Genomic DNA, 67,764 nt, shown 5'->3' on the forward strand with positions numbered 1-67,764 from the left:
TTATTAATAATATTAAATAAGACTAGTCCAATTTTCAACTATCAATTACACATGAACACGTGAATAATTGATGTACTGCAAACATCAAGTTTTCTTTATTTGATTATACAACAAGTGCCTCGTTAACAAAAGCCAGTTCAAAATAACAAAAGGGTCTCCTTTTTCGGGAATCCTTTTGCATTTAACCCCGATATTACATAGAAATTGTAACTCTGGAGAGGTTCAAACATGTCATAAAGAAAACAAGTAAATTTTGAATATATGGATTGCAGGATGCAAAATTACACTCCACATAAATATTATAAAAAATCAATCACAAATCGTAGTTCTCATGGACGAAATACGAATACAAATAACTCCGCTAAATACTTTTTTTTCATGAGGCTAAAATAAAAAGGGGGAAATGTACATGGTAAATGAACGGGCTGAATTAAAAAGCAACATCAGAAGGAGGACGCCGAGTCAAAGCAAAATCCTAGATCATAATAGTCCTAAAGCTACACGTGATGATGATACAGATTTCCCATCCCATTAACATTGCCAGTTGTGGCATCATCAATTCTCACTATTTTCTAACTACTCTAAACGTGTGACAAAGTGTGGAAGTAGTCAAAGTCACCGCTTTTCAAAACCAAGGAACCTCCAGGCTTTTGCCAAAGCAAGCTCCATCTTAATTTTTTCTAAGGTCTATTATAGAGTGACATATTCAACCGTTAATTTTGATTATGATGTATCATATAACTCTCCCTGATTCATCGGTAATGCCCGTTCTACCTGGGAAGGAAAGGATTGAGCAAAATGATTGATATATTATACATTGTGAGTCCTTGTATTGATAACCTAAAGCTTTTGAAAACGTGATTGATTAATACTTATTGAGGAGGTAAGTCTACTTCCTCTAGTCTCTTGAATGTTTGAGATAAACCATATATACTTTGCACTCTATAAGATGATATGAATTACATTTTGACCCCACAATTTCAAACTTTAAGACTTTTGTAATCTATAATTTGCTTCATGTGGTACACTTTGCGACCTCTCCTAATTAGAGTTCCTCAACTAGTTTACAAATTAATTTACTAGTTAAGTTTTGATACGACAAATCTTGTATCTAAATCAAAACCATTTCTCGTTTGCAGTAACCTTGACGGACGCCCGGCCGCTACCATATGGCTGAAGTCTTATCTGACGCATGTGGACAGAGACAATCTAACATGCCTACGTAGGGACTAGTTGTACCAGAATGCTCAAACAGCCCCCGGTAAAAAGAATCATTGCAAGAATTTTCCAATATTTTTATTGAATTTAGTTAATGAAGTACTCATAAGGCCCTTGTTGAGCAATGGAATTGCTTTATTCCAATGATAGGTTTTGCATAGAAAGTAGAAAAAAGGGGGAAGACACATAAATTTTTATTTTTAGACGACATGATACTGCATCATTAAATTGCTTTATCCTGGTTATAAATTTTGCATAAAATGAAAGATTAGTGTCGTGGATCCGTACCACTCCTCGCTCCCTCTTCTCCCCTTCCTCGTTCACACCCTTGAAAACATGAGGCGGCGCCTCTCTGTCATCATTGTTTCGGGCTCGTTCGATTAAGATTCAGAAGAAATATATTGTACTTTTATTATTTAATGGCTAAAATTTGTAAATACTGTTTAAATTTTTGGAAAATCGAATTTTTATAATTAGCATAATTTTATATATCAGGTGATTGACAGTAAGATTCCATACATATTAAGCAAACCACGTGTCTCTTTGTTTTCCTTTTTGTTTTTCGCATTTTCAGGCGACACTTCTGTCCTATGTTTACTGCTCGATTAACATTATATATTCTATGTCCTAGAATCAAAGTAATGAAACAAGGGTCTTGCCCCTCCTTGAAGGTGACACGAAATTTCATGTTTCGCTTAGGGTTTTTTCTCCTTTTCACGACAGCTGTGCTTTTACCCCTTTCAATTTCTGGAAGAAAGGGGATTGACAAGGTGGGTATGTGAAATTACGAAATATGAACATTGACCCTGTTATGTTGAGCTCGATTTGACCCTTGGTTTACGCTTCCCGCGAGTGTGCACGACTATGTTGAGCTGGTTTAGACTACTAGAAGCATAGGCTTTAGCCCCAAAAATACAAATGAAAGACGATAGTAACAACTACTAGAAGCAATAGATTGGTCCAAGGTCTTGGCGGTTGCTTGCTATTGCCGTCTAGGCCTAGTTGAGATGTGCCGACCTAGACGTGCCCACATAGAACGCAAAATATTGATTTTCTAAAGTAATTAGTCGAAACTTTTAGGTTTTCACAATTTCATGACCCTAAGTATATTAGTATATGATTTTCGAGGCTCTAACAAAGGCCGAGGACTCCACGTTATGAACCGGCTTTGGGGCTATTTTGACTTTGAGGATTTACTTCATGGGAAATCACTATTTTGAGAATTTGGATTCTCACTTTAAATAAGTGCGATGTGAGAGTTTCCATTAAGAGCAGTTGTAATACTGTTTATTTGCAGCATTATATCATGGAATGATTTCTGTTAGGCACAAATAAGCAAAAGTGAGGGGAAGGAAAGAATTGCCTTTTTCAAGAAAACACAAACTAATTCCGTAAAATGAACTCCGATAAATGTTCTGCTTCTGCGTGCAAAATGAACTAGTGATAAAACAATGGAAATTAAAGAATTTTAGGGAAAGAGAAATTGCAAACGAGCTTTAAATAGTTCCAGCTTGAACGTCCTTACTCCTCTCTTTCAATTCTAGCAGTCCAAGTAGGCCAAATTCTACTAATCATGCCAAGTGTACATATACCGTCTTGTTACAAGTGTAAAACCTGCTGTTACGCAGAATCTAACTTCCTCTCACAAGAACCCCACTATAGACTAAGTAACTATTGGACTCTCCAATAGTCGTTCTCACACCTTGTATACACGGCAAGATAGATCTCCTCGCCAAACTATAAACCACTCTTGTGAGTGTTTACAAAGAGTCCCTAGCGTACTTTATCTTTCACCTAGATACTTTCACTCGGTACAACCACTTTTTTCGTGTGTGGGTTTCTCGCTCTTACTAACTCTTAAGGACAACACTCAAATGGGTATTAGAAGCTCGTGAAAAAGGCGGGCTCAATAATGCTCAAATTCTCTTTTGTTTCCCTTTTCAACTACATGGCCGAGTTTTCTCCAATTTATAGAGCTCTAAATTCGTACATTGCACTTGCATCATGTTCTCGTTGTGTCCATCTAATTCTTTATAAAGAATCTCGGCAAAACTCCTTGAAAAACAAGTAGAGAACCTTCTTCCAGTATGGGCTATCAATCAGATCTTCTATTAATGACATATTTGATCACGCCATTCCACCATCTAATGAGCGAATTAGTCCGTGATTTCAGGCATAAATAATCTTAGAATTTGGTACTTTATTGCTATGAGATGTGTCTTCAATTGAGGCACTCCAACGGTGATCAAATCTACATTTACTTGCTAGGTCCTATTTTTTTTCTTCCAACAACATCATGTCATTGTGGTGTGTAAGGAGCGGAAAATAAACCATATTCAACGTCATACTCATCACAAAACGATTCGAAGTCATGATTGTCTAACTCACCTCCATGATCGCTTCTAATGCAAGAAATGCTAAGCCCATTATCATTCGGATCTTTCTTAGCAACTTTAGCAAATGCATGCAAAGCATCATTCTTATGAGCTAGAAAAAGAATTCAGGTAAATCAAGAGTATTCGTCAATAGTAACAGGTCCATACCTTTTTCCTCTTTTTCCTCCAAGACTTAGTGTCCTTGTGGGACCATATGAGTCTATGTACAATAACTGTGAGGGATGATTGGTAGAGACAAAATCCTTAACTTTAAAAGGGTTCTTGACTTACGAAAGAACATGCATCACAAAGATGCTTTTTCCTCAAATATGATCTTTGCTAGGCCATAGACTAAATGCTTTTCTGAAAGAATTGATTCAAACATGCCTGACCTAATTTTAATGCCAAAGACAAATTTCCATAGCTACGGAAAGAAAACAATCTTCAAAGAATCAAAATCCTATGAAGATAAACATTTTTCAACAAGTTTCTCAAAACTAGTTGGTAATTTCATTAGAAGAAAGTTGGTAAGTCAAACGAGAATTGATAACCCAAAACTAGTTAGTAAATGAATTGGAAAAAAATTGGTAAGTCACTCAAATAAAGATTGATAAATTCATATAAGAATTGGTGACTTTAAGGCATTGGTGAAATAAAAATTCGTAAAAGATAAGAAAGTTGATAACATGTAAATTGTTGAAAAGAACTGATAAAAAAGTTGGTAAATTACCAACAAGTTATTGGGAAATCACGTGACTTGTTATTTTTTTCACCAACGGTGTTTGGACAATGACCAACTCTTTTCGAAATGCGTACATTGCATTTCTAAGATAAACCCAAGGTAAAATCACAACAAGCTAACCATATGTCAAATTCTCTTGGATTGTACCCGAGTTGTAATAGAAAAACACCAACTTTTACATAACTTCCGTTTTATATTTGATTCTCTGCAAACATTTCATACGTTTATAAAATGTCCCGATGCCATGAATGAAGATTGATGCATGCTTCTTCGATTCTGACGTCGACAAGCATTATCTGCAGATGAGCTGGCTCCGTACCTGTAAGTTCCGTACCAATCATAGTGATGGAAGGTGGAACCTGACACTTTCCATTTTATATCTCTCAGTTCAATTGAAATCGCAATCTGAACAAGTAGGGACGAGAGAGAGAGAGAGAGAGAGAGAGAGAGAGAGAGATGGGTTCATTTTGAAATTGGAGGATAAATAGGCAGAAGAAATTCGGGTTGAAAGAATGGGCAACATGAGCATGTGCCCGAGATGGATGAGTAGGTGAGATCCATAGCATGAACATTCAAATCCGCGATGCAGAAACTTCGTAGAAGCTCAGGCAAGGTGTCATCGACAGACCATATCCTCTAGGATACGAGTGTCTTCTAGATTGAAACTCCTTCAGGTATGATGATGAGGCGATGACGTCGGCGATGTTCCGAAGGAGGCGGTGGTCCGTTGTTGACGATGGAGGCAGAGGACGGTGGTGGCACATCTACGGTAGGCTGACCGGTTGAGAGAGAGGAGATGTGAGTTTGGCAAAGTGATTCTGTTTGGTTTTGACTGGGCGTGATGCAGCTCGAATAGAGGAGGACATGTGTTGCGATCTTGTGTATGGGATAGCAGATGGGTACATGTTCATATTCGGGAACGGCCAATTTGCATCCACTTAAACGGGGTCTCGGAATTTCACCGACAGTCAAAAACTAGCCAAGGAGCGCATGAAGTTACACTTGAACAACACTATTACTCTGGTTACTTACAAATGCATTCTAGAAGAAATTGAATTCACGCACATTGCCTGCCTAGAAAGTTTATTACATGAGTCGGGACAAGACTAAAGATGTACATCATTGATGCATGATAATATTACACCAACCTAATGTTCATGGGACGATGATATGTCACTGGTATAGGGATGATAAGATTGCATTCGAATTCATGATGTTAAAAACTGAAAATTATGACTAATACTACTCCTAATGTGCTTAAAGATAAAGGATAAATAAAGGATGCATTGTGTTGTTGAAGAAGGGTCCTTTCTACGTTAGAAGTCCTTGAGTATTTATAGACCAGCCTTGACAACCGTTCCTTGAAAGTCGTTTTCTTTCCACTTCCTTACGTTTCGTGCTTTAACTATTTCCTTACTTGTCGATGTTGCTTACGCTCCTTGAGCATCACGTAGTAGCTAGTTTTCTAAACCAAGTGGTGAACCAATATCAAAAACTTCGAAAATTAGTATCATACTAACACCTTTTGGTGCACGACTTACGACCTTTCTCATATTTTTACCATGTGGGCCGTACTTTTTATATCTTCTATAACTTGTGAATGGGCCATTCCCACCAGGGGTAATTTTGGGTGTCAACACGAGTGCATCTTTCGAATATCGGACAAGACTAAAGATGTACATCATTGATGCATGATAATATTACACCAACCTAATGTTCATGGGACGATGATATGTCACTGGTATAGGGATGATAAGATTGCATTCGAATTCATGATGTTAAAAACTGAAATGTTATATGCAAAATGGGTAAGGTGTCATTTTTATTCCGATACTTGCTATGTCGACTAAACGAGCCACGACCCGAACTAGGATCTAAACCAAGTGGTGAACCAATATCAAAACGAAAATTAGTATCATACTAACACTTTTGGTCGTGACGGATGGTATTGGAGCTCATTAGATGGTTGAAGCAACGCGATGGTTTCTGTGAATGGCAGAATACAAATAGTATGGGTAAGTCTCGATTTCGAATCTCTCGTCAGTCACTTCCATAGCCCGGGTGGCTGGCTGGTGGTATCCTTTTAGCTTTTTAAAAGCCCAACGGTATCCGAACTGGAAAGCCATTGGATTGCATTTAAGAGATGGGGTTGGAACAATCCTCTTAGCTTAGCTTAGCTTAGAAGACCTTTCCATCTTTGACTCTTTCTAATCTCATGCCTGGATTGAAGCTTAATCCTTTGAAGATAAAGAGAAATTGCCATTTGCAACTGGAGTTTCCGCTGATGTTTAGCACCAAATGGCACGAATCAGTGGATTTAAATCGGGGTCTCTTCCTATCACCTATTTTGATTTGCCTCTTCTTAGTAGCTTACTCTCTGAGGACTGCAACCCACTGATTGATCTGATATGAAGTGGGATTAGAAACCGGGCTGCCGAAAGAGGTTGCATTTGCCAATAAGCTCCAACATACTATCCCTTTGTTGCACAACATTTGGAGATTAAGAAGCTGGAAAGCTGCCGTGGCTCTTATCTCTGGTGTGGTGTTGATGGTGGCGCTGACAAGGTTATGTTTTAAGAAGAGGATAACTCGTGAGGATTGCCCGCGCAACCAATCGCCCAGTTTGGATGCAGTAGATCCCGTGTTTGAAACGGTGTTTCTGGCTCAAAGTCATCTTAAAGTCGCACCGCCACCACCTCCAACCCCACGGATAGGGCGTTGCCTAACTAGTCGGAATGGGACGGTTTATCTGCATCCTTAACAATTAATTCTCCAACTAATTCTTACTTGTGCATCGAGGAAAATACTTGACTACTAACTTTCAACTCAACCAATTTTTTGTCTTAAGCAATGTCATTATCAATTTATCGCAAGGTAAATCAACGCTCTCATTCTCTCCTGGAAGATCCACATAGATTACAGACAACCGCTGAAGTAAATAGAAATCATCTTTCGAATGAACAAAAAGCTAGGAAAACACCACATTCTTGCAGATGCAATTTCAGAAACAGAAAGAAACTATGCCAAACTCAGTCAAGATATGTCCCTCTTCAACATCTTAGATACTCATATACAATTTATTCGTAGTCAGTAACCTCACAGGTGGAAACAAGGTCCACACCGGAGCTCAGAACCAGAACAGGTATTTACGTCTACTACGTTATAAGACAAGAAAAATCTCACAACTTGAACTATGCTTTAACATGAATTGGCGAATGCCAGCAACAAGTGTAGGAGAGCTTTTTAGAGAACAACAACAAGAAGCAGCAGCCCTATCTAATTATCTAGATTTGTTTCATAGATACTGCAATTACAAAGCAGCATTATTTTGCCACTCAATCAGTTGTTAGCTAAATCATGCTACTCTGTGATTCTTCAACAAAGGAACTCAAAGAACTAATTATGGATTCATATACCTTTATCCCCCTCAAGAAGACTTTATCCTCCAAAAACTGCAAAAAAAATGTCATGGTAAATAGCAGTACTGCCAATTGACCAACACGGTCTACACAAACGGTTTGGCAAAAATCTCGCACCTCATTATGATCATGAAGCAGTATTGGAGTATTGATCATCGGAGAGAACCCGAGAGCAGGAATCCCCAGCTGTCGAATGAATCTTGCATCGGTAGTTGAAGATAAGATTTCAGGCTTTGCAAGCTTTCCTCCAGCTGCCGCAACAGCATGATTAAAAGCAGACCACCAAAGGTTGGAATCATCTGTTCTAGTCATTAATGGGTGCCCCTTGTAGTCTCGAATAGGTCCTTTCTCAATAATCTGACATATAAGAGGATAAACATCTTCAATCAGCCATGCAATTAGTTTCATCCTCATGAGTATGAAATTTATGGATGACCCAAAAACTGTGTTTTATCACCATGAGTGTGTGTTTAAGCCCATATGACAAGTATTGTGCAATAGTTGATGAGAGTATAACACTACCTGTTACATGAAGGGGAAGGAGAATCAATTGTCCAAAAAGTTAATCCATTCTAAAACCCCCATAGAACCGAAGCAGAGTAAAACAGGAAACATGCTACAAAACTTGACAGTGCCAAGCAGGATTAAATTACCAGAACAATCATCGTGACTTTCAGTTCTAATACCAGCAAAGAGAATCCCTATTTAAAAGCAGGATAATCAGATTCTAAAAGCAATATTGTGTCCCTTTCCTTCGCGAATTCTGAAGTAGTAGTTACACAGCTTGCAAAGAGCAAGGATAAGCCAAAATGACAGCACATTGAGACATTATCGTTCATCCATTAATTGGCAACATAACCCTACTAGGTGAGAACTATAGGTTATACAGGTAGATAACTATAAATTATACAAGTAAGAAACTATAGGATCCAAAGCAGGAAATTCGGAAAAACATAACCTCACTTCTTAAGCCACTTGTGTATCGATACCTATATGTACACCAATTTTTCAGCAGTTGCCCATCGATAATGATTGATAACAAGTGATGCAGAAGATCTGCCGAAATTAGCTTGTTTCTCGGTTCACATCATAAGCATGTGCATGCCTCAACTTACGCAGAAAGCATGAAACATTGCATGATGAAAAATTTTGCACATCCATACACAATGTCATAATCTTGTGGCCTATTATCATCGATGTCTATTAATGAGCCTTTTTCTAGGATAAAAAGTTGAAAGCCGAAAATGGCAAAGGATGTTTTTCTCCTTGAGGAGTCTCATTGGTGTACTTCATTATCCTTTTACTGAAATTTGATTTCGGCTCCATATTTGATGGTATAACCGTGTCTACCTCAAGGCTCAACTGCAATTACTAATCAACCGGCTACAATAACTACTTGATTGCAAGTTTACAACCGTCAATCAACACCTTTCGTAACTATTCTTGCCAGGGTTTGACTGCAACTGCTCCCGCTATTTTTTATCCTTGCAGTTAATTTGATTTCAGCCAAATTTCGTGAGTCCATGTCAATGCTTCTTGACTCAACTGACATTGACTTGACCGACATTGACTCGGCTATCAGTCAGTGAATAAAAAGTGTTCCTGCCCTGTCGACTTAATTCTATTGGCTTCTTACAGTCAATGCTAGTGTTTAACCGTCGACTGTATTCACAGTCAGTATCAGATCAACATATGTTGGTCAACATACCATTTCTCCTTCCTTATTGACACCCAGATGTTCTATTAATCAATTAATACTCATAATCGGCTTTGACTTTTAGTCAATGAATCTGCTTTATCACTATGGCCCAACTTCAGAGATACCTCTTTGTCTCCATGGTTTTAGCACTTTCTCATTAACATTGACCTAAGTTAATATCATATTCAAAGCCATAATCAATATGCGGTAAATGGCATCTCTTATTAACTTAAGCTCTTTGAGATCATAGTTGACTATTTTAGGATGTTAACAGAAACATTTAAGGATCTAGCTTGTCTGCTTTTATATACATTGGGAATGAAAATATTTGTGTAGAAAACTGAATCCTGAGCAAAATAGGGGCAAGAAAGCTATTTTCACATACAGAGAAATAACTTTTAAAAGTTAAATAACTAAAGAATCTTGTCAATCTAGCAGACATACCGTGAAAAGCATTGAATAGTCTACCAGATTCAATTGAATATTTGAATAAGCACATTAGACTTCACCATGCTGCAGTAGGTAGCTTAGGCATAGTAGCAGGTGTGAAGACTATACCAATACGCAAGGCTTCCATCAAGCAGAAGCGGTATAATTGACAGATTGAGGAGAACATATATGATACTGCTGTCAGAGAAATATATGGCATCTTGGGCAATTGTTCAAGCGCCTAGTCTTTACTCTCATCTGCTTCCAGTTCTGACAATGGACAAACATCCTTGCAGGTGAAAATATAGATGAGTGTTTACCTGGTATGTCATATTCCTGATAGCCGGGGCCCATTCTTCAGCAATTCTTTTCTTCATAAGATCAGGGTCTGCAGTCGGAGGCAGACGGATGTCAAAGCCTGCCTCAGCCTCCGAAGGCTGCACATTCATGACAAAGCCCTGCATCCACGATCAGCTAGTCCATATCAGAGCATGTGCATAAGAAAACGGAACAATTAATTAAGATGAAGTCTGCCAATATTAACAAAAGAATGCACATGAAGCTCACAGTTGGCGAAGGAACTCCAGCTTTCATGTAGACGGGATTAACCGAAATGACTTCGGAGTTCGCCGCGATTCCGGCCTTGACCTTATCAAATTGGCTCTCCCTGAACTTGCTTATGGCTTCCACGCTCTTCATCAAATTCTCCATAGCACCATTGTCATACATCATCGATCCATGTCCGGGGGCTCCCTTAGCCTTAATCACCAGCCCCCAAGGTGACCGGTCAGCGTAGAAAACCCGAAACTCATCGGTAACAGATGCCTGCCCCTCATCCAATACGAACCCCACATTCAGTTCCTTAAACTCTTTGGATCCCAGGAACTTAGCCGCCCCATCGAGTCCGCCGATCTCCTCATCCGGCACATATGAGACGTGAATTGTACGAAGCGGTACAAAATTCTTCTCCTTAAGGTTCCTAATGGCCTCAATATACTGAATGGCGATGCACTTGTCATCTTGCGCCCCCCGAGCGAAGATCTTTCCATTGGAATCTCTGAAGGCAGAAAAGGGAGGATGAATCCACTTGGATGGCTCGGTGGGGACAGAGTCCATGTGGGAGTTGAAAAGGACGGAAGGAAGAGAAGGGTCCGAGCCTAACCAAGTCAAAAGCAAAACGGGCTTGTTTGGGACGAACTCTAGGATACGAGTTTGGAGGGAAATGGCCTGAGCCTGGTCCTTAAGAAACGAGACAGCTCCAGCATAGTCAGGGTTAGGGTGGGCTGTGTTGATCCTGAGGTAGTGCTGGAACCGCGAAATCGGCGCATCGATGTCTTCTTCTCGAGGCTCAGTCAGGGTCGAGAAAAGAAGAGGGAATGCAAAGAGTGCCAATAAGAAGACTGAGTTCAGATGGTTAACGGCCATTGGGACCAACAATATGTGGATTCACTGGAGAATTCAGTCGCAACAAGATTTTTCAAATCCTAAAAAATTCACCGAAGCCTACGTCCAGAGAGAACTGAAAATATTCGCACCTATTGGGGACAGGGATTTCACCTGCTATGAACCAGAAACATTGCTTGATTCAGACAGCCGAAACCCGCACAAGTTGGAGCTTTTAGCATGTAATGAGAAACAAGTAGCTGCCACACTGTTGAGTAATTCAAGCACACTAACACAACAAGCACATGCAGTGACAGACTACAAGCGTTGACCGTTTCCAATCGCAGCCAACAGAGAAACTAAAGAAAACCCATCAAGCACCATGGCCGTGAAGTGCCCGGGCTACCCGTATGAAGACACGCTTGAACTAGTCTTCGTGCAGGCAGCGATGGGAAGAACCGATTACATCAAAATCCAGTCTTGACGAATCAAGAAGGGGGGGCAAGATGAACACCAAGACGCAGGCAAAGAGAGAGAGAGAGAGAGAGAGAGGGAGGGACACCTGCTGCCGGTGAATATGGGCACCGTCGGAGAATCAAGCGACGACGTCGGAACGGCCGGTTCGGACGGAGGAAAACCTTCGGTCTCGGAGGCGAGTTCGGTGGAGCTCAGCGAACGAGCGCTTCTTTCAAATGTACACCACCGAAATCGGGTGCGCCGCACCGCACGCGCCAGTAAACGCCGCCGGCCAGTTAAGGAACGACACGTGCGAACGACAGTAGGCGCGTGAGGGCGACGTCCTGTCTCGTTTTATTACCAAACAACGCTAACCAAAAACCGAACCTTGACGGAAGCGAGAGCAGAGGAAGACGCAACCGGGAACAGTTGCCAGAGCTCCGTAGATCTGCTTCGCCTGCTCCAGAATCAACCCCTGATTCCTCTTCTTCTTCTTCTTCTTCTTCAGTGGCCGCGTCTCTCTCCAGCAATGGCGGAGAGGCGCGCCGGAGCGGCGGTTCTGTTAGCAGCTTTCTTGCTGTTGAGCTGCTGCAGCGTGCGTCTCGTGCCGGTGGCGGAAGCTGTGTGGCTGACGATCCCGAGCTCCGGGACCAAGTGCGTCTCCGAGGAGATCCAGAGCAACGTCGTCGTGTTGGCCGATTACTACATCGTCGACGACGAGCACGCTCACCTCCACACCCCCACTATTTCTTCTCGGGTTGCTCTCTCTCCCTCTCTCTCTGTCTCACACACAAACGCGCACGCATCGCATTCAGATAGAAAGGGAAGGTTTTTGAGTGACTTAGAACTCGAATTATGCAGAGTGGCTGTTTTGTTTGATAGCTAGCTTCAAATCGAAGCATATGCTTGCTGTCTTGTTTCTTTTGCACTGAGTCTTGATGTGAATCTATGCCTATGCCTGAGCCAACGCAATATTGTGTTGGACACACCGATTGGAAATGGATCTTACTATATAATTAGACAAATCTATTCTTCTCCGAAGTTCGCCGACTGGATTGTCTTCGACATTTTCCTTTTTTGTCTTCTTTGATTGTCTCGCTCTGGTGCTTAGTTCACTATATTGTTTGATAGCGGATGATTCATCTAATTTTTTTTCTTTCCACGTCTGCTGGGATGAATCTTTCTCCTTGAGTAGGTCTAGGAGGGATCACTTATGTTCTGTTGTACTGGGGCATTTGACTTGAACACATCAGTTCTTATTGTTGGTGCTTCCAACTTTTCCTTAGTGACCGCTTACCCGAATCAATACTCTCAGGGTTTAAACTGGCCTTCTCTTAATTTCAAACATAACACCCCACAAACCCACCCCGCCCCCGCCCCCCAACACCATTTAATTGTGAACATGCCAATAAGTATGGGGGGTTTGGTAGTTAGATCTTGTGCCATTTTAATGTGGCCTTTTCATGGGATATTTGTGGAGACTATCAGAGAAAACCAAAATATAAAATTCTTCTATGGGGCATGTCATAGCTTCAAGGTATGGTACAAGGGATGGAATTTGATCTGGGAGGGATCCTAATAGAGTGGAAGTTCAGAGATGGATCTACTAGGCTTGGGATCCTTTCATGAGAGAGATATTCTTTTGATCCATGGTTGGAGGCATTTCTTTCTTAGGCAGGACAGATAGTGCTCATCAGTCAAACTCTAGAAGTTCAATTTTGGAGCTATCTATAATTGCAACTGAAAAGTAGGCGACGGACACGTACTGTTTCTCCTTGGCTGAGCCTGAGGGAGGGGTAGATAATTTAGGTTGTTGAGTTTGTTTTAATCTTTAATGATTGGGAATTGCAGTAGGCAGGAGGCTGAACACATCAAACAATAGAAAACTAGCCGTGCTTGTGCATATCTGACTACAGTTTTCCCGTTAGAAAATCGATGTAGTGTTTCCTTTTGGGTGCCAAATAAATTACTCAAAGTAGCATTTCTTGAGTAAGAATTTTTTATTTTGGGCCTTAAGATTTGTAAGGACTTGGGTTGTGCTGCTGAGCAAAACGATTTCCCCAGATGTAAGAGTTATATACTAGAGAATTATTCTCACATTTCCTGTGTGTACTGGATACAACTGTAATTTATGGTGTTACAGATTTCAATTGAGTTTCAATGAGGCATTGTTTCTGTAGCGTTAGAATGTTACACATACCCTGCTAAAGTTGTTGCAGAAGTATACTGCAGAATCAGAAATACTTGATTCAGAAAACCATGATAAAATAGGTGACTGTCCTCTCCCTCATCATATATAGGCAGGCAAGCAAGCTCAGCTACGCTGCTTTATATACTCATCGTATCCTTTTTCAGTGCCAACGGTCACATTCTACCTCGAGACCAAGGATATTCAAGCTTTGCAACAACTTTTGGTTCCTATAGCACTTGATAGATATGACAATATAATTTGTTTTTTGAAAAACTAGTTTGTGGTTTGATATAAGCACGTTGATGTATTTTACATGCTAGAAATGGTAAGACCATTTGTTTCTTAAAGAGTTCTGTGCCAACATCACTAAAACAGACCTTCTCAATATCGTGTTTTGAATAACCAACTTGTTTAACCAAGCCTGCTGATTTCCAGTTCTTGAATAAGCAAAGCAGGCGTAAAAGCGCCTATTTAAGTCTGTTAAGAATAGGAAACATTGTCATAGTAAATGTGTATACTAACACTATAATCTGTTGCACTCTTGGGTTTCCTATTCTGTAACATGTCAATATAGTATAAATACACGTGTGGTCTACATGATACACACGGTTTTTCTCTCCAATTGGATCTCTAATTCTCACAAAGTCCATATATTTGCACTTTCTCCAATAGACATGGTTTTTCTGGAGCTAATGTAAACCAATTCCTCTCTTTCCCCATCTTCCAGGTGACATCTCCTTATGGAAACAATCTTCACCACAATGAAAATGTGACCCATGGTCAGTTTGCATTTACAACCTCTGAGGCCGGGAACTACTTGGCATGTTTCTGGATTGGTGGAAAACATCAAGAAGATGTTGGATTGACAATTGGCCTTGACTGGAAAATTGGAATCGCAGCTAAGGATTGGGAGTCAGTTGCTAAAAAGGAAAAGCTCCAGGTCAAATAAGTGAAATATTATACTTATCTCTGTCTTTCGGAGATTGGTTTAATCCTTTATTTTCTTTCATGACATGTTCACCCTATAACCTGTAGGGCATGGAACTGGAGTTGATGAAACTTGAAGGGGCTGTGCAAGCCATACATGACAATCTGAAATATTTGAAAAACAGGTAATTTGCTTTCTCTACCGGATATTTATGAGATAAATGAGTGATTTCTCTCTTGCTTGGTTGCATTTCTGTTGTACTAGCCTCGGGTCCTTAAAGCTCAACATTATAAAGAACATGGTTATAGGATCAGAAGAGGGTAGAGCATCTATAACGAGAATATGATCATACCTTAACTATCGAGTTTCTCCTTTCTTTGTTGTGTGAAAATAATCAAATTTTGACTTATTTTAATATTTCTTTGTATTGGCTACATGTCTAGGGAAGAAGAAATGAGGGAAGTAAGTGAAAAAACCAACGCCAGAGTTGCATGGTCCAGTTTAATGTCCCTTGGCGTCTGTATTGTGGTTTCAGTTTTGCAGTTGTGGCACTTGAGGCGATATTTCGAGAGGAAGAAGCTTATCTAGATCCTGAGTTTCGTCTTGTATGGCTCACAAATGTTCTAAAGTGAACACGAACTGAAGGGTTCCTGTGCCTTTTGCATAGAGTTTTACGTTGAATGTTAGGAAGAATATTAGGATTCTTCTTCTCAACAAATCTGGTTTTGGGTAGGATGGGCTACAATAGATATCATATCCCGTGCTAGTTTTAGAATGCACAGCAAATTACGTGGATAGAATGATAAAATTATCAACACTCACCGCAGAAAGCATCAGTGCATCAGAATCTGTAAAATTGTTTATCACACAGGACAAAGCTATATTTTCTTCCTGATTTTGCAATTGTAAGCTCAACATATTCCCAATCAGCTCCCTCATTCCCAGATAGGAATTGTTGGTTGTGGAATATGAATGTTCTGCTTTCTTTCTTTCATATGCTAAACGTTTTATTAAATGTAAATCCTTCTACAGACTCTCACTTCGCGATCTGTTGTACAAACATTCTAACTAAGAACAGTGCACAACTGCATAAAAGTGTGGAGTGTCCATTAGCTGCAACAATTCACTTCAGGGCTGTCCTTTTCTTCCGGGTTTTCTATGTCTTCCAGAAGTGGTTTCTGGTCGAAAAAATTGATATATTCTAATCCTGCGGATAACGTCGCATTTACGGAACCTACTGAGATTGCTATTATGCTGTACTGTTCCTAATCGGTTTTCATTCAAAGGTTCGCATCTTGCAACTATGTCTAGTTACAGTGAGCTAAATGGACAAAAGCGAAATATTACTGAATATAACTAGCTTTGCCAGTCAAGTTTTCAGATGATGTGGAGGGATACACATGCCTGACCATTAGTTTCTTGGACAAGAACATTAATGTCTTCCCATGTTAACACCGGTCATTCGGAATCACAGACAAGTATTTACTCGGAGACACGCGTGAATCTTTGGCCCTCTTCTAGGAAAAAGAAGAAGCTGCTTTTGACACGATAATGCGCATTTCTTTTCCTTTCTTTTTTTCCCTTCTTCTTTTTTCGGCCGAGCCAAAGGGCATCATGCACTCGAATAACAACGGTACATCGTCTTAAGTCGCTCGTATTACAAAGAATCATTGGCGCAGTCCTTCAAGATTCGAGCGCCATTGCCTTGACCAGAAAAGAAATAATAAGAACAGGATCCGCATTATCGCATCGTGGAGCTAAAAGCAGATGTTGCGCAAGCATGCACTTAGCTTTGCGTGGGGCTTGCACTCCAATCTTTCGAGATAATTGTTTAAAAAGCCCTAAACCTATCAAACAACAGCCAATTCAGTCCTAAACATTTCAATTGTGCTAATACAGTCTTAAACCTTTTGACGATTTGTCAGTTTAGTCCTAAACATTTTGAAGATTTGTCAATTTAGTCATACACCTATTATTTGGATGTTTCGCTAAAATGATCACATTGACAAATCGTCAAAATGTTTAGGGCCAAATTGACAAATTATCAAAAGGTTTAGGACTAAATTGGCATAATTGAAAGATTAATGACTAAATTAGCAAATAGTCAAATGATTTAGGACTAAACTAGCGCAATTGAAAGGTTCGTGATTGAATTGGCCTCCATACAATAGGCTTATGACTTTTTAGACAATTTTCGTCCATTTGTCTTGGTTTCGATGTTAGAAGACGAACAAATATTGCAGTAGTGATCGTCGCTCTCCATCAGGAGAAGACATGATTGTGTTGAACCAAAAACCCTACTCTCCTGCTCGTAAATGGACGTGATTCCAGGAACTAGTTTGCGTTAAAAAAGCTGTCCAAATAATTCGCAAGCAAAATCAGTAACTTCAAAGTGTTCATGTCTAACGTACTTGTTCAGACAATCCATGCAAACCGATTTTGCGGGGCTCTCCCTTCTGTCCGATTAGACTACGAGGCCTTCTTGTCCTCGCGGCGGCTTTTCTTGTTACCAAACATATCTCGCGGAAAAGAAGAATCGCAACGTCGTTACCATCGTCGTCATCGCTATCTCATAAAGGAGGTAACCCCATATAAGCTGTGCTTGACATAAAAGGAAGTCATCCAGTCGAGCACGACGCTTGGCCTGTACTTCTCATTGCAGTGATAATGCTTTTGATGGGATGTCGTGGGCACACTGCGGTCGCATCTTACGTTAATCACCACGAATTATTTTAATGAAAGAGGAACAGAGTGGATGAATTACCGTGCCATGTTATGTTTTATTAAACATACAAGGGCAACATCACGCCACCTGTCGACGTCGTGCTTGCTGAATGAGAGGCAATTAAGCCATGGAACGCAAACATGGACTCCAAAACGAGACGTCACCGGGTGCATCAAGGAACAATCTACTCGAGTGCCGTCGAGCCCGATTCACACTACCCGTGTTGAAGTACTATCTCACATCGCTTGACAATGAGTCGTAAATATTCTTTATCTTCATATGGTCTCTCTCCACTTGTTAACTTAAGATTTTAAATTGGACATTTTAACCTGGTATCTCTTTATATTTATGAGGTCTCCCTCCACCTATCTGCAGCGTTGTGAAAATTGGCGTCTACGAGTTCTGTGTTACCTTCGTTAAAGCTGTGTGATTTGCTTCACTCAAATTGGACGATTAATCGGTGGGCATAGACACAGTGATCCATTCAGGAGGCCATGGTTTTGTGGAATTCTGCTATTTGAAAACTAGGTTAAATCATTTCACGTGCACTTACTAATTGTTTGTTTAAACTTTTTCTGTTGCGTAAACTTACTTTTATAGCGAAGCTGTATGGACTTTGGAGACTAGAAACAGGGTGAGATCGCCACTCAGATCTTCCAATGTAGATAAAACTCACAAAGAAGTGCAACTTGGCCTGCTTTGACTAAGATTTCATCCTCTTACTCCAATGGGCTCTTAATTAACCAGTGATTAATCAATTAATGAGTAATATTTTCGTTCCGCGATCCCCCTCCGTGGCAATCTGTCATTGGCCTATCGAGGTTATCGACATTTGGTTTTATCTACGCAACAGCTAATCACAGTCCCTCACGTAATCTACTAGTCAACAGGAGCTAGTTTAGATCACAAGCAATCTTTTCTTTATCTTGATGAATACTCTATAATTATCATGTCGCGACGAGGATAGTATCATAAACTCCATGACAAAAAAGAGAGATTCCCCTTCTTCAACCTCCATGCTGATGCAATAATAGAGCTCACTCAAAGGGATGAGCATTGGCCTCGAGTGCAGGAGGACATGGCAAAGCACTGGATTCTGCAATTGTCGTACACCACAATTCTGTCGAATTCTTCCTCTTTAGATTAAAAACCATTTTCCAGAGTTAAGAAAACTACTTTTTATAAATAAAAAAAAAGATAATGAGTATTTTCTTTCCTTTCTTTTTCTTAATTATTTTATATAGTTATAGCTACTGCTCGAGCAAATTGTAATGTTATTGCATGATTGCTTCCTTTTGATGTATTTTATTCTTAGTGTAAAGCTGAGTGGACTGATCCACCTTCTAGGGAGTATTGCGCTGTCGGAGAAACTTCCAACAAGATGATCTTTTTATGAAAAAATAATTTGGCCCCAAAAGTAGTAAAATAAAAATTTATATATAAAAACTTTTGGCGATTATGTTATTTGTATCCTAGGTCAAAAGCTTGACCTCATTTCATTTATCTCAATGTTCTTTCCTCTTCTTCCAAACGATGAAAAGTTTCGACTTCTCTTTTCTTTTTCGCCACAAGAAAAGTTCAATCAAATTTTGTTTCCACATGAAAGGTTGGACTTCACTCGCTTAGCCTTACATAATTTCCAATGCTATTATTTTAGTGGCCGTTAAATTCATTGTGACACCCGAAATCCCACGTCGGAAGGGCGAGATTTTTATACTAACGAGTAAGATCCACCCTCAAATAGCCATCTTCTTGTGTGGTTATTTTGAACGGATTTGGCCCTCGTGATATCGATTGGTTGGTATCAGGAAAGGACATTCTCTAGTAAGTGTGTTGTGCTTAGACAGACTAAGCCCATAGCCAATGTGATGAAGGCACAGGAATGAGGGCTCGAAAAGAATGCAAATCCTAATGGGATTCTGAGTTGGCAGATGGGGCAAAGATGAAAAGGACCGCACATCTAATAGGGTGATTATCGCCGGGCAGTACAACCAACACCAATGACGACGTCAATGGTTTAAATGGAGACACTCGAAGTCCTACATCGAATAGGCATGATATTGTAATATCACTCACGAGTAATTAAGATCTATCATCAATGGCCACCACCTTGCGTGTCTACTTGGTGTACTCCTTTTGAGATTAAGCTCACAAGAAATATGTAGAATCGTTACTCACACCATGTGGTAATTCAATGCCATACACCATAACATTTACAGGAAAGTACCAAAAAAGTCATAAACCTATTATTGCATTGGTACAAATTCAGTCATAAATCTTTCAATTAGGCAAATTTAATCCTAAGCCTTTTTCACATTGGTATCAATTTAGTCCATCCGGCCAATTTAAGTCGAAATCACTAATGTGGATGCCAGCGGTCTTATGTGGCACGGCCGGCACTGACATATATATTTTTTAATAATTTTTTCATTTTTTTATTTCTCTTCTCTTTCTGCCAGTGGCCGGTCACCGGCTACAAGCCATGGCCAGCAAGGGTCGACCTCACCGAGCTGCACCTAGGTGAGGGCGAGCGCCAACAAGGCCCCCCTCGCTCAGGCTGCACCCGGCAAGACTGCCCTGGCTTGGGTGAGGGTCGACCTTGCCAGATTTGGCGAGGGGGGCCTCGCCGATGCTCGCCCTCGCCTAGGCACAACCTTGCAAGGCCAACCCTCGCCTGTGGTGGGATAGGGCAACCCTTGCCAGCCGCCGGCAAAAAGAAAATGGAAAAAAAAAAGAAAAAAAATTATATAAAAAAAATGTCCACAGCAACTCCAGTTGTGCCACGTAGAACAACTAGCAACCACGTCGGGAATTTAGGATTACATTGGAGAAAGCAAACGTGCCGCGAGTAAACCTGTCCATGTCAGCATGTCACATAAGACGGACTGCGACGACCGGACGCAACGTTAGCAATTTCAAGCGGCAATTAATCGGAATGACTACAGTGAAATTTCACGCAAAAGGTGTAGGATTACACCAGCATAATTAAAAAGTTTAGAATTGAATTGACATCCGCATAAAAGGTTTATGACTGATTTGATGATAATCCCTTGAATTTTGTTGGTAAATAAACCTGGACCGTTGCTCTTGGAAACTCATTCCCCCAACTCATCATTGCTAACACTTGAAAGGCTTTTTGGACCTCATAAAACCATTTTTAAATATTACGAAGCGCCAAAAAGGGAGCACTCATCAGAAGGTAATGCATTGGTGACCAAAGCAAGCATTAGGAGGAGCATTTCGCAATGAACTTCTAAGAAAATAGATAACCATGCACGAATTGTTTGCATTGCCTCTTTTTTTCCCCTCTATAAGGAGGCACTCCAATTGCCTCTCCATTCGCACACAAAATCGAGCGAGCGAGAGAGATGGGCGGCGAGAGCTTGAGCGTGTGTTGTGGAGCGTTTAATAAGGTGAAGCCGTACTTGTTAATGGTGGGGCTGCAGTTCGGCTCGGCCGGGACGTACGTGATAAGCGCACAGACCCTAAAGAACGGCATGAGCCGATACGTCCTCATTGTGTACCGCAACGCCATTGCTGCTTTGGGGCAACGCATTCTAAATACTTTTTATATTTATGCGGTCTCCCTTCACCTATCCGTCATTTCGGTCCTCGCATTAAGTAGATTTCGCGACAGACCCGCCTATCAAACAGCACATGTGAAAATTGGCAATTGGCACGCTCACATGATACTAACAAACGACCAATTCGACGAGTTCTCGGCTACCTTCGTTAAAGTTGTGTGATTTGCTTCACTCAATTTGGACGATTCATCGGGGGGGTATAGACACATGGTCCATTTAGGAGGTCATGGTTTTGTGGAATTCTGCTATTTGAGACATCACCGGGTGCATCAAGGAACTACTATGCGAGTTCTGTCGAGCCTAATTCACACACTCACTGTCGGGTTAGATTGGTTCTTGGAACAGGTAGGTCCTACAGAAGGCCCACCTTATCTGACAGTGTATGTGAAAATCGGCGGGCTTGCATATACCAATGGACGACCACGAGTTCTCGTTTAGCTTCACTAAAACTGGACGACTAATCAGTGGGCATAGAGACATGATCCATTCAGGAGGTCATGGTTTTGTAGAATTCTGCTATTTGAAAACTAGGTTAAATCACCTCACGTGCACTCATTAATTGTTTGTCCAAGCTCTTTTTTGTTGCATAAACTTACTTTTATAGCGAAGCTGTATGGACTTTGGAGACTAGAAAGAGGGTGAGATCGCCACTCAGATCTTCCAATGTCGATAAAACTCACAAAGAAGTGCAACTCGGCCTGCATTGACCAAGATTTCATCCTCTTACTCCAATGGGCTCTAATTGACCAGTGATTAATCAATTAATGAGTAATATTTTCGCTCCGCGATCCCCCTCCGTGGCGATCTATCATTGGCCGGTCAAGCCTGTCGACGTTCAGTTTTATCTACGCAACAGCCGATCACGGTCCCCACGTAATCTACTAGTCAACAGGAGCTAGTTTAGATCACAAGCAATCTTTTCTTTATCTTGATGAATACTCTATAATTATCATGTCGCGACGAGGATAGTATCACAAAAACCATAACAAAAAAAAGAGATTCCCCTTCTTCAACCTCCATGCTAATGCAATAATAGAGCTCACTCAAAGGGATGAGCATTGGCCTCGAGTGCAGGAGGACATGGCAAAGCACTGGGTTCTGCAATTTTCGTACACCACAATTCTGTCGAATTCTTCCTCTTTAGATTAAAAACCATTTTCCAGATTTAAGAAAACTACTTTTTATAAATAAAAAAAAGAGAATGAGTATTTTCTTTCCTTTCTTTTTCTTAATTATTTTATATAGTTATAGCTACTGCTCGAGCAAATTGTAATGTTATTGCATGATTGCTTCCTTTTGATGTATTTTATTCTTAGTGTAAAGCTGAATGGACTGATCCACCTTCTAGGGAGTATTGCGCTGTCGGAGAAACTTCCAACGAGATGATCTTTTTATGAAAAAATAATTTGGCCCCAAAAGTAGTAAAATAAAAAAATATATATATAAAAACTTTTGGCGATTATGTTATTTGTATCCTAGGTTAAAAGCTTGACCTCATTTCATTTATCTCAATGTTTTTCCTCTTCTTCCAAACGACGAAAAGTTTCGACTTCTCTTTTCTTTTTCGCCACAGGAAAAGTTCAATCAAATTTTGTTTCCACATGAAAGGTTGGACTTCACTCGCTTAGCCTTACATAATTTCCAATGCTATTATTTTAATGGCCATTAAATTTACTGTGACGCCCGAAATCCCACGTCGGAAGGGCGAGATTTTTATACTAACGAGTAAGATCCACCCTCAAATAGCCATCTTCTTGTATGGTTATTTTGAACGGATTTGGCCCTCGTGATATCGATTGGTTGGTATCAGGAAAGGACATTCTCTAGTAAGTGTGTTGTGCTTAGACAGACTAAGCCCATAGCCAATGCGATGAAGGCACGGGAATGAGGGCTCGAAAAAAATGCAAATCCTAATGGGATTCTGAGTTGGCAGATGGGGCAAAAATGAAAAGGACCGCACATCTAATAGGGTGATTATCGCCGGGCAGTACAACCAACACCAATGACGACGTCAATGGTTTAAATGGAGACACTCGAAGTCCTACATCGAATAGGCGTGATTCACTCACGAGTAAGATCTATCATCAATGGCCACCACCTTTCGTGTCTACTTGGTGTACTCCTTTTGAGATTAAGCTCACAAGAAATATGTAGAATCGTTACTCACACCATGTGACAATTCAATGCCATACACCATAACATTTACAGGAAAGTACCAAAAAAGTCATAAACCTATTATTGCATTGGTACAAATTCAGTCATAAATCTTTTAATTAGGCAAATTTAATCTTAAGCCTTTTTCACATTGGTATCAATTTATTCCATCCAGCCAATTTAAGTCGAAATCACTAATGTAGATGCTGGCGGTCTTATGTGGCACGGCCGGCACTGACATATATATTTTTTAATATTTATTTCATTTTTTTTATTCCTCTTCTCTTTTTACCAGTGGCCGGTCACCGGCTACAAGCCATGGCCAACAAGAGTCGACCTCACCGAGTTGCACCTAGGTGAGGGCGAGTGCCAACAAGGCCCCCCTCGCTCAGGCTGCACCCGGCAAGACTGCCCTGGTTTGGGTGAGGGTCGACCTTGCCAGATTTGGCGAGGGGGGCCTCGCCGATGCTCGCCCTCGCCTAGGCACAACCTTGCAAGGCCGACCCTCGCCTGTGGTGGGATAGGGCAACCCTTGCCGGCCGCCGGCAAAAAGAAAATGAAAAAAAAAATTATATAAAAAAAATGTCCACAGCAACTCTAGTCGTGCCACGTAGAACAACTGGCAACCACGTCAGTAATTTAGGATTACATTGGAGAAAGCTAACGTGGCGCGAGTAAACCTGTCCATGTCAGCATGTCACGTAAGACGGACTGCGACGACCGGACGCAACGTTAGCAATTTCAAGCGGCAATTAATCAGAATGACTACAGTGAAATTTCGGGCAAAAGGTTTAGGATTACATCAGCAAAATTAAAAAGTTTAGAACTGAATTGACATCCGCATAAAAGGTTTATGACTGATTGGATGATAATCCCGTGAATTTTGTTGGTAAATAAACCTTGACCGTTGCTCTTGGAAACTCATTCCCCCAACTCATCATTCAATTCACCCGCTAACACTTGAAAGGCTTTTTGGACCTCATAAAACCATTTTTAAATATTACGAAGCGCCAAAAAGGGAGCACTCATCAGAAGGTAATGCATTGGTGACCAAAGCAAGCATTAGGAGGAGCATTTCGCAATGAACTTCTAAGAAAATAGATAACCATGCACGAATTGTTTGCATTGCCTCTCTTTTTTCCCCTCTATAAGGAGGCACTCCAATTGCCTCTCCATTCGCACACAAAATCGAGCGAGCGAGAGAGATGGGCGGCGAGAGCATGAGCGTTTGTTGTGGAGCGTTTAATAAGGTGAAGCCGTACTTGTTAATGGTGGGGCTGCAGTTCGGCTCGGCCGGGACGTACGTGATAAGCGCACAGACCCTAAAGAATGGCATGAGCCGATACGTCCTCATCGTGTACCGCAACGCCATTGCTGCTTTGGTGCTCGCTCCCTTTGCTCTTGTCCTCGAAAGGTCCCTTCTCTCCCCTAAGTATTGTCTAGACTGTTTGGCCGAACGAAGTCGATCACATGTCAAGAAATTACGAAGTTGCATTTTACTCTATTGAACTTAGGGAGACAGATGATCAGGACTTGAGCTAGTGGAAGGGTTATGAATCCATGCCATGCTTTTACTTTTGAAAGATTCTTGCCTTTCAAATGGACTGAGCCGATGGTGAGATGCAATAGGATGTTGACAATGACAATCTCGTTTATCTGTGACAGGAAGATCAGACCGAAGATGACACTCTCGATTTTCTTGCAGATTGTGGTGTTGGGATTTCTCGAGTAAGTTTCGTAAAATCCTTGTGCTTCGGCGAAACTAAATTGACCAATTTCATCGCTCGCCTAAGGACTTTAATAGGGCATAAGTAAAATGCATATCAAAGTTAGGTCATCTACACATGCCAAAGGCCTAGACTTAACTATTTCATGTGACTTGCAAAGCATTCCAAGTTCCTCCTATAATCGAACCAATGTGAACCAAAGTTAGCTGATTATGCAATTTTGCACATCACAGGCCGATCCTTGATCAGAACTTTTCATATTTGGGGATAACGTATACGTCGGCATCGTTCGCGTCCGCAATTATGAATGCGGTTCCATCAGTTACTTTTGTCATGGCCATTATGCTCCGGTGAGATGATTTTTTCGTGTTCAATCTCAAATCACCTAATTATGCTCGTTTACTAACGGACACACATATAATAACTAACTAAACGACCATAATAAAGACGAATATATTGGTAAATAGAAGAATCATCCAAGCAAGTTATGAAACCGGATTAAAATTCGAATGTTACGTAATCACGAGAGATACTAAGAATTGGCGACATCTTATTGTGATTAATTAGATTAGAGCGAGTCAAAATCAAGGAGGTGCGTGGGAACGCGAAGATCGTCGGGACGATTGTGACGTTCCTTGGCACACTGGTGATGACACTATACAAAGGCCCTTCGTTCCACCTGATTCGGTCCGCCGGCACGGCACAAAGCGGAACCGTCACCGACCCGTCCAACAAGCATTGGGTCGCCGGCACACTTTTCATCTTGATCGGCTGTTGTGCCTGGTCCGCCTTCTTCAACCTTCAAGTAAGAGTCTTCATGCTCTTCTCAGAACTCGAATCGAATCGCCCCCACAAAATGACATAAATCGAGACTTGAAGATCGTTCTTTCTTCTTCTTCTTCCTTTATCGATTTCTCAGTCTATCACGGTGAAGAAGTACCCAGCAGAGCTGTCGCTGTCGTCGTTGATATGCTTGATGGGGGCGATGCAGAGCGCGGCGGTGGCGCTCGTGGCGGAGCGTCACCCAGATGCGTGGAGAGTCGGGTGGGACTCTCGGCTTCTTGCTCCCGTTTACAGCGTAAGTCGCGAGGGTGTCTCTGTGCATGGTAAAATCTTCCATTTGAAATCAACTTAACTTACATCTTCGTATGTTTCAGGGCGCAGTTAGCTCCGGAATCACGTACTACGTGCAAGGCATAGTGATGAAGACGAGGGGTCCCGTGTTCGTCACGGCCTTCAACCCTCTGTGCATGATCATCGTCGCCGCCCTCAGTTCCATCATCTTGTCCGAGAAGCTCTACCTCGGAAGGTAATAATGCCCTCTCTTCTCTCTACTCTTCTTGACTTCTAACGTCTGAAATTCAAATCTGTTATTTGGGATTTCATTTCTATGTCAATTCGACGAGCAGCATCATCGGAGGAATCGTCATCGCGATTGGTCTCTACTCAGTGGTGTGGGGCAAGGCCAAAGACTACTCGATGACCCCATCGCAAGAATGTGTCGACCGGAAAGCCGAAACCCAGAAGCTGCCAGTCACTGTGGCGAATGGGGTTGCTGCTGTTGATCAAGATGGTATCAGAAAATGACTTGATGTTCACTAGTGCTTGGATGTACGTAAAGTTCCAATTGCTCTGATGTTTCGATGTAAGGCACAGTGGGAATTGTTGCTGTATGATCAAGTTTGCAGGGCGGAGAAAATATTTTGTAGGACTATCTCGCCACGTCATCGCTGAGACAGTCCATTAGGTGTGCGACATGTGTCAAAGCGGGTCCCACCTCTCAAGGGATTTTGAAAATTCCCTCCCATCTCTGTCTCCGTTGGCTCTGTTAACGCTTGCTCTCTCTCTCCCTCCTCCCGAGAAGGAGCTCTCTCTCTCCCCATCACTCTTCACGTCACAAGCACAAACAAAAGCTTCACGAACAGAAGCTTTGCGCAAGAAAATATTGTGTAGGATTGTCTCGCCACGTCATCATTGAGACAATCCATTAGGTTTGCGACATGGGTCAAAGCGGATCTCACTTGTCAGGGGATTTTGAAAATTCCCTCCCATCTCTGTCTCCATTAGCTCCGTTAACGCTTGCTGAGCAAAATGATTTCCCACAGATGTAAAAGTTATATACTAGAGAATTATTCTCACATTTCCTGTGTGTACAGGATACAATTGTAATTTAGGGAGTTAGAGATTTCAGTTGAGTTTCAATGAGGCATTGTTTCCGTAGCATTAGAATATTACACATACCCTGCTAAAGTTGTTGCAGAAGTATACTGCAGAATCAGAAATTAATACTTGATCCAGAAAACCATGATAAAATGGGCGACTGTTTGTCCTCTCCCTCATTATATATAGGCGGGCAAGCAACCTCAGCTACACTGCTTTATATACTCATCATATCCCTTTTCAGTGCCACTAACGGTCACATTCTACCTCGACACCAAGGATATTCTAGCTTTGCAACAACTTTTGGTTCCTATAGCGCTTGATAGATATGACAATATAATTTTTTTTTTAAAAACTATTTTGTGGTTTGATATAAGCACGTTGATGTATTTTACATGCTAGAAATGGTAAGACCATTTCTTTCTTGAAGATTTCTGTGTCAACATCACTAAAATAGACCTTCTCAATATCGTGTTCGAATAACTAACTTGTTTAACCAAGCCGGCTGATTACCAGTTCTTGAATAAGCAAAGCTGGCATAAAAGCGCCTATTTAAGTCTGCTAGGAATAGGAAACATTGTCATAGTAGATGTGTATACCAATACTATAATATGTTGTAATCTTGGGTTTCCTATACTGTAACATGTCAATAAAGTATAAATACATGTGTGGTCTACATGATACACACGGTTTTTCTCTCCAATCCGATCTCTAATTCTCACAAAGTCCATATATTTGCACGTTCTCCAATAGACATGGTTTTTCTCGAGCTAATGTAAGCCAATTCCTCTCTTTCCCCCATCTTCCAGGTGACATCTCCTTATGGAAACAATCTTCACCACAATGAAAATGTGACCCATGGTCAGTTTGCATTTACAACCTCTGAGGCCGGGAACTACTTGGCATGTTTCTGGATTGGTAGAAAACATCAAGAAGATGTTGGATTGACAATTGGCCTTGACTGGAAAATTGGAATCGCAGCTAAGGATTGGGAGTCAGTTGCTAAAAAGGAAAAGCTCCAGGTCAAATATGTGAAATATTATACTTATCTCTGTGTTTCGGAGATTAGTTTAATCCTCTATTTTCTTTCATGACATGTTCACCCTATAACCTGTAGGGCATGGAACTGGAGTTGATGAAACTTGAAGGGGCTGTGCAAGCCATACATGACAATCTGAAATATTTGAAAAACAGGTAATTTGCTTTCTCTACAGGATATTAATGAGATAAATGAGTGATTTCTCTCTTGCTCGGTTGCATTTCTGTTGTACTTGCCTCGAGTCCTTAAAGCTCAACATTATAAAGAACACGGTTATAGGATCAGAAGAGGGTAGAGCATCTATAACGAGAATATGATCAAACCTTAACTATTGAGTTTCTCCTTTCTTTGTTGTGTGAAAATAATTAAGCTTTGACTTATTTTAATATTTCTTTGTATTGGCTACATGTCTAGGGAAGAAGAAATGAGGGAAGTAAGTGAAAAAACCAACGCCAGAGTTGCATGGTTCAGTTTAATGTCCCTTGGCGTCTGTATTGTGGTTTCAGTTTTGCAGTTGTGGCACTTGAGGCGATATTTCGAGAGGAAGAAGCTTATCTAGATCCTGAGTTTCGTCTTGTACGGCTAACAAATGTTCTAAAGTGAACACGAACTGAAGGGTTCCTCTGCCTTCTGCATAGATTTTTACGTTGAATGTTAGGAAGAATATTAGGATTCTTCTTCTCAACAAATCTGGTTTTGGGTAGGATGGGCTACAATAGATATCATATCCCATGCTAGTTTTGGAATGCACAGCAAATTACGTGGATAGGATGATAAAATTATCAACACTCACCGCAGAAAGCATCAGTGCATCAGAATCTGTAAAATTGTTTATCACACACGACAAAGCTATATTTTCTTCCTGATTTTGCAATTGTAAGCTCAACATATTCCCAAACAGCTCCCTCATTCCCAGATAGGAATTGTTGGCTGTGGAATATGAATGTTCTGCTTTCTTTCTTTCATATGCTAAACGTTTTATTAAATGTAAATCCTTCTACGGACTCTCACTTCGCGATCTGTTGTACAAACATTCTAACTAAGAACAGTGCACAACTGCATAAAAGTGTGGAGTGTCCATTAGCTGCAACAATTCACTTCAGGGCTGTCCTTTTCTTCCGGGTTTTCTATGTCTTCCAGAAGTGGTTTCTGGTCGAAAAAATTGATATATTCTAATCCCGCGGATAACGTCGCATTTACGGAACCTACTGAGATTGCTATTATGCTGTACTGTTCCTAATCGCTTTTCATTTAAAGGTTCGCATCTTGCAACTATGTCTAGTTACAGTGAGCTAAATGGACAAAAGCGAAATATTACTGAATATAACTAGCTTTGCCAGTCAAGTTTTCAGATGATGTGGAGGGATACACATGCCTGACCATTAGTCTCTTGGGCAGAACATAAATGTCTTACCATGTCAACACCAGCCATTCGGAATCACAGACAAGTATTTACTCGGAGACATGTGAAATTGCCATAGGGCTTGGTCCTATGAGTTCCCTAGATCACCCAAGGCAGGTCAACATGACCTATTGACTATTTATCTGGTGCACCAAACATGAACATCAAAAGGATGTGTTCCATTTTTTCCCCTCAAAATCTAAGCGCACCATAAGTAAGAACTAAGGCCATATGAAAAGTTAGTGCAATAACTATTGTTTAAGTGGCCTTAGAATTGTCTTTCTAGTCTTTTTCTATTTTCTCGACCAATAAAATGGGAACCCGAATTTTAAACTCTGGGTTGCTTTCATTGTAGTTTCGGTTTTCCAAGTTTCATAAGGCCGAGTTTATAGTTTTTAATTTCTCAGCCTAGTGAATCCCCACAAGATAACTTCCATGTGATTAACCTGATCGGATCCAGCACATCCCGTGGTTAAATCACAGCGTCAACCACTCGTATTAACCTTGAGGGACATGCTCAGCACTCGGCAGGTGGAGCATTACTCAATGCACGTGAACAGGACTGTTTATGTGGATATAATGAGATTTGTCAAGCCGCAGAGTTCGGATATCCCATATTACAGTGAAAAAAAAAAAAGATGAGCTGGTCAAGTGACCTCACTACCCGCTTGTGATCTTATTTCAAGAGATCTTGATAGAATATTCTTGACATGCCCCTATGCACTATCCTTCTCAATTCTATCTCCCAAGAACATACATGTCAGATGCAAAGAGAATACCCCAATGAAATCCCTAAAGAAAAAAGAAGAATCTCCTTATCTTTGGCCCTCTTCTAGGAAAAAGAAGAAGCTGCTTTTGACCCAATAATGCGCATTTCTTTTCGTTTCTTGTTTTCCCTTCTTCTTTTTTCGGCCGAGACAAAGGGCATCATGCACTCGAATAACAACGGTACGTCGTCTCAAGTCTCTCGCATTACCAAGAATCATTGGCGCAGTCCTTTGAAGATTTGAGCGCCATTGCCTTTACCAGAAAAGAAATAATAAGAATAGGATCTGCTTTATCGCACCGTGGAGCTAAAAGCAGATGTCGCGCAAGCATGCACTTCGCTCTGCGTGGGGCTTGCACTCCAATCTTTCGAGATAATTGTTTAAAAAGCCCTCAACCTATCACACAACAGCCAATTCAGTCATAAACATTTCGATTGTGCTAATATAGTCCTAAACCTTTTGACGATTTGCCAATTTAGTCCTAAATATTTTGAAAATTTATCAATGTAGTCATACACCTATTATTTGGATGTTTGGCTAGAATGACCACATTGACAAATCGTCAAAATGTTTAGGGCTAAATTGACAAATTATCAAAAGGTTTAGGACTAAATTGGCATAATTGAAAGATTAATGACTAAATTAGCAAATAGTCAAATGATTTAGGACTAAACTAGCGCAATTGAAAGATTCGTGATTGAATTGGCCTCCATACAATAGGCTTATAACTTTTTAGACAATTTTCCTCCATCTGTCTTGGTTTCGATGTTAGAAGACGAACAAATATTGCAGTAGTGGTCGTCGCTCTCCATTAGGAGAAGACAAGATTGTGTTGAACCAAAAACCCTCCTCGCCTGCTCGTAAATGGACGTAATTCCAGGAACTAGTTTGCGTTAAAAACGCTGTCCAAATGATTCGCAAGCAAAATCAGTAACTTCAAAGTGTTCAAGTCTAACGTACTTGTTCAGACAATCCATGCAAACCGGATTTTACGTAGCTCTCCCTTCTGTCCGATTAGACCATGAGGCCTACTTGCCCTCGCGGCGGCTTTTCTTATTACCAAACATTTCTCGTGGAAAAGAAGAATCGCGACGCCATTACCATCGCCGTCATCGCTATCTCATAAAGGAGGTAACCCTATATAAGCTGTGCTTGACATGAAAGGAAGTCATTCAGTCGAGCACGACGCTTGGCCTGTACTTCTCATTGCGGTGATAATGCTTTCTGCGGTCACATCTTACGTTAATCACCACGAATTATTTTAATGAAAGAGGAATAGAGTGGATGAATTACCGTGCCATGTTACGTTTTATCAAACAAACAAGGGCAACGTCACGCCACCTGTCGACGTCCTGCTTGCTGAATGAGAGGCAATTGAGCCATGGAACGCAGACATGGACTCCAAAACGAGACGTCACCGGGTGCATCGAGGAACAACTATTCAAGTGCTGTCAAGCCCGTGCCGTATTATTGAAGTATTGTACCACATCTTTTGATAGTGGGTCGTAAATACTAATAATATTTAGATAGTCCCCCTTCACCCGTCATATTAAGAATTTGAATTGGACATTCTAACGTGGTATCAGGATCAGTGTTACCCAATTCACGAACGAGAGGAGCGGTGAGGTATTGTCCCACATCTCTTGGCAATGCATTCTAAATACTTTTTATATTCATGCGGTCTCTCTTCACTTATCCGTCGTTTCGGTTCTCGCATTAAGTAGATTTCGCGACAGACCCGCCTATCAAACAGCACATGTGAAAATTGGCAATTGGCACGCTCACATGATACTAACAAACGACCAATTCGACGAGTTCTCGGCTACCTTCGTTAAAGTTGTGTGATTTGCTTCACTCAAATTGGACGATTCATCAGGGTGTATAGACACATGGTCCATTTAGGAGGTCATGGTTTTGTGGAATTCTGCTATTTGAGACATCACCGGGTGCATCAAGGAACTACTATGCGAGTTCTGTCAAGCCTAATTCACACACTCACTGTCGGGTTAGATTGGTTCTTGGAACAGGTAGGTCCTACAGAAGGCCCACCTTATCTGACAGTGCATGTGAAAATCGGCGGGCTTGCATATACCAATGGACGACCACGAGTTCTCGTTTAGCTTCACTAAAACTGGACGACTAATCAGTAGGCATAGAGACATGATCCATTCAGGAGGTCATGGTTTTGTGGAATTCCGCTATTTGAAAACTAGGTTAAATCACCTCACGTGCACTCATTAATTGTTTGTCCAAGCTCTTTTTGTTGCATAAACTTACTTTTATAGCGAAGCTGTATGGACTTTTGAGACTAGAAACAGGGTGAGATCGCCACTCAGATCTTCCAATGTCGATAAAACTCACAAAGAAGTGCAACTCGGCCTGCATTGACCAAGATTTCATCCTCTTACTCCAATGGGCTCTAATTGACCAGTGATTAATCAATTAAGAGTAATATTTTCGTTCCGCAATCCCCCTCCGTGGCGATCTGTCATTGGCCTATCGAGGTTATCGACATTTGGTTTTATCTACGCAACAGCTAATCACAGTCCCTCACGTAATCTACTAGTCAGCACAAGCTAGTTTAGATCACGAGCAATCTTTTTCTTTCCTCGATAAATACTTTATAATTATCATGTCGTGATGAGGATACTATCATAAACTCCATGACAAAAAGGGAGATTCCCCTTCTTCAACCTCCATGCTAATGCAATAATAGAGCTCACTCAAAGGGATGAGCATTGGCCTCGAGTGCAGGAGGACATGGCAAAGCACTGGGTTCTGCAATTTTCGTACACCACAATTCTGTCGAATTCTTCCTCTTTAGATTAAAAACCATTTTCCAGAGTTAAGAAAACTACTTTTTTATAAATAAATACAAAAAGAATGAGTATTTTCTTTCCTTTCTTTTTCTTAATTATTTTATATAGTTTATGGCTACTGCTCGAGCAAATTGTAATGTTATTGCATGATTGCTTCCTTTGGATGTATTTTATTCTTAGTGTAAAGCAGAGTGGACTGATCCACCTTCTAGGGAGTATTGCGCTGTCGGAGAAACTTCCAACAAGATGATCTTTTTTATGAAAAAATAATTTGGCCCCAAAAGTAGTAAAATAAAAATATATATATCAAAACTTTTGGCGATTATGTTATTTGTATCCTAGGTTAAAAGCTTGACCTCATTTCATTTATCTCAATGTTCTTTCCTCTTCTTCCAAACGATGAAAAGTTTCGACTTCCCTTTTCTTTTTCGCCACAAGAAAAGTTCAATCAAATTTTGTTTCCACGTGAAAGGTTGGGCTTCACTCGCTTAGCCTTACATAATTTCCAATGCTATTACTTAAGTGGCCGTTAAATTTACCGTGACGCCCGAAATCCCACGTCTGAAGGGCGAGATTTTTATACTAACGAGTAAGATCCACCCTCAAATAGTCATCTTCTTGTGTGGTTATTTTGAACGGATTTGGCCCTCGTGATATCAATTGGTTGGTATCAGGAAAGGGCATTCTCTAGTAAGTGTGTTGTTCTTAGACAAACTAAGCCCATAGCCAATGCGATGAAGGCACGGGAATGAGGGCTCGAAAAGAATGCAAATCCTAACGGATTCTGAATTGGCAGATGGGGCAAGAATGAATAGGACCACACATCTAATAGGGCGATTATCGCCGGGCAGTACAACCAACACCAATGACGACGTCAATGGTTTAAATGGAGACACTTGAAGTCGTACATAGAATAGGCATGATCTTGTAATATCACTCACGAGTAAGATCTATCCTCAATGGCCACCACCTAGCGTGTCTACTTGGTGTACTCCTTTTGAGATTAAGCTCACAAGAAATATGTAGAATCGTTACTTACGCCAATTGCCATACACCATAACATTTACAGGAATAGTACCAAAAAAGCCATAAACCTATAATTGCATTAGTACAAATTCAGTCGTAAATCTTTCAATTAGGCAAATTTAATCCTAAGCCTTTTTCACAATGGTATCAATTTAGTCCATCCGAAAAATTTAAGTCGAAATCACTGATGTGGATGCTGGCGGTCTTATGTGACATGGTCAGCACTGACATATACATTTTTTAATAATTTTTTAAAATTTTTTCATTTTGTTATTCCTCTTCTCTTTTTGCCAGTGGCCGGTCACCGGCTACAAGCCATGGCCAGCAAGGGTCGGCCTCACCGAGCTGCACCTGGGTGAGGGCAAGCGCCAACGAGGCCCCTATCGCCCAAGCTACACCCGGCAAGATCGCTCGGGCTTGGGTGAGGGTTGACCTTGCCAGAATTGGCAAGGGGGGCTTCGCCGATGCTCACCCTCGCCCAAGCACAACCTGGCAAGGCTGACCCTCGCCTATGGTGGGCTAGGGCAACCCTCGCTAGCCACCGGCAAAGAGAAAATTGAAAAAAAAAAAAGGAAAAAAATTATATAAAAAAAATGTCTACAGCAACGACAGCCGTGCCACATCGGACAACTGGCAACCACATCAGGAATTTAGGATTACATTGCAGAAAGCTAACATGGCGCGAATAAATCTGTCCATGTCAGCATGTCACGTAAAACGGACTGCGACAACTGGACGCAACGGTAGAAATTTCAAGCGGCAATTGGCCAGAATGACTACATTGAAATTTCGCGCAAAAGGTTTAGGAATATATCAGCAAAATTAAAAAGTTTGGAACTGAATTGACATTTGTATAAAAGGTTTATGACTGATTGGATGATAATCCTGTGAATTTTGTTGGTAAATAAACCTTGACCGTTGCTCTTGGAAACTCGATCCCCCAACTCATCATTCAATTCACCCGCTAACACTTGACAGGCTTTTTGGACCTCATAAAACCATTTTTAAATATTACGAAGCGCCAAAAAGGGAGCACTCAGCATAAGGTAATCAATTGGTGATCAAAGCAAGCATTAGGAGGAGCATTTCGCAATGGTCTTCTAAGAAAATAGATAACCATGCACGAATTGTTTGCATTGCCTCTTTTTTTCCCCTCTATAAGGAGGCACTCCAATTGCCTCTCCATTCGCACACAAAAACGAGAGAGCGAGAAAGATGGGCGGCGCGAGCATGAGCTTGTGTTGTGGGGCGTTTAATAAGGTGAAGCCGTACTTGCTAATGGTGGGGCTGCAATTCGGCTCGGCCGGGATGTACGTGATAAGCGCGCAGACCCTAAAGAACGGCATGAGCCGATACGTCCTCATCGTGTACCGCAACGCCATCGCTGCTTTGGTGCTCGCTCCCTTTGCTCTCATCCTCGAAAGGTCCCTTCTCTCTCCTAAGTATTGTCTAGACTGTTTGGCCGAACGAACTCAATCACATGTCAAGAAATTACGACGTAGTTTCATTTTACTCTATTGTACTTTAGGAAGACAGATGATCAGGACTTGAGCTAGTGGAACGGTTATGAATCCATGCCATGCTTTTACTTTTGAAAGATTCTCGCCTTTCAAATGGACTGAGCCGATGGTGGGATGCAATAGGATGTTGACAATGACAATCTCGTTTGTCTGTGACAGGAAGATCAGACCGAAGATGACACTCTCGATTTTCTTGCAGATTGTGGTGTTGGGATTTCTCGAGTAAGTTTCGTAAAAACCTTGTGCTTCGGCGAAACTAAATAGACCAATTTCATCGATCGCCTAAGGACTTTAATATGGTATAGGTAAAATACATATCAAAGTTAGGTCACTTACACGTGCCAAAGGCCTGAACTTAACCGGTTCGTGTGATTTGCAGAGTGTTCCATGGGCCTCTTATAGTCGAACAACTCCACTCAGGCTTCTAGGTTATAAAAGATAATACGAACTAAAGTTAGCTGATTATGCAACTGTGCACATTGCAGGCCGATCCTTGATCAGAACTTTGCGTATCTGGGGATAACGTACACATCGGCGTCGTTCGCGTCGGCGATTATGAACGCGGTTCCATCGGTTACCTTTGTCATGGCCGTTATGCTCCGGTGAGATGATTTTTTGGTGTTCAATCTCAAATCACCTAATTAAGCTCTTTCACCAACGGACACACATATAATAACTAACTAAACGACCGTAATAAAGACGACTATATTGGTACATAGAAGAATCATCTAAGCAAATTATGAAAGGACGTGATCATGAGAAATACTAAGAATTGGCAACATCTTGTGGTGATTAATTAGATTAGAGCGAGTCAAAATCAAGGAGGCGCGTGGGATTGCTAAGATCGTCGGGACGATCGTGACGTTCCTCGGCGCACTGGTGATGACACTATACAAAGGCCCTTCGTTCCACCTGATTCGGTCCACCAGCACGGCCCATAGCGGAACCGGCACCGACCCGTCCGACAAGCATTGGGTCGCCGGCACGCTTTTCATCTTGATCGGCTGTTGTGCCTGGTCCGCCTTCTTCAACCTCCAAGTAAGAGTCTTCATGCTCTTCTCAGAGCACGAATCGAATCGCCCTTAAAATGACATAAGTCGAGAGACTTAAGATCGTTCTTTCTTCTTCTTCCTCTATCGATTTCGCAGTCTATCACGGTGAAGAAGTACCCAGCAGAGCTGTCGCTGTCGTCGTTGATATGCTTGATGGGGGCGATGCAGAGCGCGGCGGTGGCACTCGTGGCGGAGCATCACCCGGCTGCGTGGAGAGTCGGGTGGGACTCTCGTCTCCTTGCTCCCGTTTACACCGTAAGTCGCAAAAGTCGCAGTGCATGGAAAATCATTCATTTGAAATCAAGTTAACTTAGATCTTCGGATGTGCCAGGGCGTAGTTAGCTCTGGAATCACGTACTACGTGCAAGGCATAGTTATGAAGACGAGGGGTCCTGTGTTCGTCACGGCCTTCAACCCTCTGTGCATGATCATCGTCGCCGCCCTCGGTTCCATCATCTTGTCCGAGAAGCTCTACCTCGGAAGGTAATAATGCCCTCTCTTCTCTCTACTCTTCTTGACTTCCAACGTCTGAAATTGAAATCTGTTCTTCGGGATTTCATTTCTATGTCAATTCGACGGGCAGCATCATCGGAGGAATCGTCATCGCGATCGGTCTCTACTCAGTGGTGTGGGGCAAGGCCAAAGACTACTCGACGACGCCATCGCAAGAATGTGTCGACCCGAAAGTCGAAACCCAGAAGCTGCCAGTCACTGTGGCGAATGGGGTTGCTGCTGTTGATCAGGATGGTATCAGAAAATGACCTGATGTTCACCAGTGCTTGGATGTATATAAAGTTCCAATTGCTCTGATGTTTCGATGTAAGGCACTGTGGGAATTGTTGCTGTATGATCAAGTTTGCATCCACAGCATGAAATTTGGAGTTGGACCACCAACATCTTTCTTGATTTCTTAGAGCTTCAAGCTGTCCTTAAAGATGGCAAACGTTTAGATCATCAAACGAGGTTACGTTGAGACCGCATAAGCTCTATTGGTTCGATGTATCTTTATTCATGTGGTTCGAGTTATGGATATAAAAGATTGAGCCAAATATTTTGGACTAACGTGCACGAAAGATCACATGGAATGTGGACTCCCTCATTTGACTCTTTGGTATCGAAAAAATAGAACCATTTGTTTACGTCATACTAATCATCTAGGCTCCGTTTGTTTCCGTCAAAATATTTTTTGAGAAAAAGCTTTTCGACTTTTTCCAATATTTGGTGCTTAAAAAGTAGACCGGGCAAAGAAAATATTTTAGATCGACCGAAAAGACTCCTTAAAGAAAAAAGAAAATGACTTTCCATTTTCAAAAAAAAGAAAACCATTTTGCCCCGCTCTCCATTCTCGCACGCAACCCTAAAATATGTGAAGACTACTCTTCACAATTGTTGCTTATTTCTCGTCGGAGATCGGCGAGGTCGACCACGTTTTTACCGTCTCTCTACGTCAGCATGCCACACCATCATCTATCATAGGCAGGGTCAAAGTAATTGTTGAAATGAAAAAAGAAGTCGAGGTACTTTTCTTTGTTTTTATAATAAAATGTGAGAAGATAAAAAAGAAATTGCCGAACATCACGAAATCCGACACTTTAATTGACTCGGCGATACCAAACTTCACGTGATGGAGACCGAGTATAAGTAGTAGAGACGAATGGTAAAGTTAAGAATGTAAGAAAGAACCGTTCGAACCAAGCCCGATTGATGAACACAAGCCGAGTTGGAATGATGGGCTCGGATTCCTTGGCCACATCAATGTCTTAAAAGTGACATATCATACCATGGAACATCGGATCGTTTGTCCACGAAGTTTTCCTCCGAGGCTAACACAAAGATGAGGCAATGATTGGCCACATTACTCTCTGTCCTTTCCAATAGAAATACCCCCCCGTTCCCTTCGGTTTCTGTAATAGAGAGAGATACAGAGAGATGGTGATGTGGGTGTTCGGGTACGGCTCTCTCATATGGAAAGCTGGGTTCCCCTACGACGATCGCCTCGTGGGTTTCATCAAAGACCATCGTCGCGTGTTCGATCAGGGTCTCTCTCTCTCTCTCTCTCTCTCTCTCTCTCTCTCTAACCCCCTTCATTGCTCTGTATTTGAATTACATGTCAATACAATGACCAATGCAAAAAGCCTGCACTTGACATTGAAATGATTCGTGAATGCTTTGGTGGGGTTCTTGTTTTCTCTTCAGGGAGTACTGATCATAGAGGGACGCCGGAGTTCCCAGGAAGGACTGTCACTTTGGAGTCTGCAGCCGGAGAAGTCTGTGTAAGTCCCTTCCACATTTTTAGCAAAGTAAAAGTGCAAAATTTGAATTCAAGTTGTTTGCTTTACCGTATTTGTGCACATTATACGAGGTTCTGTATAGACCATATTTCATAACATGTCACGGCTTCGAATCAGACTTTGTAATTGGATCTGAATTCGCATTTCTAGTCGATTTTAATAGAAAATGGGGCCATCGACATGTTTTATGTGGGCAAAGCTTCTATAGCTGACTATAAACTATGCAGAATGGATATTCCGCCTGATATAAAAGTGAATGCTTTTTCGAAAGTGAATTAGAAATGTGATTTTCATCTAAATGCGAACAAGATGTGCGGTGGTTACGACTTTTGAAAATCAGGGTCATGTGAGGATGTATGCCAATAGGTGATTTGCGTTATCTTGAATGACCTGCTGTTGAATTAACCATACAGTGCTTTTGGCTCTCCCTATCACGTGAAACTATGTATGGAGTTCTTATTTTGTAGTTGAGCTTACTCACTAAGATCCACTAAGTTATGTATGCTTCATTCAAGGTCATAGTGGGGAGCTGCGTACAGAATTTCTGATGAGAAAGATAAAAGAACTGCCATAACGGTATGTTTATTTTGTTCGAAGTTGTATTAGATCTTGTAAAAAGCACAGTTTTTGAAACTTGCTTACATGTCACCACATGGCTGTCATTTTTCTTTCTTATGAAGATATTTGAAAGGAGCCGACTGAGATGATGTTTCATGGTTTTCTCATCTGTCCTGTCCTATGATTAGAGTATTTGTAGCTGGAGTTACCATGTAATTTTCTGTGTCAAATCTTTGGAGTTATGCTTAATTTATGTTTGTGCTCTTGTTGAATCTTGGAAGGTAACCTGCTTTAGGAGAATGGCTGGCTGTAGCAATCTCTTTCGTTAGAGGCAATAAGTATACATTTTCAGTGAGTTCTAGTGTGGAAAGTAGAAATAAAATCCATTGTAGATAGTTTGTCCTCTATGTTGCCTGAGTCGAACCATGATAAAGTTGGTCAGTCCTCGAGAGGAAATTTTCTAATGTAGTAGTGACAGCCCGAAGCATGGACTCTGTGGATATTAACACTGGTAAAAAGGTAGTAAATTCAGGCCGACAAGCTTGTTAAGACTATTCAAACACTTAAATCAGGTTCTAAAAGTGACCTATTAGCCTTCTTGCTGGATATTTAGTACAGTGTGGTTCTACACGAGATGCGTGTGTCGGTAATTGGAAAATGAGTCAGGTCTTACTAAATTGTTTTGGCATCCTTTTGAAATTTGCCACCAGAAATGCCAATGAAATTGTAAGTTTTGAAATGCAGCAATCATCTTTTCTGATATTTATTCTTCTCCGTGGATCTGTGACAAAAAGGGCAGCATTCAAATTTAATGGAACAAAACCGAGAACTGCCGTATTACTTTAGTAGATTTTAAAGTACGGAGCTGAAGAATCGTCTGAGTGTAGTATGTGACTGCTAGGCCACAGATTGATGTACCCTTCACTTTGTCTGCTAATACTCGCGCTCAAATCACTCATTCAGGGTCTTTCTATTTGTTATTGTTTTCCTTTTCCATTCGTGCAAATGAGGCTACCCTGGGCTATCAATGTTTCGCATACTCATTTGGATTTAAATTTATCATATTTGTCCTTACTAATTTCTTCCTTATCAGCTGAATCTTTGCTTCGAATGATCTGGAACTCTCCTGGTATTAGAGGATGAACCAGTGACTAACCTTATGATTCCTCCGTTGGTTCACCTCACAAGATCATTTTTCTCTTGTGACACAGCATCTAGAAGTAAGGGAGAAGCAATATGATCAGAAAGCTTATGTCGACTTTTTCACCGTATGTTCTGAATTGTGTATTTTTCTCTGTTTTGCTTCTAACAAACTGAAATCGAAGACACAAATAGTTAATTTCATCAGGACTGCTGAATCTTTTTCAGGACCCAGCTGCTATAACTCCGGCTGTCTCTGGAGTAATGGTGTGAGTGGGAAAATTTAAAGAGACTCCCTTGCTTATATTGCTTTTCTCATGTAAAATGTTTAATCTGAACCCACGGAAAAGTCATATGATGTCTAAATTTGTTATCTTTTAGATACATTGGTTCTCCAGATAAGAAGATCAACCCGAATTATTTGGGCCCTGCACCTCTTGAAGACATTGCTAGGTACGCATCCCTCTTATTCTCAGTCTGAGTATGGGAACTGTGAAGAAATTCGATGTCCATCCTAACTCGTCACTACTTATTCAGTGGATGTCTCCTTTTTCTAAATGTCTGCTATTAGAATTTAGATTAAATTTATCTGCCGACTCCTGATCTTACTGGTGTTCATGCTGGAACTCAGCTTTTGAAGTTTTAACTCGCGTTTGATCTTAGGATGAGAACCAAATATCTGACAAATCGCTTTGGATTGCAGACAGATAGTGCTTGCTGAAGGACCCTCAGGACCAAACAGGGATTATCTTTTCCAATTAGAGAAGGCTCTTCTTCAAATAGGTGAAGCTTCTGAGGGACAGCTCGGATTATTGATGTCTGCGCCCGTATTTACTTCAAATTTGTGTCTTTTGTCTCTTTGAAGGGTGTGAAGATAAGCATGTAAAGGATCTGGCAGATGAAGTGAGACGTCTCCTATCAGAGAGGAAACTGAAAGGTGAAGAAGTATGAAGCATTAGTTAATCTTCGAAACCACAAGACAAGAAGCCTTGAACTCATTTATAATGCCAGAGTTCTTAAGTTGGTCACGCAGTCTACATACTTTCATCAGCCATTGATCAGGCTTGATTGTGTTGATTTCATCTATTCGTTTACTACGTTGACATTATAAAACTTCAATCATTTGTCTTCTGAGTTCTTGCCTGGTCCAAGCATCATCGCAAGTTTCGCAGCGAGAAGCAACCGAGAAGAGCTTATGGGCAACTATGCTATATTTGTGGGTGTGTAATTGTCACTAATAGGAGAACCATAAAAAGAATTGACATTAACAACTCTCTAACATGCGAACCGCTTGGATCAGATACACAGTGCAAGCCCAAAAAGCGCCACGGCATGGTGAGAGCCAGCTTAGGATTCATATAGCTATGGCATTAACAGCTCTCTTTTACAATGTACGTCTACCCACATTGAGGTCATGTGTCTTGGACTCACGATGCGATGCACAGAAATGACCTCGAAGGATCGAACTCACAAAGATCTCATGACCAACTCTACCACCATCGGGTTCTTTTCATAAGTAGGCGACTCAATTGCACACTTGATTTCGCATATAGACCATCCTTGCGGCAATATCTCCGCTCGTAGCTGCTAAATTTGCACTTCAAAGCGGTTCGAGCATAACGTCCTGTTCGTAGACAAATAAAACTATCGATAAAAGGTGCGAGACACAATCACGGAATTTGCATATAGAACTCTCCCCGGAAAAACAATGGACACTCCTAAAAATACATCATTAATAACGCTATAATTCTAGTACACATAACTCTACTGGCTGACTGGTTAATACCCATCTTCTCCAAACATATTTTATGAGTCCTACATGAAATTCCTTAGCAGCAACAATAACGTTAAGTCCCCCAATCAGGGGCACATCTGCAGACTAACAATTCCATACTAAACTGAAACTCAACCGCAGTATTCATCTGTACACATTCATGGTTGATGCTTCGATTACGTTGTCCTGCTTGTCAGGTGGTGCAAAAATCTAGTCACTCTCCTCCTGATCTGGAAAAGAAAAAATAGAGGAAGCTTATTAATGAGAGATGGAGAATAGCTCAGATGCACTGGGTAACGACAAAGGGCCAGAGAAAAGAGATTTTATCATTCAGAGATATTATCATTCAATTTTTAAAGACATCCACGAGACCGTTCTCCATACATTGAGAGAGATTGTCACTCGATTTGACTGCAACAACTACTAGAACTCTTTTGAGGAATCAAAACCCAATAAAGAAGTCCATGATAAGTCATAGGAAGGACAAAGAAAAGGACAGCCCATCAGCTTGAGATCTGAGTCATGATTCAATGACAGACTTTATAAATCTGCACTTAACTCGACATTATTCAACACTCGCTAAAGTGCACAAATGCGAACACAGAGAGATGGTGCCGTGGATTGGATGAAGCAAAAAATATTCTCATAACTCTACAGGACTGACATTTAGCATCTCCAAATAAAGAACATACCAAAAAGAAGAATCGTGGGGAACACTTACCTTCACTGAGATCCTCACTTTGGCTCTCATCATTGCCATCATCATCCTCATCTTCATCTTCCTCATCATCGTCACGACCAACGTCTGCGTCAGAATCTCCTGCTTCTTCCCCATTACCTTGCGCTGGTATTTCTGGTTTTGGAGGAGCTACATATCTAGAAGTCGTCCTCCTACGTGAACTTGACACTATATTGCTCGTGTCAATGCCTTCAAGTTCTTTTGCTCTTTCCTTTCTCTTCTTCACTTCCTTGATCTCTGAACATAGAGAAAAATGACTAGTACACTTGAAAATACAGCCAGGTACATGTAAAAGCTGTCGCTTCTCAATCATCTGTTGATTATGCTATTGAACATGGACTCCACGTAGCTGATGTACTCTTTACTAATAATAGCAAAGATGGAAACAATCAAAAAGGTGTGGTACCAAAGAGATTATAGTCTTAAGGCATCTTGAATTATCTAGAAAAATATATGGATCTCAACTCTTAATCTCTTAAAGTTAGCACTCAATAACATATAACAAAAAGAAAAAAGGAAAGAGGTAGAAAGGGGTGAAATCTCTCTCATTGATTAGCTTGTCAAGCCACGGCCTTAAACAATGGCATGAGATTCCTGTATCTCCTGCCAAAGCAAACGATGCTGTCTACCAAATTTTCTATCAAAACAATTGAGGTGGTATTAGAGATAACAAGTTGCCATTTTCTCCTTCCAGGAAATATCAGATCAGCAGTCATCGGCCCCAAACCTGACTTCCAAGTATCCACCAGAATATGGTAACTGTTCATGCCTCCATTTTAGAGTTACCTATTGATCATATCTACTTAACAAATCCAGTTGCAAGAATTTCGAGCGAAGGACCATATGTCTCACCCTTATCAGTAGGATCAGTTGACAATCCTTCTCTTGAGAGTATCTCTTCGAGCTCCTTCATTAGAAAAGCCTCGCGTTTATCCTCAGAGACTTGCTTGACTTTTTTATAAATTGACGGTGGGACACTGCAAAGAATTGTATTTCTTACCACAACTGCTTTCATAAATGAAGAAGCCCTTTAACTTTCTAACAAGTCGTTACCTCATCCCACAGGACTTGATAATTGATTTAAGACGATCCACGCCTTTTCCATATGTCGGGGTCAAGACTTCTTTCTTCTGCAAACACAACAAGATGAGTTGAGCAAAATATCTAAGGCAATCCTTTTTAAAAGAAGAGAAGAAACATCACCTTTGTGCGTCGCTCTGCAGATGAATGCGATTCACCATCCTCAGAATCGTGTCCACGGTCTTCTGAGTCACCATTGCTATCTGATGCAGCTTCTTCTGGCTTTATTCGCTTAGACACCTTATTCTCCTTTGCTGGGGGCGCTTTACGTTTTTTCAGCCCTTCTGCTTTCTGCATCCTTCCTCTGTTAACTGTTTTCTTTCTAGGTTTTACTTCATCCTCCTCTGCATCTTCTTCCTCCTCACTGTCTGAAGAGTCGGAACTTCCTTCAGGGCTGACTCTTTTAGGGGTTTTCTTCTTTAGACTCTCCTTAGCACCTTTCTTCTTAACTGTGTTCGCAGATTTAGAAACTTCGGGAGAATGCAGTACCTAAGGAATAATCAGAAACGGTGGTAATATATATCAGGTCCTTCATGCTCAAAAGTTAAATTACTCCTAAAGTAACTTCATAATGAGAACAACATAATGTTGTAATCAGTTTTGCTCACCTCTTCTAGGTGCTCACTTATAAACTTCTTGTGGGGATCCAATGCATGCTTTTTAAGTTCAAGATCTTTCTCTAGAAGACGACGGACTCCAGCCATTGTAACTTTCCTGCAGAAATTATGTAAATGCCCTTTAGACATGACGAGAAAAGCCACCACGACATCCCACATCATTAAGCAGAACGCACATAAGCACTTATACAGGAAGCTAAGAACAGGAGATATAAATAGTCATACTCAGAATTTGCTCGAAAATACGCAGCTCTCTTCTTAATGGCTTTATTTATCGTGCTCTCAGTTATATTGGCTTTACTTCCATTGCCTTGAGTTTTCTCAGCCGCTGAATGAAGAGCTTTTTTGGCAGTCAAGAGACCCATAACTGGCGAGTCTTCCATTTTCTCTTCACTTCCAGAGTTAGATTTCTTAACTTCATTCTTTGACTGAGGACCCTCAGACAATTCCTCCATCTCTCCTTTAATAGAAGACACATTATTTTGCAGAGACTCCCCAGAACTCTTAGAGGCATTATCATCACCTCCTTCCAGGCACTGATATGAATCACGGAAAAAAAGGTATTTGAACAGATTAGAAACCCATAAATAGAAGTGTGCTATAACCAACAAATAATAATCAAAAGAAAAGCAGTCGAAAGATTCCTGAAGAAAAGTACTTGCACTAATATCTGATAACCATCATTAGCAAATCACAGGTTTGTCAAAGCAGAACCCTTACTCTTCAGCAACCAAAACGAGAGAAGGCACAATTCTCAATCATTAAAACCAGGAATTCTTTTCTGAATATAGTCCAGTTCGTCCAACTTCCTTGGATGGCTACATTAACTACAGAAAGAGCATTACTTTTATTTTTCAAAAAAATAAAAGCCCAAGCAACTTGACCTCCTCATGCCATCCCAGTGATCCTGATTAAAATACTTAATCAACTGAGATCTTTTCAATGGCAGGAACTTAACATGTATGTCATAATCCAGAAGGATACAATCTACTAATCAATAACATCCCAGCAGTCCTGATTTAAAATCTAACTGCTTTGATACGGTTCTAAGAGAATATGTACCTACTATCACTTTTCTTACGCTAATCAACAATCAGCAACAGTTTCCACAAAATTCCATTCAATCTTCACTTTCGGGATTTAAGAAAGAAAAACCGCTGGTGATAATGGCCCAATAGTACGGGCTAATATTCTACAAACACAAGTTTTTGAAGTCGAACCTACTTAGAGTAGTAGCGCAGGCATGTGTACATCGGATCTAGATCTCTAGCAATTCAAGAGTTTACATTGACGGGGCTAGCCTACGTGGGACAAAGGGGTTGCCATTGTAAGTGAGTGACAATCTCACCAAAGTCTTACATTTGATGGTTTCATAGTGAGTTCATTCTATCGTGAATGTGGGACCCTCATGATGATGCCTAGAGAGAGTAGCAAAGCTAGTTGCCCCTTTCCGCCCTTATCTTCCAACAAATAAAATATCAAACATCAAGGGAATAGCTGTCTACAATAAAAATAACTATTTTATGTTTGATTAACTAGAATTGCAGATGGAATTATCCCAATAAAAAATCAAAACAGCCAATATACCCTTGTGCCAGTTGCAATCCATCTGACGATAAAACATACTCCCCTTGGCATTCTATAACACCGTATTATCTTTTTACACGGTTCTAACCTAAACAACGTTGTTGTGATGCATTTTACATAGTTCTTAATTAGGAGCAAGCTGGACAATAAAAGAAAATAAGGGAGCAAGCAAAGAATTCCCATTTTACCTTACTTAAGGTTTTTATTTGTGATCCAATTAGGGTAAAGACTAAAGGTGCTTTGAGCAGGAACTAAATGAAGTAATCTTTCTTTTTAGCATCCCTTTCAAGAAGACCCTCAATAAAAGATCGGGGCTTTATATGGGTCCGATCTATGCGGGGCTCCTGAATGTCCAACAACGCACAACATATAGCTTTATCACGACACTATCTCTTGAATAATTCAAGCCACCTCTCTTTACTGCCCTATCACGACCAACACCACTGCCTAATTAGACATTACTTAGTTTCAATCCTCTAGATGCGCCGAGATCGGTCCTTAGAAAAGTATAGTTACTCTCGCACACTTGGAGGCAAACTGGCTAAAAACTCAAAATGAAGCTTCATTTCGATGAATGAGAAGCCTGTGAATCGTGGAAGGAAAAAGGAAAATAAGGACATCAAATTCACCAGTATATACTAATAAATCAGATGTGTAATGTCCACCAATAAGTACGATATCCAGTCATATGTGGTGAATTGTATCTTATCCATTTCAACAGCAGATTCTGGCTAACAGAAAGCAGAGTACTAGTGGCTTCAGCATTCTTGAATGACAAATCAACAGGATCTCCACCTGTGACAGACAGGTTCCAGAGCAATCCCGGTGGAGATCTCACTGTCACACCACTTGCAACCTTAGGAGGCATTTCACATCAAGAGAATAGCTAAGTTGGGAACTTCCACAAATTTACTCATATACATCTATTTCAATAACTTATTATCATTATTAGATCTCGAAAGTTCTGATCAATTTCTTAAAAAAGATATATTCATCATTGCGTATAAGCTTCGCTACTTTCTTTAGTCTCAATTTAAAGTTTAAATCACTCATGTGAAGCTGGCTTCAAACTCTAGACCAAAGAGCATGAGCAAGAATCATCGCGAATCTCATAATTGGGTGGCACAACAGAAGCAAAAAAAATCAAATTTCAAAAGTTACCTCCAGTAAACATTGCTTTATAAATCTCTTATGAACATCCAATGCATGCGTCTCCAGGCCCAAGTCCTTCTCTATTAGTCTCCGCACGCCCTCAAAGGTCAAAGAGCTGCACTTAGAAAAGTATTTGCATTCCAATTCAGTCTTTAGATTATCCAAGACATAAAAACCAAGCTCATCAACACTCGGACGAAGCAGCTAGCTTGTTCACAGAACACATCAAACTAACAAGTTCCCAATTCAAAGCACAAGTACTAGCAGAAAACGCAGAACAACGATGACGGAGAGACGCATTTCCAATACGAACAATTTTCCACATACGACTTAAAAAAGAGTATATAACAGAATAAATCAGAAAAACTAAGAAAGGTTCCAATTTGAGAAAACCAACAAAAGCTCCCCTCGTGTAATTAGACGTTATCTAGGTTCTTTCCGCCAAACGAGCCTACAATTTCCGGCCACAATCATCGGATTACTCGCTAAAACAAACGAGTGTCGAACTGTGAGCATCAAGAGCAGTTTTGCGCGACGGTCCGGACACCGAACTCCATTCCCTTTCAGGGTTTCTCTATTACTACTTCGAGAGCAAAACAACTGCACACGACGCCCCAGCACCAGGGGAAAAATTCAAAAATTTCACGAGATCATACGCCCCCCCGCAAGCACCCCCCGAACGAAATAGCCGCACAACCACCACGTAAGGCAAGGCAACAATCAACGCCCAGCACTAAGCACAACCTCCCGCGCGACCCTGTCCTCCTTGCCCTACCCGCACAGGCAATCAGAAGCGGTGAAAACCAAAAAGGGGGGGGGGAGAAGAGAAGCCACGCACTCGGCCTCCTCTTTGAAATGCGAAACGCGAGACTGCATAGCGGCCTTGATCTGCGACTCCGTGTCCTCCGGCGAACCCCGGCCCCCCTCCGCCGCCGCCCCGCCGCCGCAGCCGCGCGCCTCGTCCTCCTCCATCCCCCCCGGCTCGGCTCGGCTCGGCTCGCTCCGCGGGGGACGCGAGCGGTGTCGGAATCCGGGCCGGGTCTGAACCTGGAAACGGGAGCGATTGGGTCGGAGCGAAGGACGAAGCGCAGATTACAGTGAGCGTGTGCGAGCGAGCGTGCGTGCGTGCGTTTGTGTGTTGTGTCGGGGGAGTTTTGCTCAGGCTTCAACAGCTTTCGAGAGTGGGAGGAAGAAGAAGGAGGAGGAGGAGCGGAGAACGGCGAGCGTGTGAGCGCGGAAGGACGGGAGGGACGGTGTGAGCGAGATTCGTAGCCGTACGATCGAAACTCGGAGGGATCAGTCGGTGGTACGATGCGCTCGCGGGACTCCCCAAAATCAAAATTCGCCTGCTCAGCTCGCTCGCTCGCTCGTTCATAGGGTTTATCCTTGTTTTTTCTCCGCGGATATGTTTAAAAAAAAAGAAAAAGATTAATAACACCACAACGTGACAAATTTACTTTTAATTATCAAAAATCTCAAACCGGTACATTTATGATAAATCTACTCTCCGTTAAATTAAATTAATATCACGAAAAATCACAAACTAGTAAAAGCCCAAACTGGCATATCCGTCAACTGTCACGTATCATTTAATTCGGTAACTTAACGGTAAAATTTAACGGAAACTCACGAAGGGTAAATTTATCACAGGTATACCAGTTTATGATTTTTTGTAGTCAAAAAATTAATTTTGAGTAAATTTATCGCGGATATATTATTTTTGAGTTTTTCATGATATTAACCTTAAAAAAACGCTCCCTGTTTATGAATCAAAAGAAAAGAGAAAATAAAGTTCTTTATGAGAATTTATTGGGTTAGACAGATTGATAAAATATGAGGAAAAGATTACAGTTTCATAATTTCATTTTGCACTCCATAACACTTTATAAAAAGGGGTGAAACTGGTGGCTTTGTATCTGATGAAAATATTAGCATTTCGTAGCTAATGGCTAGACTTTCAGTGACAAAGATATGATATTTCATCATCAAGGCTCCATTTATTTCGCAAAAAATAAATAATTTAAAAAATATTTTTCAAAAAATGATTACTTGTATCCCGTAGATTAATTAGTCAGTGAATAATATTTTTATTATCGATAACAATTTATATCTAAATAATTTCGTGGACAGTAAAAAAAATTTTCGTTCGTTCATTTTTGTAAATGATTCTGGCGATAATTTTTTTGAAAAATATTTTTCAAATCATTCATTTTTCGCGAAACAAACGCGTTATAGTGTGATTGAGCTCGATAACTCTTTTTATTAGACATGTTTGACATAACTCTTTTTGAAAGAAATTATTGATCTATGTAAAAGAAAGTTTCATTATTATTCAAATTTCTAATTCAAGGTATATATCAAGATCTTGAGATGGCTGGTGCTGAGCATTGACGCGGACATTTTTACAGGTTGAAAATGTATAGTCACTTGAAACGAAAATTACAACATAGAAAAATGAGAGACTAGAAATCTAATTAGGAAGAAATAATTAATGTACTATCGCCGTATTATACGTTAAAGGTCGTGCGAGGTCTAGGAGATGGCACGTCCGCATAGCACGGCTCGTAACACGGTCGGACCATATGATGACTACCCCAATCGATTGAAGACCATGAATGACTATAATTTTTTTTTCATCCATCCATCAATTATATTCGCAGCCATCTTCAATTATTTGTTTGGCGAGCGCATCTAGTTGTACCTTGGGGAAGACCAATTCGACTTCGGAACGCTATCGGAACAAACACACCTATCTCGACACTTCGCGTCGAACAAGTGCAAGACATCGATGGTCGGATAATTTTTTCAATAGGCCCCGACGAGATCGAAGATCGACCCGCGAAAGCCGGAATCATTGAAGTCATGAGGGGAAAATTGTCCAATAAGTCATAAACCTATTGCACTTTTGCCAATTCAGTCCTAAACCCTTTAAGTTTGCCAATTTAGTCATAAAATCTTTTCACTTCTTGCCAATTTAGGTGTAAACCTTTTCACTTCTTGCCAATTGAGTCAATCCGGTTTTTTTTTCTTTTCTTTCTTTTTTTTTCTACCTTCAACCCTCTGGCCAGTCCAACAACCCGCGACCCCCGACCAGCCAGAGGTGCAGGGCGGCGAGGTTGAACTCGCCAACCTCTAGCAAAGCTCACCCCTGCCGGCCACTAGCAAGGGCGAGCCTCGCCCGCCACTATTTGGGTGAGATCGAGGCTGACCTCGTCATCACTGGGCGAGGTGGAACCCAGCGACAACGAGGTCAGCCTCGCCCAGATTTGGCGAGGTCGAGCCTCGACTAGCCATGGCGAGGCTGACCTCGCCATGGCAGGGTTTCACCTCGCCCAGCGACAGCAAGGTGCCAGCCTCGCCTTGGCTGGGCGAGGTTGGCCTGGTAGCGGCGAGCGAGGCTCACCTTGGCCAATGGCTAGGGGGGCGAGCTTCTTCAGAGACCGGCGAGGTTGACCTTGCCGGCCCACGCCTCTAGGCGATCCCCAATTGCTGGATCGGCCATAGGGAAGAAGGCAGAAAAAAAAAAAAAAAGACAAGAAATATTAAAAAATTTAAAAATATATATTAAAAAATTGCCACGTCATTAAGGAAAATTCCCAATAGATTTTGAAGTTGACAAAGCGTCCATGAGTGTTTTGTAAAGTCGATAAATGCTTTGAAGTATTTTGATTCGGAAGTTATTTTGGAAGAAAAGCATATGTCAATCTTGATCTAGTTCGTGTTCGATTGTAAAAGAACTTCAAGCAAAGAGAAGTTCGACTCGAACGAGAAAGTTCAAACTCGAATGAGAAGTTCGGACTTTACGAAGACCCACACTAATCTAAGTTACGAGATGCGACGCAGAAGTTATTCGGGACGCAAACGTAGACGCAGAATTTCTTCAGACGTGACGAAGAAATTATTCACGCAGATGCGACGCAAATTATTCGACGCACGGCGTAGATGCGAGAATTTCTTCAGACGATAACGAAACATAACACTAGTGATCGGTATGGATTTCACAGAAGGAAAGTTTTGATTGTTTCAATCTAAGGCTATAATTGATTGACAATCAAATACTATGACAAGTATGCATTACAACGGATAAAGCTCTACTTATGTAAACCAAGATTCGATTGTATGGGCGACCGGAATCGCGGGATTCGATTTTATCAACCAACGGCTACTCAATCCATTTTATACAAATCTATCCAAAGGTGAATATTGGAAGATAATCTTCTGAAGACTGTCCAACGGCTAGTTTGGAAGTGGAGGAGTATAAAAGGAGATCAACAAGGAGCAGAAGGTAGAGAACGAAATCAAGAATCAACAAGTCCAAAGTCGAGCATACTCCAATTCAATCTCTTGTCTTTCGTGAGCTTAAACGTGTAATCATTTGAGAGGTGTAGACAGCATGTTATAAGTGTGTGCTTAGGTGTGAGATAGTGTGATCTATCGGCTTGGTATAAGCAGCACCGCCGGGAGAAGTGCTTGGGTTTAAGACAACTTGTCAGAACTTCTCATTGATTTGATTAGTGGAATCCGGCTAGTAGCATCGTGGAAGAGTAGACGTAGGCTTGATCTAAGCCGAACCACTATAATTGTTTGTGTGCAGTTTTCTCCATCTCTAATCTCTTATTATATTGTTTATACCGCTCACAAGAACATTTGTCACAAAGTCGATCGACGAATTGTTGTTCGACTTTGTTCTTGATCTTTTCCTTCCGCTTTAAATTGGTAAAGAATTTATTTAGATCACCTATTCACCCCTCTAGGTGATCCTTGCTAGCTACATCAACGTCAATATTGGCTGGACGGCTGGCAGCCATGTCAGTGTCGGCCGATCAAAATTAACCGAATAGACTTAATTCGCAAAAAGTAAAAAGGTTTAAAACTGAATTGGCAAATTTAAAAGGTTTAAAATTGAATTGGCAAAAGTACAATATATTTAAGACTTTTTTGATAATTTTCCCAATCACGAGAGATTTAAGCCGTGTTGTTTGCTCGCTTTTGCTCGTGTGTTGCTTGGTCCATATTTCCCGGTATGACTATTTGATGGACTAGAATCTTTGTACTTGTTTACCAAATAAGGCACGAGCACGACACGACATAAACACGACATGGACTAGGCCGAGCATGGCCAAGCCCATACTGTCACCGCTGGCACAGAGAAGGATCAATTGCCTCAACAAGCAACATATGAACTTTAGTATATAGATTCCGTCGGCTACTAATGTCATTTTAGCATGTTTAGGCATGTCCAGATCGCACGAAGTTCAAGCCACCAACTTTTCTTGGTTAACACTTTTGTGGTGTCGATCCATTTTCGAAATTTTCCGATGGGTGGCAATTCAATTTTATAAAAACCGATTGTATCGTATTAACTTATAAATATATCATTTAATAAGTCGACTCAAACACCACCAATTTACTAATCGTGTCATAATGTTTAACCAAACGGGATCGTCTCATCATTATAGATAAGGACGGTGAGACCGTGTTAATCCGCTTAAGTAGATGAGTCCGACTTGATCGATCGAACTCGGATGTGAGCCGAAGAATTGAATAGCTTCTCTGAAACGACAGCACACAACCCCCCCCCCCCCCCAACTCACAAATTTGACGTGTCTAGTAAGTCAAGCGACAATCTGCGACGCCATAGATCGCAACTGGATATGATATACGGCACGAACACGATGTACATGAGCTCGAACACCGTTGACCTCCTATGGCGCTCGAGCCGGGTGGTCACGATCGCGTTATAAATCGGAGATCCCCGAATTGCCCTCCACCCCAACTGAAAATAATGAAAACCAAGCAGGAAGGTTTTAAGACGCGGGGACCGAGCTCCAAAAGTAAATGAAAGCCACCGGCCACGAGAGAGAGAGAGAGAGAGGGATATTACTGTTGTCGCCATGCTCGACGATTCACGAGAAATGGGAAGGTGAAGATGCTGCAGCTGCGACTGCACTGCGATGCTGCCGAATGCTAAATCGTCCTGCATCTTCCCCGGCCCAGCACCAACAACAACAACACAACTTCCCATGAACTGAACTCCGATGATTTCCTGGCAAAGGACATTGGAGACGATATGATACCGTGACGCCGTGACTCCAACCCCTTCACGCATCCCTCCTTTCCTCCCCCCACCCTTCTCTATTCATTCTTTTTTAAAAAATCGCTATAAATGTGTATATATATATTTCATCGTATCCTTCGCGCCCTGTGTTAACCAGCCTAGTGAACCAGCCTAGTGATGACGGATGGTGAGGGTGGCGAGCCTCGCCTAGCCACCGGCGAGGAGTGGTTGGCGGGGGCGAGCGTTGCCAAAGGCTGACATAGGCTGGCGCCTCGCCGCCGGCCGGTCAGCGAGGCTCGGCGACCGACTAGAGGAGGAGGAAGAAAATAAATAAATAAATTGAAAAAAAAATCAAAATATAATATAAAATTATCCACGTTAGTACCGATCGTGTCACGTAGGACATCCGGCGTCCATGTCAGTGATTTCCAGGCAAAATTAGCAATTGATAAAACGTGAAAATGTTTACGACTCAATTGGCAAAATTAAAATATTTACGACTGAATTGGCAAAATTAAAATATTTACGACCGAATTGGCAAATTGGCAAAAGTATAATAGGTTTATGACTTTTTGAATAATTCATTTCCTTACGGACACAAAATCCGGCTACCAACGTGTTAAGGGTTGCACTTTAACATGCTTTGATTTGGGACGAGTTTTGATTGCGGGTTCAAACCCAAAACATATTCTAACGAAGAAGATTTCGAGCCACTTATATACCGTTAAGTTCCCTTGAGTTTTAAAGTCTCCGATTTATGTCTCACGCATGATGGCAAAATCCTTTATTAGAACGTCATTAAAATTGACCACCATTCACGAATCACACATCTTGAATTTTTTCCTAACGCAACGGGGATTCCCCAATTAGCTTTTGCCCATGCACCCAATATATACGGGCATTGGGATCGAGATGGATTCACATGAGATTCATATCACGATGAATTTGATGCGCAGCATATTTGCATTGCACTCGAGTATTATTAGACAGGGGCGTTGTGACTAGACGAGAAAGATACGATAAGTGTAAGTTGGTGCTCATGTTTCGCTTGAGCGCATAAGTTTTACAAAACAGCCATGTCGCATGAAGTAAATTTCATGTGGCTACCGCATTGTGTCAAATATGGTTTAAGAATTTAAAAACTCATCGTTTGAAGTAGTTAAGCGATTCTATCGAAACACGCCATTCCTTTATTTCAAAATATCTCGAAAAAGTGTTATTTCCACCTTTAATTAAATTAATCGGCGCTCTAGAGACATTTTGTAACAAGACCCTCGTATAAAATAAAAGGGAAAACGACACGAATAATCTCTGAACTTTGGTCCAATTGTAACGTGATCCTTGAACTTTTGATTTTTCTTTAATGCAGTCCCCGACCTTTAATTCAATAAGCAATGTAGTCATTAAATTTTTAATTTATTCAACGTGATCTCTAAATTTTTGGTACATATTATGAAGATACTCCAGTCAATTTAGAAACTAGACTATATTGAATAAATTAAAGTTTCAGAGATCGCATTTTATATTTAGTCAAGATTCATGGACTATTTGTGCAAATTTCCCGAAGCGGTATAAGCCATAGAATTTTGTGAACTAATCGCCAAACAAAATGATTTCGGGACACAACACAAAAAAAAAAAAAAAATTCCTTCGAAAACGGGAAGGGCATGCGAGTAATTTCGCACGCCCCACGCGGCACGAGCAGCAGATCCGTCCGCATCGAGCGAGTGACTACTGGGGAGCAATTATTTGCAAGTACGACTTCCTGACACGAATCAACACCCCCCCGCCCCCGCCCTCCAAATTCACGAGCTGGGCCCCACTCCCGGACATTTTCCCCCGCTCTAATTAATTCTCCACTAATTAATCTAATTAATTTATACGTATTTCTTGCGTCTCCATACGCGTATTTTCCGTATCCCATTTTTTAAAATTTTCCGATTTTTCTTTTTGGGGGGAATGAAATCTAATGTAAATTATAGGCTGTCCGGTCGGGATTCTTTACTTGAGGCCAGGGGCTTGTCCTGACGAGATCAGTGAGTGAGTGAGTGACGAGTGACTGAAGAGGAAAGCCAGATCAGTACGTAACTATTTGGCAAAAACAACAGTGGAATGAAGTGACCATGGTTTCCCACCCTTCCCTTCCTTTTCAATGCCAGCCCCATAAAAGGGCAATTTCAGAAATTTAAAATCTTTGGGGCTTTTTTTCCTTCTTTCTCTCTTTCTTTTATCAGGGGTCTGAAGAAAGTGTGGGAAATTATTAAAAAATTTGGGATTCAGGAGAGTTAATTTAAATATTGATTACCCTGAAGATGCAGTTGGATCCCACCAACCCCTTTAGTGCATGAATGTTGCAGCCCTGCCATCCTCTCTGTTCATCTTCTTGAGATGTGGCTGTGGTGAAGCTGCTTAGCACTACAACCTTTGTTTGGAGTTCTTGGTCCCACACCAGTTTTAAAGTTGGTGAATATTTCATGCCCCCATTGAAGTGAAACCCTAGAGAAGAGGGGCCGATTAGAGCCTTTGAAATCGTAGGAAGATGCGACGATAATACACAAGGAAAATGACATAAATAGTCCATGAACTTTGGCTCAATGTGCAACTTGATCCCTTAACTTTTAATTTGTTCAATGTAATCCCTGAACTTTAACCCAATATTCAATATGATCCCTGAACTTTAACCCAATATTCAATATGGTCCATGAACTTTCAATTTGTTCAATGTGGTCCCTGAACTTTTGGTACATGTTCAATATAGTCCCTGAACTTTATAAAAATGTTCAATGTAATCCTTCCATTAATTCAAGTTCATGGACTATATTGTATATTTTCGTATAGTTCAAGGACTAAATTGAACATTTACTAAAAGTTCAGGGATCAAGTTGAACAAATTGAAAGTTCAGGGATCACATTGAACATAGGATTAAAGTTCAGGGATTACATTGAACAAATTAAAAGTTTAGGGACCAAATTGCACATTGAGCCGAAGTTCGGGGACTGTTTGTGTTATTATTCCTAATACACACCATTCCTTCTTTTCTGTCGGATCGGTCATAGCCACTACCGACATTCCACAAAGATTGTGCGCCGTACATAGGAACTGATAAAGAGACCTGCGATACCATAAGGAGACATCACGATCCCTTGAATTTGCTGAGACGGAATTAGAACTATTGGATTCTTACCGAGATAACTGGAAGTTTTAACTAATACGAATCCTAATGAACCTAAACGAAAGTGGGGTCGGAGAACTCAATTCTTGTCTTTAACCGAGCCATAGCCCTTGGGAGATGCCGAACGTGTTGTAGTCCCCGCCTCGTGGGTCATCCGAAAAGGTGCTGCTCGCGTAATTAGAGCAGCAGATTGAATGAGCTAAGATTGAAGGAGGATGGATGGATGGACCAGGCATGACATGAATGAACCGTTAATGACGTTCCTGTGGCTAGCAGTGCGCTTCCAAGACGGGCACGAAATACCGTATATCATCAATCCAGCAAAATTTGAAATGCAAAAAAGAAAAACACATAAAGAAAACTACAGATGAGTATGCCTTGGAGAAACTCTTTCTTTTGGGGGTGGGGGTGATTTGTCAGAGGGTCCAAAAAGCAAATCTTGGGCAAGAAACGAAAGATAAAACAGGGAGGGGGAGGAGGATCTGGAGCATGTGTGAAGAAGAAGGTACAAAAGAATCCTCCCTTTCATCATCACAAAACTGACCAAAACCCCTCATTTTTATCTCTGCGAAAAGAAAAGACGCAAGAAGCCAGGGATTCCCGTGAACCCTTTTAACCTGCAGCAAAGGCATGAAGAATCATGGCCTTCGACTACATCATTCATCATTGTTCATCAAACGCCCCCCCGTGCCTAACTTCTAACTTACTCGCAATTCATTTGGTTTTATCAAGAAGGGACAGCGGGGCAATTGCAGAAAGGTGCCTCGTGTTCTTGTGATCTTAGATGAGGAGAGGCCCGGTTTAGTAATCAAATGCATAGTGTGTCTTGTGATCCTAATTTACTGCAGAAAACCCTCCTTAAATCTTGCGGAAAAGTCCACGAAACTTTACGTCGTACACGTAAAAAAGACGATACCAAGACCAGTTGAAACCATATCAAAGTTAGAATTATGTGATACCGAAAAATTCGTTATGGGGGTATCAATATCTGAAATTTGTCTCACCATCTGGTCTTCATAAGAGCAGTGCTAGGAATATTTATGAAATTAATTTATTAACGAACGCCAGAAATTTGTAGCGAATATTTAAGGTACGAGCCCACTTATTTAAACATATATTTATCGTTTATAATGTATTTTTTGTCACATTTTATTATTGTGTATAGTGGATTTTGTGAAGTTTTATAAAAAAAATCAAAGTTTTAAAGCATATCAAACATCATCACTGCTCTGCTCACACACAATCACAGTATATCTAGCAAGAAACAAACCCCCTTCTCTCTCTGCTGCAGCAAACTCACTGGCCAGTGACCACCTTGGGTTCACAAACTCCTGCACAGGAACTCTCTCTCTCTATTACTAGCACCCACATTGGCGACAAAATGCCAGGCTCTGGTTCACTTCTGAGACAGCTCAGCGGGAAAGAAGCTTGGAGCTCTACCTCGAAGAGGTGGGCTGTTGGTGTGGGAAGTGGAAGCAAGAGGTACAACTCTGCCAACGCCGGGAGAAGCTTGGACCCAATGGAAGGGCTCGAGCAAATGTATGGCGGGGAGAATGGCGGGTCGGTGATGAGGAAGAGGGTGATGGTGGTGGTGGACGAGAGCTCTCGCTCCAAGCATGCAATGATGTGGGCCCTCACTCATGTGGCCAACAAGGGCGACTTGCTCACCCTGCTTCACATCATCCCTCCTGGAGCCGAGAGATCTGCTTCTCCTCCTTCCTCTGATTCTTCTTCTTCTTCTTCTTCTTCTTCAACTTCTCCATATCTCGCCAATTCTCTCGGGTCTCTCTGCAAGGCTTCTAAACCAGAGGTGAGTGTGTCGATTAATGTTGCTTGGTTTGTTTTGCTCTGCTTTTTTCCCGGTCATAACGAAATGCATTAACCAATGTTCGTGTTTCGGTCATGTTCCATTGACCCCAACCCGCCACATTTTTATCCGTCGGTGACGAGTGACAGATTAGGCCTCAGATCTATAAGATCGTCTGCAAATGAGCTAAATATGCAGACTGGGTTTACAGTTAGCTCATTACTTAGCCAGATGAAGACGTGTTTTTCCTTAATTATGTTGTCAGATCCAATGCCTCTGGGCTCTGGTGTAGTATTCCTGCTTTCTCTCCTTTGGAGGTTGCATGCAGGGGGACACTATTATGTGAGCTCCATTCGTTCTTTGGTCGTCTTTTTCCTTTTCTTTTTCAGAACTTGGTCTGTCTTTCTTTTCCTTTTCAGATGCCTTTCATAATTTCCATTTCTTTTTTGAAATTATCCCCCTGGTCTCTGCTCAGAGAGAGAGAAAGAGAGAGGGGGATTAGACATTACTATTGTCAAACTGGATTCCATTTTGATGGGTCAATGTTAAATCACACACAGGTGGCAGTGGAGGCACTAGTGATACAAGGTCCAAGGATGGCCACTGTGATGAGCCAAGTGAAGAAGCTGGAGGTCTCAGTGCTCGTGCTGGGCCAGAAGAAACCGTCCTCTCTCATCCGCTGGTGGGTCATAACATCTCTCCAATCTCAAAGACTCCAAAAAAACAACGAACTTTGCACATCTTTTTTCTCTCCGTTCTTTAAGTCTGCAAAATTATGTTTTTTGCCACTCCCACGATCCCGCACATCAAGATCTTTGACCTTTTGATTGTTTTGATGTTGTTGGGAAATCCCCCATTGTTTTAAAGAAGTCATATTTTAATGAACTTCTTGTGGGCAGCCTGTGCGGGGCCAGCGGATCTGAGGAGTTCGTGGAGCAATGCATCAACGGAGCAGATTGCTTGACCATAGGAGTGAGGAAGCAGAGCAGAGGTATGGGTGGCTATCTCATCAGCACCAGATGGCAGAAGAACTTCTGGCTCTTGGCCTGAGTTTGAGTTGGCTCCCTTTTTCTTTAATTTTTCTCCTTATGTTTTAATAATCTTGTGAAAGTTATTAATTTCCTAGTCTATCATCATTGCTGTAGTATAGTAGTAGAAGCAGTAGTGCAGAATCCGATGAAGGGAAGGGGTTATTTAGAAGTATCATATAATATGATTCTTAGGTATGTATAATAATTGTAGAATCTAGGACCAGGACCTTCAATCATGTAATCTAATCTAATATGGTAGTATCTAATCTATCAGATGATGTAGAGATCTGTCTAGATGAATGAGACTCTCTCTCTCTCTCTCTCTCTCTCTCTCTCTCTCTCTCTCTCTCTCTCCTTGGAAATGACAGGGGTGCACATGAATGCCCTGGTTTCAATTTAGATGCTTGGAGCAAATTTGGGTCCTTTTCTATTATGTCCTTCCTTAGACTGAAATTTGCAGTCAAGTACTCAAGAATAGATGAAAAGTGCATTGAAACCTCATGTCAAGAAATTATATGGGTCGTTTAGAAAATGTCAATGTGGCCACATTGGTGATGGCAGAAATTTGGAACTCAATTTGCGAAAGCAATGAAATGAACTATTACCGCAAGTGAATTCGCAACTCATATTTACCACGACACCATTACCGTAGTTGCAATTCGGACTACGGTTAATTCTTGATGTGTAAGCACAATTAGATGCGTACACATAGAATTGGTTGAGTGGTCAAGCGTTTTGTTTTGTTTGCAACATATTTTGCACACGAACCACAGCGTATTCCGTTGAAAAGTGATCTTCCCGGTGGTGCTTGCAAGCCGCCCTAACCTTGCTCGATGCTCGTGATTGTCGATCGGGTCTTAAACTCTTCCGGTGAGGACCCTACCCCAGATCCAATCTAACATCCTTCGTGTTTTGAGTTGCCGCCATGGCTCATCCTGTCGGCTACTCTCGTGCACCGCGCTTCATCTGGTCGATCGGCAACCGCTCCTTCCGGCTCTGCATCGTTGATCCCTAATCGGGCACAACGCTTCGGTTTGGTCCGGAAAACGTTTCGGAAACCGGTGTTTTCCATGCTTGCAATCCGTCATATGATTCATCAAAGGTTCTTGATGCATGGGAAAGATCAAAACCATGGTCAAACTTTTAGTCGACCTTTGACTTCTCTGCATTTTATATGTCGTAGTTGAGATGTCGGCAATAGATCACATTTGAATTTTTTAATAACAGGGATTTAAGGAGATTTTTAATTGCCTATTTATGAATTTGTTTGTCAATATCTTAAAAATTATATATAGCTCATCTTAAAAAATTAGTGGAGGTAGGTTTTTCATGAAGCTTTTGGGAAAAAAAAGTTGACCTTGAAACTAAATAGAAGGTTTGCTATGTGTAAAAGAAATGGGTCTAATCTCTTTAAAAAGCACAAACTTGATCTCGGGTCCTAATTTTTGCCAAAACCTTATTTTGTCTTATAAAAAAGCACAAATTTTAGGTTAGATCCCAATTCTGACCCAAACCTTTTGTTTTATCATAAAAAAAGCATCAACATTTAGTGGATACCCAAATATGGCCCTGTCAAGTTTTTGTTCGATGATGCCGTTAAAGATTCGACGTGTGTAATCAAGGAAAACTTGATGAAAGCTCGACGGAAGCTGTATTTGGATTATAAGCGGTTTTATCTAACATATCGACCCAAATCCAATTTTAATGATTTATGCATTAGATTTTTAGCTTGCCAAATTTTAAAAGAGAGTACAATAAAATAACTTGAAATTTTGCTCGATTCAATCTATTGAAAAGATATCGCACATAACCATCGCTCTCACAAAAAATTAGACTAACCACCTATCGAATCTTGAAGAGTCTTTTTTTTTTTTCGATAAATAAGGTTCTTAAAAATCCATAAATCATTACATTTACACGACCATACCTTTTTTTGTTGGTCACTTATTTATATCTTCAACATATTGAAAAATCCAAACATAAATTGTGCATGCAAAGAATATAGTATATTTTTAATTACGTAAATGTGCATGAAATATAAAATAAGATCGAATGAAATTTCTTTTATTTTATCTCAGCATCAGCACGTCAAAATAAATTTCAACAAAAAATCATTATTTTCCACTCATCTTCCAAAAATCTGCCATGCGCTTTGGTTTCTGCAACTCCACGGGCGATCTGCGAATTGCGGCTCCCATTCACTCGTCCGGCGGTCGGAGCTCGAGGACGCGAGCATCTTCTTCCTCGTCCGACACCTGCGATCCTCGCGAGTTCCGCGCTCCGGTGACGCGGGATTTCCAGCTTCCGAGGTACGCGTCTTCTTGTCGGGCTTGGCCGCGACATGCTCGAGTAAATGCCGTCTGATGTGTTGAGATTTCGCGATCTCTCGTCGTCCTCGTCGACTATGAAACGTTGGGGGCAATTTTCGATGCCTTCAGCCTCGGAGGGTGGGGATGGTTTGTCGCGTTGGTTTTGGATTTTGGGATTTGCGTTTCCGCTGATTGTTTGATTCCTCGTGGGTAGGACGCGTTTGATTGTTTTGAAGGTTTGGTTCGATTCGAGGGGATTGAGCTTGACTCGCGCTCCCGTGCCAGTTCAAATTAATTGCTGCACGACTGCAATTTTTCTTTTTTGGGTATCGTTTGGTATCGAGAAATGCTTACGAAGTAATGAATGTCTCCGACAATTCGTGCATATCATCCTCCATCGACACAATTTCTTCCTGCCGGGACGATCTCTTTTCCTATTTAGTTTCAGCAGATGGGAAGGGGGAACCTTGTTAGGATCAGAGAGTGTGTAAAAGGTGGAAAAAAAAAATCTTTGTTCTCTTTCTTGATGATGGAGGACATTGGACGTAGCAGCTTAGTCTGGATTAGCTTCTGGGTAGGAGGCGTTACAAATGTAGCTGCTTAGTCTGTATCAGCTTCTGGGAAGGAGGCGTTACACCACCAGCGAGGAGCTTTTCAGAATGCTTGTGCTAGCTAAAGCTGAAATAGAGCGTAGTGGGTTGTTAAGTAAAAAGTATTGCAGAAGTTTTTAGCCTGGTGTGTAGTGCATATCATTTCTTTATGTGAAATGAGTGGATTATTAGATGCTGGCTTGCCAAATCAAAACTCTGTGACTAGCTTGAGACTCACGAACTCCAGGGGTGCTTCACAATCAATATTTGGAAGCTTGTAGTTTCTGGCCTAATTGTAACCTCTCTTGGATGGGTCTGTTCACTGATAGAAGTTCTTGTGAAGCGATGAAACATGAAAGCTGGGGAAGCTTTCTAGTGGGAGTAGGGTTTCCATAAAACAGGATGGCAGAAGAAGATCCGTGTTAAGTTAGTGAGGTGCTTGGCAAGTGGATAATATACGGCTATCTCAGAATTCAGCTAGATTGCACTGAACGCAGCAGTTCTTCAAGTTTAATCTCAGTCTAGATTAATGTTACTGGGAGCACTTAACTCCCTCATGAACTGCGATTCATGTTCACCATATTGATTTTGGGTACTTGTGCAAGTTCCTACCGCCCCCATCATACTATTAGTAGATCTCAATAGAAACCTATTTGTGCTAGATTAATCCGGAACAAAATCTTGTACATTCTTATGCTCTTTTTTGGTAATTTAAGTTAGGAGGGAAATGGATGGGAAATAAGAAGGAAATGAAGTGAATGGAAATTGTAAAATCACTTGTAAATTTGCAGGCAAGCGCTACTATATGTACAACCAATGAGAGCGCACTTGATGCAGTCTCTCCTGGTTTTTGTTGGAGAACAGAAAAACCCATGAGGATATTGTGTTTTCATCAGTTAACAAAATGAAGAGCAATGTGATTGTTTCTTGTGAATTGGAAATACAAACCACACATGGACATGCATGTGTATGTGCAAAATCAACTGTAAATGTGGTTGTTCTTTGAGCTGCTTTTGTGCTATTTTGGGGATGGCTTGATCTCAGACTTTGCACCCTTTTTGGTATGATGATTGCTGGCAATTTTGGGTACTAATTTAGTTCGATCTCGAGTGACCGTGGAGCTGATTGCTTTAGTACGTGGTTATTTGGATTTGCCTTTGTGCTTTATCCTAGTGTCCATGAAGCTGCTTGGCGTGTCTTAACCTTTGCATCTCCTCCCGCTCTGCACAACGAGTTTCTGTAATTATCTTTAGCTTTTTCTGCATGCAGGAGCAAGAAGGTTGAAGACTGGGGGATAGTGATTGTTCAGGAGCTGTCTGGACACCTCCTTCCTTCATTGACCTTATGCTAGAGCAGGCAAATAAAGGAAATAAACTTGGTTTCACTTTAAATGATGAGGCTTGGAGAGATCGGGTTTATCCATTCAACAAGGTTTTCAGATTGTACTCCATGAAAGATTTCGTGAATGGCCGTTGTGATTGTCTAAAAAGGAAGTATGAATATATAAGGAATGTTCTTGGGCGAAGAGGTTTTCCATGGGAAGGATTGAAGAAGTTAGTACCAGCAGATTATGATGCTTATAGTCAGGTGCATCTTGATCCCTGTTCTAGTTATAGTTATAATTATCAGATTCTGTTTGGTGCATGTAACACGTGGTTCATGTAGGAAAATTCAGATCTGAACTCACACCGGACTGAATCTGACCCAAACCATTGTGTTTTGAGTTTGATACGTGGAAATTCACCATCTGTTATCCAGCGGCATCACCATATCAGTTATTATGATGGTAAGCATCTTCTAATGACGTTACTTCTTTAAAAAAATTGCTTTTCTTCTTCTTTACCGGGGTTTTGTAAGTTTCAGTTAAGTATATATCAGGTTCATGTATATTTTTTAAGTTTATAATTCTTCACCCACATGTGTGTTTGTGTTTCCTTCACTTGGTTAGGGAGTAGGTCTGTTTTGTGGTCATTGACCAAGTTGCTTGCTCTGCCCTAATATTCTGACTGATCATTATTCTGAAGGGACAAAACGAAGCTACTATAATTACTGGAGGAGTAATTGGATGTCACCTACAAGCCTCTTTGTGGAAGTTGACAACCATGGCCAGGGAGGGATTGGTCTCTGTCTCTCGTTCTCGCCCATCAAGAAATGCACAATCTTCCTCGTTATCCTTTCAACTCTCGCCTTTTTCCTTCTTATTGTCCCTCCACCCTCTTCATCTTACATTCCTCTCTTACCCACAGTTCCCCGGCGATCCCTCAGTAGCAATGTAAAATCCATCACAGCCAAACCTTGTTCTCTCTTGGCTGAACACAGTGGCATTGTCGACTACTCTGCCCTCCACTCTTGTCTCTTTGACCAAAACCCATATCTTTCAATCCCTTTTCTATCCTTATTTCTCCTTATTCATTTCTATATCCTTATCAAAACTGCGCAAGACCATTTCTCTATTGTCACCACCAAGCTCTCCTCTCACCTGAATCTGACCCCCAGTATGGGTGCGGTTACCCTTCTTGCCCTGGGAAATGGTTCCCCTGATGTGTTCTCTTCGGTCGCTGCTGTCCGGTCTGGACAATATAGGACAGGGTTTGGTGCTATACTTTCTGCTGGCACATTTGTATCAGCATTTGTGGTTGGTTTTGTTGCAATTTATGCTGCACCTTTTCCCTTAAATCCAACACAGTTCGTGAGAGATGTGCTCTTTTACATGATCGCGACATTGTTTTTGTTTTGGGTGTACCTGAGTGGGGAGATTTTTATATGGCAGGCATTTGGATTTGTTGGATTTTATGTTTTCTTTGTTGTCTTTGTATTTTGGATGGATTTGGGATCAGAGAGAGAGAAGGGCAGGGCTGAGGTGGGTTTGGTTGGACACAGTGAATTATCAAATGAGTTGGCAGCATCTGATTGCGAGAGGGGAAGTATTGATGGTAGCAAGCGAAGGGTCAAAGTGACTTCCGGATTGCATCGCCCTCTTAATAAGGTAATTCAGAAAGGTCGACTTCATTTGTGACATTTTCTTCTTTCTTCAGAAAACTAATTCCTTCTGTGAGAAACACTATAAATGCGTTACGGAAGTCACTCATATACGGTTAGAGACTGGAATGAAGTTTTAACGGTTTTGTTGATAGCAGTAGAGGAAAACGTTCTCTTAATAATGAGATGCATACCTTTTCTGTGGCAAGGAATCTTGGAGCTAACTAGTTGGACATGTTCTATAACTGTTATAGTTGGTAATAACATTTCATTAGAAAGTAATTTGGTGGTTATATATTATTAAAGGGCCAAGACTTTGTTTTCAGAGTTCTGCTCCTTAATGGATAAATTTATTTCTTAAGGGCCATCAAGTAATACAGATCTGATTATATAACTTAAATCCAGAAGGATCTTCTCGGGGAAGTTTGGAAGTAGACACAAAATTTGGGGTTCAGAGTAAACTTTTCTGGCAATACTGTTGTTGATACTGACATTGTAGGGGTTCAGGGTGATAAGGGTGTATGTTGAGAACTTTCTTCATTGACGCACTGTTGATATTATTTTAAATTCAGGGACTATGCTAGATTGTGGTGACACTGTGAATATATTAGTTTTAGTGCAAAATTTATTTATCTGCAATGCTTATTCCATTGACTAAGGAAGCAAATCCCGCCATATGGTTATGTGTAGAAGATGGTGCTACTGCTCTGGAATAGGGTCTGAAGGAATTTTTAAAGGAACTGGTGGAAATGTGTAAGGATTCCGAGAGGAGGGTTGAGAATAAAGCTATTGAACAGAATACATTTAGCTCAATCAATGTTATTGAAGTTGCAATTTCCTTTTCATTTAACTGCGTCGAGTGAGGATAACGCTGATGTAAAGGATGGTTAGGATATAATTGGAACACAATCACGTGTCTAATAATTTGCAAAGAGGAAGAAGGTATCTGAATGACATTAATGATGACAAAGATGGGAAGGACACTGGTCTCAAGCAATAAGAGTAGAAGTGGAGACTGACCTCTGCACATCTAAGAAACCCTTGACTGGGCACCAACTATAGAGTTTTTCATCTAGACTTGTTTACCTTGATCTTACTTGTATTTTTCTAATGTGAACAGATTTCTAAAGCATGGAAAGTTCCCGTCTCTTTTCTTCTGAAGCTCACTATTCCGCAAACTTCACCTTCAGAATGGAACAGATTATACATATCTCTCAACATTATTTTTTGCCCATTGGCCCTTTTATACGCTTGCAACTCCTTCATGCCAACAGATCATCCCATCGTCTTCCTTGTTCCAAATGCCCATTTTCCTCTGTGGCTCATTGTTCTCTTCACAAGCTCCTCCCTCGCCATTCTTCACTTCATCATGGAGAAAGAACCACCAAAAACCGAGCAACTGTTTGTAATCTTGGTAGCATTTGTGATGAGTGTGTTCTGGATATCCACCATAGCAGGAGAGCTTTTGAATTGCCTCGCTGCTCTTGGGACACTTCTTGATTTGCCCCCATCACTTCTTGGGCTAACAGTGCTTGCATGGGGAAATTCGGTGGGGGACCTGGTTGCTGATGTGGCCATAGCTAAGGCTGGCCAACCGGCAATGGCCATGGCTGGATGTTTTGCTGGGCCAATGTTCAACATGCTTGTTGGGCTTGGAACTGCTTTGGTTATGCAGACTGCCAATGTGTATCCAGAAGCTTATGTACTTCACTTCCATGTGGGTATCGTGATTGCATTTGTGTTTCTGCTTCTAAGTCTGATGGGCTCTCTCTTAGTGATAACATGGTGCAGATTTCGGGTGCATAGGTTTTGGGGATTATCTCTTGTGGGTATCTATGTTCTTTTTATGATAGTTAGTGTAGCTATTGCCAAGTTTTCCACGTGACAGTTGCTGAAAGTTCATCCACGAAAAGTTACTGCCCCTGCTTGCACAGTGTCTCTTCTTGGTGAAAGTACAAACATCACGGGGACACCGGACTATGCAAGAAACACCCGATGAAGGCTACTCAGTTTTGTATGTAGATGGGCAGATCTTGAGGACGGGACAGTAATAACTTGATTGGT

General features: G+C 41.2%; 9 protein-coding genes across 16 annotated transcripts in view; 7 read left to right on the plus strand and 2 right to left on the minus strand.

Annotated features, from left to right (window-relative positions):
- Window positions 1-7,512: 7,512 nt before the first annotated feature.
- On the minus strand, window positions 7,513-11,967 carry LOC115676286 (uncharacterized). 2 transcript variants are annotated; one of them, XM_030599166.2, is made up of 5 exons: window positions 11,828-11,967; window positions 10,450-11,442; window positions 10,203-10,340; window positions 7,872-8,111; window positions 7,513-7,787 (listed from the first exon to the last, which is right to left on the minus strand). In XM_030599166.2, exons 2-5 carry the CDS (start codon window positions 11,305-11,307, stop codon window positions 7,686-7,688), a joined length of 1,338 nt encoding a protein of 445 aa, XP_030455026.2. In that variant the 5' UTR covers window positions 11,308-11,442; window positions 11,828-11,967; the 3' UTR covers window positions 7,513-7,685. The 2 variants fall into 2 exon arrangements, with proteins under 2 accessions (XP_030455026.2, XP_030455027.2); XM_030599167.2 differs by having other exon boundaries at window positions 10,450-11,439; window positions 11,828-11,966.
- Window positions 11,968-12,250: 283 nt separating this feature from the next.
- On the plus strand, window positions 12,251-15,861 carry LOC115669609 (transmembrane emp24 domain-containing protein p24delta3-like). The gene is made up of 4 exons (XM_056311406.1): window positions 12,251-12,478; window positions 14,640-14,852; window positions 14,948-15,024; window positions 15,284-15,861. The coding sequence occupies exons 1-4, from the start codon at window positions 12,251-12,253 to the stop codon at window positions 15,426-15,428; spliced, it is 663 nt and encodes a 220-aa protein (XP_056167381.1). The 3' UTR covers window positions 15,429-15,861.
- Window positions 15,862-24,505: 8,644 nt separating this feature from the next.
- On the plus strand, window positions 24,506-27,274 carry LOC115669596 (WAT1-related protein At4g08290-like). Its single transcript, XM_056311405.1, has 7 exons — window positions 24,506-24,717; window positions 24,969-25,031; window positions 25,264-25,380; window positions 25,598-25,835; window positions 25,950-26,108; window positions 26,188-26,339; window positions 26,440-27,274. The coding sequence occupies exons 1-7, from the start codon at window positions 24,509-24,511 to the stop codon at window positions 26,615-26,617; spliced, it is 1,116 nt and encodes a 371-aa protein (XP_056167380.1). The 5' UTR covers window positions 24,506-24,508; the 3' UTR covers window positions 26,618-27,274.
- Window positions 27,275-27,342: 68 nt separating this feature from the next.
- On the plus strand, window positions 27,343-29,221 carry LOC115669610 (transmembrane emp24 domain-containing protein p24delta5-like). The gene is made up of 4 exons (XM_056311625.1): window positions 27,343-27,352; window positions 27,971-28,212; window positions 28,308-28,384; window positions 28,644-29,221. The coding sequence occupies exons 1-4, from the start codon at window positions 27,343-27,345 to the stop codon at window positions 28,786-28,788; spliced, it is 474 nt and encodes a 157-aa protein (XP_056167600.1). The 3' UTR covers window positions 28,789-29,221.
- Window positions 29,222-35,458: 6,237 nt separating this feature from the next.
- LOC115669550 (WAT1-related protein At4g08290-like) lies at window positions 35,459-37,786 on the plus strand. The gene is made up of 7 exons (XM_056311563.1): window positions 35,459-35,667; window positions 35,923-35,985; window positions 36,249-36,365; window positions 36,564-36,801; window positions 36,912-37,070; window positions 37,147-37,298; window positions 37,399-37,786. Exons 1-7 carry the CDS (start codon window positions 35,459-35,461, stop codon window positions 37,574-37,576), a joined length of 1,116 nt encoding a protein of 371 aa, XP_056167538.1. The 3' UTR covers window positions 37,577-37,786.
- Window positions 37,787-38,571: 785 nt separating this feature from the next.
- Window positions 38,572-41,936, plus strand: LOC115676289 (gamma-glutamylcyclotransferase 2-3). 3 transcript variants are annotated; one of them, XM_030599171.2, is made up of 8 exons: window positions 38,603-38,853; window positions 39,012-39,088; window positions 39,629-39,682; window positions 40,876-40,932; window positions 41,033-41,073; window positions 41,186-41,257; window positions 41,508-41,587; window positions 41,670-41,936. In XM_030599171.2, the coding sequence occupies exons 1-8, from the start codon at window positions 38,745-38,747 to the stop codon at window positions 41,753-41,755; spliced, it is 576 nt and encodes a 191-aa protein (XP_030455031.2). In that variant the 5' UTR covers window positions 38,603-38,744; the 3' UTR covers window positions 41,756-41,936. The 3 variants fall into 3 exon arrangements, with proteins under 3 accessions (XP_056167539.1, XP_030455032.2, XP_030455031.2); XM_056311564.1 differs by lacking the exon at window positions 40,876-40,932 and having other exon boundaries at window positions 38,572-38,853; XM_030599172.2 differs by lacking the exon at window positions 39,629-39,682 and having other exon boundaries at window positions 38,572-38,853.
- Window positions 41,937-42,435: 499 nt separating this feature from the next.
- Window positions 42,436-49,100, minus strand: LOC115676304 (uncharacterized). Of its 2 annotated transcripts, none has more exons than XM_056311562.1 (9): window positions 48,592-49,100; window positions 47,763-47,868; window positions 45,240-45,550; window positions 45,006-45,111; window positions 44,521-44,886; window positions 44,371-44,447; window positions 44,170-44,294; window positions 43,300-43,554; window positions 42,436-42,803 (listed from the first exon to the last, which is right to left on the minus strand). In XM_056311562.1, the coding sequence occupies exons 1-9, from the start codon at window positions 48,723-48,725 to the stop codon at window positions 42,793-42,795; spliced, it is 1,491 nt and encodes a 496-aa protein (XP_056167537.1). In that variant the 5' UTR covers window positions 48,726-49,100; the 3' UTR covers window positions 42,436-42,792. The 2 variants fall into 2 exon arrangements, with proteins under 2 accessions (XP_056167537.1, XP_056167536.1); XM_056311561.1 differs by having other exon boundaries at window positions 42,436-42,808.
- A 9,150-nt stretch (window positions 49,101-58,250) lies between these two features.
- On the plus strand, window positions 58,251-60,116 carry LOC115676287 (uncharacterized). The gene is made up of 3 exons (XM_030599168.2): window positions 58,251-58,794; window positions 59,352-59,473; window positions 59,691-60,116. The coding sequence occupies exons 1-3, from the start codon at window positions 58,366-58,368 to the stop codon at window positions 59,839-59,841; spliced, it is 702 nt and encodes a 233-aa protein (XP_030455028.2). The 5' UTR covers window positions 58,251-58,365; the 3' UTR covers window positions 59,842-60,116.
- Window positions 60,117-61,928: 1,812 nt separating this feature from the next.
- The window catches only part of LOC115676284 (cation/calcium exchanger 5), a 5,947-nt gene continuing 111 nt past the window's right edge, over window positions 61,929-67,764 (plus strand). The window contains exons 1-5 of one of the 4 annotated variants that reach the window (XM_030599163.2): window positions 61,929-62,131; window positions 63,991-64,308; window positions 64,387-64,507; window positions 64,746-65,707; window positions 66,821-67,764. The exon at window positions 66,821-67,764 is cut by the window's right edge and continues 111 nt beyond it. In XM_030599163.2, coding sequence (XP_030455023.2) covers window positions 64,066-64,308; window positions 64,387-64,507; window positions 64,746-65,707; window positions 66,821-67,585 — 2,091 coding nt within the window. In that variant the 5' untranslated portion in view covers window positions 61,929-62,131; window positions 63,991-64,065 and the 3' untranslated portion in view covers window positions 67,586-67,764. Of the gene's footprint in view, window positions 62,132-63,990; window positions 64,309-64,386; window positions 64,508-64,669; window positions 65,708-66,820 lie in introns of those variants that run through there. The other 3 variants (XM_056311584.1, XM_056311585.1, XM_030599165.2) reach the window with 3 other exon arrangements.

The sequence above is a fragment of the Syzygium oleosum genome, unplaced genomic scaffold (assembly GCF_021117445.2).
Source record: "Syzygium oleosum isolate NSW1041296 unplaced genomic scaffold, Sole_v2.1 Sole_v2.05, whole genome shotgun sequence".
NCBI lineage: Eukaryota > Viridiplantae > Streptophyta > Magnoliopsida > Myrtales > Myrtaceae > Syzygium > Syzygium oleosum.

Excerpts from the sequence above, each read along its gene's own strand:
- LOC115676304 (XM_056311561.1), bottom strand. The coding sequence starts at position 48,725 with ATGGAGGAGGACGAGGCGCGCGGCTGCGGCGGCGGGGCGGCGGCGGAG. Across the intron at positions 44,887-45,005 it reads TAAGTGAGCACCTAGAAGAG|GTACTGCATTCTCCCGAAGT; the intron begins GTGAGCAAAACT and ends ATTATTCCTTAG. Across the intron at positions 44,295-44,370 it reads ATCAAGTCCTGTGGGATGAG|TGTCCCACCGTCAATTTATA; the intron begins GTAACGACTTGT and ends AATTCTTTGCAG.
- LOC115676287 (XM_030599168.2), top strand. The coding sequence starts at position 58,366 with ATGCCAGGCTCTGGTTCACTTCTGAGACAGCTCAGCGGGAAAGAAGCT. Across the intron at positions 58,795-59,351 it reads GCAAGGCTTCTAAACCAGAG|GTGGCAGTGGAGGCACTAGT; the intron begins GTGAGTGTGTCG and ends AATCACACACAG. Across the intron at positions 59,474-59,690 it reads CCGTCCTCTCTCATCCGCTG|CCTGTGCGGGGCCAGCGGAT; the intron begins GTGGGTCATAAC and ends TCTTGTGGGCAG.
- LOC115676286 (XM_030599166.2), bottom strand. The coding sequence starts at position 11,307 with ATGGCCGTTAACCATCTGAACTCAGTCTTCTTATTGGCACTCTTTGCA. Across the intron at positions 10,341-10,449 it reads CTGGAGTTCCTTCGCCAACT|GGCTTTGTCATGAATGTGCA; the intron begins GTGAGCTTCATG and ends TCGTGGATGCAG. Across the intron at positions 7,788-7,871 it reads TGCTTCATGATCATAATGAG|TTTTTGGAGGATAAAGTCTT; the intron begins GTGCGAGATTTT and ends TTTTTTTTGCAG.
- LOC115669610 (XM_056311625.1), top strand. Across the intron at positions 28,213-28,307 it reads CTAAAAAGGAAAAGCTCCAG|GGCATGGAACTGGAGTTGAT; the intron begins GTCAAATATGTG and ends TATAACCTGTAG. Across the intron at positions 28,385-28,643 it reads CTGAAATATTTGAAAAACAG|GGAAGAAGAAATGAGGGAAG; the intron begins GTAATTTGCTTT and ends CTACATGTCTAG.
- LOC115669609 (XM_056311406.1), top strand. The coding sequence starts at position 12,251 with ATGGCGGAGAGGCGCGCCGGAGCGGCGGTTCTGTTAGCAGCTTTCTTG. Across the intron at positions 14,853-14,947 it reads CTAAAAAGGAAAAGCTCCAG|GGCATGGAACTGGAGTTGAT; the intron begins GTCAAATAAGTG and ends TATAACCTGTAG. Across the intron at positions 15,025-15,283 it reads CTGAAATATTTGAAAAACAG|GGAAGAAGAAATGAGGGAAG; the intron begins GTAATTTGCTTT and ends CTACATGTCTAG.
- LOC115669596 (XM_056311405.1), top strand. The coding sequence starts at position 24,509 with ATGGGCGGCGAGAGCATGAGCGTTTGTTGTGGAGCGTTTAATAAGGTG. Across the intron at positions 26,109-26,187 it reads TTCTTGCTCCCGTTTACAGC|GGCGCAGTTAGCTCCGGAAT; the intron begins GTAAGTCGCGAG and ends CGTATGTTTCAG. Across the intron at positions 26,340-26,439 it reads GAGAAGCTCTACCTCGGAAG|CATCATCGGAGGAATCGTCA; the intron begins GTAATAATGCCC and ends TTCGACGAGCAG.
- LOC115676289 (XM_030599171.2), top strand. The coding sequence starts at position 38,745 with ATGGTGATGTGGGTGTTCGGGTACGGCTCTCTCATATGGAAAGCTGGG. Across the intron at positions 41,258-41,507 it reads CCTCTTGAAGACATTGCTAG|ACAGATAGTGCTTGCTGAAG; the intron begins GTACGCATCCCT and ends TTTGGATTGCAG. Across the intron at positions 41,588-41,669 it reads GAAGGCTCTTCTTCAAATAG|GGTGTGAAGATAAGCATGTA; the intron begins GTGAAGCTTCTG and ends GTCTCTTTGAAG.
- LOC115669550 (XM_056311563.1), top strand. The coding sequence starts at position 35,459 with ATGGGCGGCGCGAGCATGAGCTTGTGTTGTGGGGCGTTTAATAAGGTG. Across the intron at positions 35,986-36,248 it reads GTGGTGTTGGGATTTCTCGA|GCCGATCCTTGATCAGAACT; the intron begins GTAAGTTTCGTA and ends TGCACATTGCAG. Across the intron at positions 37,071-37,146 it reads TCCTTGCTCCCGTTTACACC|GGCGTAGTTAGCTCTGGAAT; the intron begins GTAAGTCGCAAA and ends CGGATGTGCCAG.